The sequence below is a fragment of the Elaeis guineensis genome, chromosome 1 (assembly GCF_000442705.2).
Source record: "Elaeis guineensis isolate ETL-2024a chromosome 1, EG11, whole genome shotgun sequence".
Lineage (NCBI taxonomy): Eukaryota > Viridiplantae > Streptophyta > Magnoliopsida > Arecales > Arecaceae > Elaeis > Elaeis guineensis.
The window spans coordinates 121,044,724-121,116,812 of record NC_025993.2 but is presented as its reverse complement, the minus strand read 5'-3'; the positions used below and the strand labels follow the sequence as shown (position 1 = coordinate 121,116,812).

General features: G+C 39.0%; 2 protein-coding genes across 3 annotated transcripts; one reads left to right on the top strand and one right to left on the bottom strand.

Annotated features, from left to right (window-relative positions):
• Positions 1-20,670: 20,670 nt before the first annotated feature.
• On the bottom strand, positions 20,671-24,485 carry LOC105038841 (small ubiquitin-related modifier 2). The gene is made up of 3 exons (XM_010914753.4): positions 24,254-24,485; positions 21,033-21,182; positions 20,671-20,934 (listed from the first exon to the last, which is right to left on the bottom strand). The coding sequence occupies exons 1-3, from the start codon at positions 24,329-24,331 to the stop codon at positions 20,854-20,856; spliced, it is 309 nt and encodes a 102-aa protein (XP_010913055.1). The 5' UTR covers positions 24,332-24,485; the 3' UTR covers positions 20,671-20,853.
• A 38,764-nt stretch (positions 24,486-63,249) lies between these two features.
• LOC105038839 (cysteine-rich receptor-like protein kinase 6) lies at positions 63,250-69,188 on the top strand. Of its 2 annotated transcripts, XM_010914750.4 has the most exons (7): positions 63,250-64,169; positions 66,933-67,058; positions 67,432-67,565; positions 67,731-67,941; positions 68,176-68,413; positions 68,495-68,645; positions 68,725-69,188. In XM_010914750.4, the coding sequence occupies exons 1-7, from the start codon at positions 63,272-63,274 to the stop codon at positions 69,034-69,036; spliced, it is 2,070 nt and encodes a 689-aa protein (XP_010913052.1). In that variant the 5' UTR covers positions 63,250-63,271; the 3' UTR covers positions 69,037-69,188. The 2 variants fall into 2 exon arrangements, with proteins under 2 accessions (XP_010913052.1, XP_010913053.1); XM_010914751.4 differs by lacking the exon at positions 66,933-67,058.
• The last annotated feature ends 2,901 nt before the right edge of the window (positions 69,189-72,089 follow it).

The window sequence follows — 72,089 nt, the reverse complement described above, 5'->3', positions numbered from 1 at the left end:
TGATGTCCATTGACTTCCATCCACACGAACATCAGTTTGGGGCATTTCTTGGCTTTCTCCGTCTGAATTGCACCAAGTAATTGCAATGGTGCAACTTGGTGTGTAGCCTCTGAATCAGACTCATCACAGGCATCTTTGGTAATAATGGCACTTATCTTGCTCTTGTTGGGACAATTGCGAGCAAGATGAGGACCAGTGCAGATGAAGCAACCAGGATGAGGATTGGCATGATCCCTCCTTTGGTGGGAACCCTCCACCTTAGCCTTCCCTTTATCAATCCCTCAGAATCCCGTCCAACTGTATGCCAAGGCCTAGGCTGCAAGCGCCCAAGGCCAGGCTCGGGTGCCACCCTGCGCACCCTTGCGAACTCATGCGCGCACGTATCCGGCTGTGCGCGCCCATGCGCAGGCTGATGCCACATGCTCTGCTGTGCCGTTGCCTTGCGCGTCCTGTTGCCGCGCGTGTCCTGTGCCATACACCTCCGGCACTGTGCGCATCCCTCTGCATATCCTCCTACCGCATGCGCCCAGTACTTACCGCGCACACTCTGCTGCGCGACGCACTCTAACATGGCGCCAGTGCGCTGCCCATGCGCACCCCCGCACGCGTTCGTCCATGGTGCCACGCGCTGCTACATCTTGGCACCCGTTTGCTGGTGCCAATGCTTGGCCTGGCCATACGGGCACCAGATCATACCTTTTCCTTGCAGAGCTCTGCCAAGCCTCTAACCACTTGGGATTGGCACGGTAAAGGCATCAACCCATGCCATCCTAGAAAGCCAGCTAATGGGACCGTGACAGTAGTCCTATCCATACCAAACCCTAACCCTGCAACCTCACTTTCTCCGACTAAAATCCTAATCCTTCACTTTGATATATCCTTATAAAGATCATTATGCAGTCCCATTTTTCTATGTTATAGTCTCCACACAGAGCATTATGCATTTTTTTTCTTTTACACCACATGTCCCAATATAGAGCACTATATGGTATTTTTTTATTTATTTATCTAATATCCAATTAACCCCATCCTTACACAGATCATTATGCAGTACTAGTGATTCCTACTCAGAGCACTATACTTTTTTCTTAATGCCACATGCCCCCACGTAGAGTACCATGTGATTATTTATTTTTTTAATATAAGTCAACTAGACCAACAATAGGCCAACTCATTTTGAAAATCTTTTTTCTTAATTAAAATATATATAATATATAATTTTGTTTTGGAAACTTATGCAGATGTTAGGTTTTTTTTTTTCAAGGATTGTCTATTCCCTTGTGCTGAAATTTGAAAAGAAATATTACATGAGCATGTCATAAAATTATTAGAGCATTATAACAAAGCAAGATTAAATATTTATTTAAAGAATCAAAGATGATCATGTGTTTGAGAAAACTAGAGTGCAAATAAAATTACATGCTGATATTTTTTTTAAAAAAAGAGGGACAACAAATTTGTAGTGCTACTAGAGAAAAAACATAAGAACCAATTTATTAAAATATTATTCAAATTTTATTCTTGAAAAAAGGCAAAAAAGAAAGAGCAAATTTAACAAAATAAAGTAATTATCCATAAAAATATTTATGGGGATTTAAAAAAACTAAAATCCACCCATTTTATACAACTAGATATGGGCAATGGGTCATGCCTAGTATGGTACGGTCTAGGCCCATTGGACCGAAGGTTTAACGAGCTGTGCCTAGCATGGTCCATACAGTGAATGGGCCGTACCTGGCACAGTCTATTTAAACAAAACCCCTAGCGTAGCGCAGCCTTAGGCCCAAGGGTGGCGGGCCGTGCTATGCACAGCCCATTGACCTGTTAGGCATGCCTGATGGGCTTAACGGGCCTATTTTTTTAAATTTTTAAAATATAAAAATAAAAAATATTAAGTAATAAAAGTATATGAGAGATATGAGATATAAAATAAGAAAATTGCATCTTCAATTCATTAATATTCATAATATTAATGCATGTTAGAATTAAAAAAATTAAAAAAATTAAAAAAATTGAAAACAAATCAATAAATAATAAATTTCTTCAAAATTAAAAGTATAAGAAGAACTTTATTTCTTAGAATTATTAAAAAGATCAAATAATTTAAAAACATAATGAGAATCTTGTTTCGCATGAGGACCACAACCAAGAGGCCAGTTTTGTTTGACTAAAATTTCTCTTCTTCTAGTAGGAGTACACTTTTTTGGGGTAGAATTTTCTAAAATCTCATCTTGAAAAAAATCTTCTTTGTAATTGCATGTCCTTACTCACTTAAAATTTTACATTGATGCATCCTCTCATCGAATTTTAATTTCATTAGAATTGACTTCATCTTCTGAATATGACATGAATTTAGAAGTATTACCATCATTAAAAGATGTCATATCTAATATAAAAAATATAACTAAAAATAAAAAAGAAAAGTAGCTGATTGTTGGAAATTTTAGCAATTGAATAGAAGAAATAATAGTAGAGAAAATTGGAGTGGGTATGGTAGAAGATGATGAATTGATGTGGTGAGAATGAAAGAGGAGTGGACTATTTATTGAAGACTACTTAACGGGCCACGCTGGCACATGGGTCGGGCCATATCTGGCCCATGGATCGTGTCAGCCCAGATCCTTATTGGCCATGCTGGGCCTGAGCCATGGGCCGCAAAACCCTCAGCCCAACCTAGCCTCCTTACATACGCCGTGCCTGGCACGGCCCAAATCGTGTTGGGCCAGGCCGTGTAACGGGTGGCCCTGTCCTATGTCCATATCTATATGTAACATGTCGCATAATCTTATTTGTCCAATTTAGGGATTTAAAACTAATCCCTGCAAATTTATGCAACCTAATCCTTTTTAAATCCTAAAACTCTCTTTTCTCCCATTTTACCCCACCATCTTCGCTTCCCCACTCCATCACCCCTCCCCTTCGGCCACCACCATCAAAACTCTTTTTGATTCCCTCCTCTTCTCCTTTTTTTGATCGATTTCATTGTCGAATTCTGACCTCCCTCCCTTGCACGGTGGATCCCTTCTCCATTCCATTTCACTTGTCCTTTTCCTCGTTGATTTCATCCTTCGATATTCCATACCGAAGATGGTGATGTTTGAGCCCCTCATCCTCTCTTTTATCGATCCCTCCCTTAAAGCCGCACTCCTCACCTTACAACCAACGGCTTTACATTGGAGCCAGACATGGTAATGGTCCTTCTCCACTTTCTTCTCTCTGTTCTTGCCCCCAACCAATGACATCTCCCTCCACCATGCTTCCACAACCTGCTCAAGACCAATGCTGTCGCACAAAAGGATCATTCAAAGTATCTTTTATCTTTTTAATTAAATTTTCTCCCTTCCTTCATAGTCTGTTGCTCATTATATTTTCATTTTTTATCTTCTCCATTACAACCTCCACTACAATCCTAAATCTGGCCTTTTTACATCTCCTCTAAACTCAATGATCCAACTTTATAAACCTGCTCATCTGAATTCATCAATTTAAACCTCTTAACCTCATTTAATATATGCAAACCCACTGCCCTAATCTAATAACCTTAATTTCTTTTTTCCCCCTATCAACCCGATCCATCCACCCTACTCATTTGCTCTCTTTTATCCATGGGTTTCTAGATACTTTGGGACTGCAAGGCTAAGGCACTATAGTAGCAAATGTCCCACATTTTTTTCTACCCTTGTAGAAGGCTGCCAAATCATAGCACAACCCTTTGTCCACTCTCGATCGGGAATGGAAGGCTGCTGCATCCATAGCAGCAATCGTCCCAAGTTTTCCTCTCAAATGATGTTTACACAATAATAATGCTCTCCCATCAACCATCTCAAATTGCTCACTTTTATCTATTATTTTTTCTAAATAGAGAACAATGCATTAACAGTGGCTGACAACCCCACGGTTAGACAAATCTGTTTTGTTTTTAAACTGGATCTGCTCCATGATGGCCCAATAGCCACATTAATCCCAATAACAGTGACAATCTCACTTCACTGTTAGAGTACCAACCCTTCCCCACTTGTTCTCAAACCATCTTGCGATCCGACTCACAATAGCTTGAACATTCTAACTCTACCCTTCTCTCAATTCTCAACAGCAGCCCTCTCTCTTCCACATGATGCAGCACGGGAAGAGGAAGGCTACTGTTTTTCCAGCAGCTGCCCTTCGTTACTCTGATAGAAATAAAAATACAAAGATGACATCAAAACAAACTTGACAACAGTGGGATCCTCTCTCACTCAAATGATGCACACCAAGGGAAGCAGATGGCTCCAGCACACCTACAGCAATCCCCCACCAAGAATATGATGAGTTCAAACAAGGGAGGATCAAACACACGCAGCCAAAAAAAAAAAAGACAAAAAAAAAACACTCATCAAAGGCTTGAGCAAATTCTTTCAGAAACTAAAATGGAATTCTTTCGCACTCCACATCCTATGGAAAGCAAAATATGTAAGTCACTCTAATTGATTAGCTCCATGCCTTTAGATCCTCACATGACCGATCCTTTCCATCATTGGATACCCCTGTTGTAGCCAATCTTCGATGAGGTGGTCAGCAGGGAGCTGAGTTGTGTGCCTTAGTGACGAATGGTAGGGAACCTGCAAAAGGAAGTCCACATGCTGGAAGTTATCCGACGGGGGGTCCTCCGATGCCTAAATCAGTTGAAAAAAAGAAACAACCAAAGAGCCAAAATGAGAGCTCAAAATAGCAGAGTGTAGTTTAGCTTGATTTCATTCATATCTGGTCCTCCATTATTTATCATTATTTATAAGGCCAGGAAAGCTATTACCATGCAACCCCGATCCCTGAATATTCAGAACGTGGGAGTTATGGTATTTAGTGGGCAGTTACTTCATTAACTGATATTAAGACCGAGTAATAGACCATTCGTGGGTGACTATTGCACTACACATTTGCATGTAGTTAATGCTTATGTTGAATAACCATCGTCGATTCAGATCGGCTGCAAATCGAGGTAAGATGAAGGAGATCAAGGTGAGCATTTCGTTTACTAGCAGTTCTGAACAGTCGATTAGTAGATAACACTGGAGAGGCAGGTCAGTCATGGGTCGATGTAACTGGAGAGGCAGGTCGGTTATCTAGTGATCTCAGCTATCAGTCTTCTGATGAGGTACCAATCTCCCAATAAGTCGGCTTCCTGATGACCTCGGCCTTCTCTTGAGGTCGATCTCTTAGTGAGGTCGGCTTTCTGATGAGATTGGCCTTCTGGTGAGATTGACTTTCTGATGACCTCATCCTTTTGATGAGATCAGCATTCTGATGACCTCAGCCTTCTGATGAGATCGTCTTCCGATGAGATCGACTTTTTGATGACCTCAGCATTCTGATGAGGTCGGCCTCCTGATGACCTCGGCTTTCTGATGAGGTCGACCTCTTGGTGAGGTCGGCTTAGCGATGAGAATCTACCCCAACACTTACCCCCAACTCTCGAGTTCGATTCTGCAATTTTGATCGGGTGAAGGGAGTTAGTCGCCGTGTGGATCTGAGTTGCTTCTTCAACAATTAGCTACTTTGTCGTTTCGTAGAACAAGTAGTCATTTTGTAGAACATCACGTCGAATTTGAAGCATAGTCGTAGATCATTCCATCAAGCTAGGACATAGTTGATCTTAGAATTTTTTTTTTTGATTTATTTCGGATCGATTGATCCTTGGTCAGTCGGTAGCAAGCCGACTAACCACATCTTTGTTCGCCTGGGCCTATGTGCAAACCATAGTTTATATGCTTGCAATCCTTGGGCCATAGCTAGTATGTTTGCGGTTATCGAACCTTTCGACTCCATTAAATGGATGTCAACTGAATAACATTTCGTCGGATACTAGCCGATGATGCAATTGTTTGGCCATATGTCATGCGATCAAGTTGCTCGATTTTTTAAGTATTTGAACTATTCGGCACAGAGTTGTAGAATATAAGAAGTTTGGACTCATAGATTTTTCTCGAAAAAAATAATATCATCATTTGGAGGAGCTTTTCTAGTCATCTGCCCCCCCAAAGTCTCGATCATGCCGAGATCATGGTCGATTCATTGTTTGGAGGAGCTTTTTGAATTGTAGATCATAATCGATTCGTCATTTTTGGAGGAGCTTTCTGAATCGTAGATCATGATCAATTCATCATTTGGAGGAGCTTTCCGAATTGTTTGTCTCCCATAGTCTCATTGCTTAGTCATTTTGTAGGGCCCTTCTGATGAAGAGGTTGACTCGTTAGATCTTCTGATCAAGTCAGACTTTCTTGGCCTTCTGATGAGGTAGACTTCTTGGATTTCCTCCTCCGTCTTGTCAGCTTTCTTGGATTTTCTCCTTGGATTTTCTTCTCGTAGTCATTGAAGGTAGCTCTCTCCCTCTATCTCCACGAGAATCTATGTACGAGCAGCAGTTAAAGGGGTGTAAGAGTCACACATGGTGTCGAAGTTTTTAGGCTTCAGACTTGGCCGGAAAGGTGGAGCCTCTATTTTAGCACGGGTTTGGCTAGGTCCCGCGAAGGTTCCTTCCCATTTTTATCTTTTTTTCTGACCTTTGCCCTCGAATTGACATCGATTAGTTGCACCTTTTTGACGTGAATATACTTCTGTGCTCTCGAGGAGTTCGACATAGGACTGGGTTGTTTTAGAAATTGGCAAAGTTTTCACTAGCAGATTCTCACTTTAGTTTTGGGTTACATCGATTATGGACCGATATCCTATACAGCAGATTGATAGATAGCTGAACTGATCATAATGCTTCATCAGGAGTCACTTCAGGTTAGATCAGGTCGGTGTTTAGTTGAGCTGAGTTAAACCAGGTCGGCGTTCAACCAATCTAACCCAAAAGTAGACTTTGGTTCTCAGATGATTCTCTCTGATATTGCCATGTGCCAGAGATGGCTTTCTAGGAGATCAACCTTCTGCCTTCTAGTGAGGTCTGTTGAAGGGAAGGAGACTGTCGATTTTCAGAAGTGGCATGTGGAGCTTGCCAAGAGTCAGGATGTGGTGATTGTTAGATGGGTCGATGACTCATCCAACAAAAATGTTGAGCCGAATGGTAGGACAGAGAATGGGGCGACGACTATGCCGGGAGGGCACATTCTGCGACGTTATTTCTTTCGATCGCTATTGCTGCTATTGCTGCTGCTGGTCTATAGTCTGTTGGAGGCTATGGATAATTTCTGTTATTATTTTAACTTGCTGCACCAAGGTAGCAAATTATTGCCCATCCTCGGTAAGCACCGGTTGTGAAGCACTGGGCTCCCTATAGGTCATCGAAGGTGCATCACGTCGTAATAAGCATCGAGTAGAGCTTGTAAAAATATTCTGGGTTCTCATCTTGACCATAGTAGTTCTTGAAAGAATATTCTTTTCTTTCCCTATCTTACACACCAAACTGTTGCAGCCAATCTGTGTGTGCCCTAGAAGCTAATTATTGACTGACACATGATAATTCTAAGATCTATTTTTATACTTATAAATTTTTTTAATAAAGAATATTTTTATTTTCAATTATGTTTATGTGTCCATATTTATCCTAAAAATTAACAAAGATGATTTTATATATTCTTAAGATATTGAGAATTTGAGACATACATTATTAATGATTAGTTTCTAAATGCTCCTGGTCGTAGGATCATCATGGAGGATAGTGATCAATCTATTTAAGATCGATGCATAGATCACCTCTCTTATAAACAGATGAGTCTCAAGTTTGCGGTGTAGGGATACTAGGATGAAAGTGTAGGTGGTTGTTAGAGAATAATTTACACTAAACGTGACTAACACAAAAAACCACTTAGATGTTACCCACTCATTAGTGGTCTTTTCGATGCTGTAGTGGTGTGAGTGGTTCTTTAACCTACAATATATTAGCTATTCGCAGTGAGGCTATTGAGTTTGACTGCACATTCTCTTGATTCTTAATTATTTGAATTCTTACTGTGTATGTTGGCTATAGTAAGTTTAGATTCACTGTTAGACTAAGATGCACCTAGATAGAATCTATCGATCTTGGTAGAAAAAATTATCCTATGAGATTAGCAAGATTGAGTTCAGAAAGTCTTTGATCAAAGTAAGTTTGAATACTGAAAAATTTTTTTTACGAGATTCACAGATGAACTCGAGTTGAGCCAATCAGGTATATGACTGATGATAAAATTTGATGAGTTCTCTATGATCTCCATGAAGTTAGAACTCACGATAGAGAGACTGAATTACATAGTAACTGCACCTAAGGATTAAAATTTTTTTATTATGCTGGATTGCCACTACTTGCTGCTAGGTGTCACTAGTAGATTGTGAGAACTCACTAGAATTATTTTTAGATCAACGATCTTTATTGGGTTGAGTTAGAATTATTCTGATCTATCGAAAGAAATTTTGATGATATTATGATAGAGATCATGATATATCTCACTATCGAAAAAAATAAAACTTGAGGAGTTACATATAAAAGGAGTTTGACTTGATCAACAATTTGGATCAAAATTAAATTATCAATTGGATTGATGATTTGAATAAATTTGTAAGTATTACAGATTTAGTAATTACTAATTGTTAGCATAAAGACTTAATTATAAATATTATAATTTAATTGAGACTGATTAAATTATAGATTAAGTTTTAATTAATTTAAATCAGATTTAATTTAATTAGATTTGATTTATTTTAATATTAATTGGGTTCAATTATCTAAATCAGATTTAGATTTCAATCCTATGGTTGATTAAGATTGAGAATTTGTATGTTTAGATCAGATAAAAAATTTTAAAATCTGCTTTTACTGTGGTTTAGTGTAACCATATCAATCTCTGCATGCGAACCAACCTGCTTTCTAACAATGGTATTAGAGCCACGTCATTCTAACATATTTTAAATAAATTTTAGATCTAAAATTATATTCATATGATCTAATTTGTAGTTCATATATCTGATATATGAAAGAAATTTTGATCTGAATTTAATAGATTACGTATTAGATATGTTAGATTAAATTCCTATTAGCCTAGTACTTGGATTGGGTGCATCACCATGGCCGTTCAAGCATAAAAGGAAGCAGGGGTTAAAGCCCCTCACTTAACCAATCGATGGATTCTCTTATGACGTGTAAGGGTGTCGCTTGTGATGATCTCTCATGAAGAAAAACTATGAATGGAAGATCCTAAATGTATGTGATATAAGTTTTAGATTTAGTTTTTATTTACATGCATATTAGATATGTATTTTTAATTAATTTTAGATCATAAAATTATATATGTGATATGTTGTTTTATACATGATTTGAAATTTAATTTATACAAAACCCTAAATCTGAAATCCTAGGATCTTATTGGCATGAAATTCTGAAACTGTGGCTAGCACGCCTGCCAAGCTGACTCAATTTTTGTTCGAGTCAACTCAAGTTCCTGGTGAGTTGACTCATATTTGTTGGAGTCGACTTGAATCTGTAGGTCGAGGCTTACAGTTTCTGTTCGTCACAAACGAGTTGACGTGAATTTCAGGATGAGTCGAATTGAGTTTGTTGACAGTAAAATTTCATCTGATGCAATCCAAATTAGTTTAGATTAGAAATTGATTTGACATCTAAACTAAATCTATGTTCATAATGCACTAAATTAAGAATTAAGATTTGAAATTGAAAGATCTAAAATTATAAATTTAAGATCCAAATTTTAATTGCATAAAATATGGGGTTAAGGATATCCATGGCTCAATTAGGTATAGCTTGAGCGGTTGATCAAATCAAATCAAATTTGATTAGGATTAGGTCAAATATGCTCATGACCAATCTAATTAATTATAATTTGGTCAGATCGATCAATAGTCACATGTTATCGATCAACTTAAGACCTAATTTAGCTCAGTGGTTCGAGTCCTGATCAATAGGCTAATCAAATCAATTCTAATCAACCAATTTGGTGTCTAAGGTAAGTACATAGATGGTGGTTATTTAATTAATTTTATTATCTGACCTAGCCAATTCTTTGGTGTCTAAGAAAAGCAATGGGAGGACCCCCACACATCTTAACTTATCTGACCATTTTGGAAGATTATATTTTATATTAGGTTACTTGTTGACTTGAGCTAGTCCGTGCCACTAAATTAGTCATAACCATTATGACTAATTAAGGAAGAGACCTAAACCTAAATCTTCTCAATCAAATATTAAGTCTAGTGGTCTTCCATCATTGTAGAGATGTGGGTGCCTTCTTGGCATTGATCATTCTTGACTGATCACAGTGGTTCAGTTGCATCAGAGAGGCATAACCACTCTATGGCATTAGATGCCCCAAGATAGAGATAAGGTTGGGCCTAATAACTATTAGACGAGGGATCCAATGATGGCTTTGCATCTGCTGGTGTACGGCGGGTCTGACTTAAATAAGAAATGTACTAATAACTATTAGGTGAGCCTATGGGACTTAGAGACCGAACCTGCTGCATCTTATTTAGTGAAGCAATAGATAAGGTGTTATCTACTCATTAGTCTGCACGTTATTAATAACTATTAGGTGAGGTGTGTGTGGATCAGTGGGAGCGCAATGCTTACTAGAAATTGATCGCGTATAGGTTTTAGTTCTCCACCCGAAGAGTGTGAGAGACTCGTAGAAATAGTGAGAGCCTTGTTTGTTGTTAAAATCTCTATAATAAATATTTATAAGTAAAAATATCTAATTAAAAATTATTTTTCTCTACAATAAATTAACCATGTCAAGTTCAAACCCTCTAGTCCGAATTTTTGACACTAATAGGTTGATCGAATTAAACTACAAAGACTGACTCTGAAACTTGAGAATTATTCTCAGCTTTGAGAAATTGATCCATATCTTAGACTAGGAGATGCTTGTGTTACCAACTCGCCCATCCTCTGATCAATGAGCTGTACTTGATAAGTGGATGGACAAAGATAATAGGGCTAGATGCTATATTCTTGCATCTATGTTCAATGATCTTCAGCATCAGTATAAAGATATAAGGACTATCTGATAGATTCTGACTCACCTGCAAGAATTGTATGGTGAGTAGAGTTGCATGGCTCATTTTGAGGTCTCCTGGAGACTTTTCAAAGTGAAGATGCATGATGAGCAATCCGTACATGATCATTGTCTGATAATGATCAAGGACATTAAAGGGCTTCAAAAGCTTGGAATGAATATGGACAAGAAACTGCAGGTGGATCTGATCATGCAGTCCCTTCATGATTCGTATGGACAGTTCATTATGAACCACCATATGAATAAGATTGATAGTACCTTATCCAAATTATTGAATATGCTGATAATAGCTGAGGATACCTTAAAAAGTTCAAAAAAAATAGTTTTTACTATAGAGTAGGCTTCTTCCAAGAGAAAGTCTATTGGAAAGAAGAAGAACAAAAAACTTACAAAAAAGCAAAAGATAGAGAGCGAGAAGAAGAAGAAAGCTCCAAAGAAAACCAGCGACAAAGAAAAATATTTTCACTAAAATGTCGAAGGCCACTGGAGAAGAAATTATCCTGCATACCTGGCGACAGTGAAGAATAAGAAGAAGGAAGCACCTTCTGAAGGTACATCTAAATTATTCATAATTGAAACTAATCTAACGATTTCTTCTTCTTCTAGTTGGATTTTAGATTTTGGTTCAAGTGCTCACTTGTGCACTTCTATGCAGGATTTAGAGAAAGTTAGAAGACTGAGAGAAGATGAGATCATTCTCAGGATTGGTAATGAGGCAAGAGTTGCTGCTATGGCCGTCGGGACTTACTCTTTGAAGCTATCATTAGAATTTAGTTTATTTTTGAAAAATTATCATTTTATACCTGTAGCTAGTAGAAATTTGATTTTTATTTATATGCTGGCATAAGATAATTATAATTTTTATTTTAATAAAGATCTGTGTTCAATTTATTTTAGAAATAAAATTATTGCACGTGCCTATTTAATAGACGGTCTTTATCATTTGTATGTAGATGCGAGTGTTAATGTTAACGAGCAAATTGTGAGTACCGTAAGGTCTAAGAGACTTAGAGATAGGTTAGCCAAAAGTATTTATGGCACCTTAGGCTAGGTCATATTGGAGAGGACAGACTTAATAAATTAGAGAAAGATGATCTTATCAAACCATTGACTTTCAAGTCTTATCTAGTTTATGAGTCCTGTCTTCAAGAAAAGATGGCTAAACTTTCTTTGTAGGACAAGAAGAAAAGGCCACTGATATATTAGTCCTGGTGTACACAGACATATGTGGTTCATTCGATGTATAGGTTAGGGATGGCTATATCTACTTCATAACCTTTACTGATGATTCCTCACGGTATTGATTTGTATATTTGATGCACCATAAGTCTGAAACTTTTGAAAAGTTCAAAGAGTTCAAATACGAAGTGAAGAAATAAATCCAAAAACTCATAAAAGTTCTTCGATCTGATCGAGGAGAAAAATATCTTAATAAAAAATTTTGGACGTATCTTAAGGACAATGGCATAACCTCATAGTGGACACCTCTAGGGACACCTTAGCTCAATGGGATATCCAAAAGAAGAAATCAGACCCTATTGGATATGATCCGATCCATGATGAGCTTCACAGATCTTTCAATTTTTCTCTGGAGACATACATTACTTTCTACTATTCATCTTTTTAATCGGGTTCCCTCTAAATCCATTCCTACCACACCATATGAGCTATGGAATGGTAAGAAACATTATCTGGATTACCTCAAGATTTGGGGATGTCCAGACCATGTCAAGCGATAGCAGGTGGATAAATTATAGGCTAGGTCACTTAGGACTCATTTTATAGGATATCCTAAGGAATTCATGGGATACTATTTTTATCTTCTAGAGGATCACAATGTGATTGTGAGCCATCATGCCATCTTCTTGAAAAAAGAGTTTATCCAAGATGGAGGCAGTGGGAGAAAGATTGAGCTCGAAGAAAAGATTTTCGAAGAGCATCGAGTCCAAGAACCTGAACCCATTAGTGAGCCAATTGATGTGGTATCTCTTCTACCTCATAGATCAAGTAAGATATTCCATCCTCTTGAAAGGTACTTAGGTATCCTTATAGAGGATCTTGAGAAAGCATTTCTTATGAGAGATAGGGATATTAGGAATGATCTCAAAACCTATGATGAAGTAATGTTAGATGTAGACTTCAAAAAATGAAAAAAAGCGATGAAGTCAGAAATTAATTCCATACATTCCAACCAAGTTTAGACCTTAGTAGATCCACCTAAAGGTATTGTACCTATTGGATGTAAATAGATCTATAACAAGAAAATAAGGTCGGATGATAAGGTGGAGATCTATAAGACAAGGCTAGTAACGAAAGATTATAGTCAACGCAAAAGTATTTACTATTAGAAAACCTTTTAGTCAGTAGCCATTCTAAAATTCATCCAGACTCTGCTTGCTGTTGCAACTTACTATGATTATAAAATTTAACAGATGAATGTGAAAACTGTCTTTCTAAATGGATATCTTGAGGAAGATATCTATATGGAGCAGTCTATGGATTTCACATCCAGTGATAGTGATTACAAAGTCTGCAAGTTGTAAAGATCCATTTATGGACTCAAGCAAGTATCTTGGAGTTGGAACACCTACTTTAATGATGTGATTAAATTATCTGATTTTTTTAGAAACGAGGAGCCCTGTGTGTACAAAAAAGTCAATGGGAGTACTGTCACGTTTCTCGTATTGTACGTGAATGACATTCTTCTGATTGAGAATGATATTCCTATACTGACTTCGATCAAAGTGTGGTTGTCAAAAAAATTCTCTATAAAAGATCTAGGAGAAGCTTCCTACATCCTTAGTATAAAGATCTATAGGGATAGATCTAAAAGAATGATAGAAATTTTTCAGAAAATATACATAGAAAAAATGCTGAAGAGGTTCAGCATGGAAAACTCTAAGAGGGATCTTCTACCCCTTAGGCATGATGTTTATCTCTCCAAGAAGATGTGTCTAGATACACTTGAGGAGATTTAATGCATGAGCAAGATCCCTTATGCTTCGACTATAGAGAACCTCATATATATCATGCTGTATATTCGACCTGATATAGCACTTGCCGTAAGTATCACGAGCAGATATCAGTCAAATTCAGGTAAGGAGCACTAGATTGCAGTTAAAAATATTTTTAAGTATTTAAAAAGGACTAAAAATTTATTCTTGATCTTTGATGGAGGATCAAAGTTGAAAGTGGAAGGATACACTAATTCAAACTTTATGTCTAATATCGATGATAGAAAGTCTACATCGGAGTATATTTTTTTATGTAATGGTGGATCGGTTAGTTAAAAGAGTTTCAAACAATCGATTATTGTAGATTCGACCATGGAAGTCGAATACATCGCTACCTCTGAAGCTACTAAGGAAGCATACTGGTTCAAGAATATTTTTTTCGGAGCTGGGTGTGATGCCATCGGATGCCATTATACTGTATTGCGACAATAATAATGCCATAGTACTCGTTAAGAAGTTCAGGTCTTACTAGAAGTCTAAGCATATAGAGCGACGGCTCCACATCATATGCGGCTATCTCGAGAAGAAGTTCGTTGAGATGCAGAAAGTCGACTCCATGTAGAACACGACGGACCCGTCGATGAAGTCTCTTAGCCAGCAGAAGACTGAAGCTCACCTTGAGAATATGGATCTTAGGTATATGGCCAATTGACTTTAGGTCAAGTGGGAGTTTGTTAGATGTGTGTCCTAGAAGTCAATTGTTGACTGACACATTTGTAATTCTAAGATCTATTTTTGTACTTGTAAAATTTTTTCATAAAAAATATTTTTATTTTCAATTATATTTATGTATCCATGATTTATCCTAGAAATTAATAAAGATGATTTTGTATATTCTCATAGTATGAGAATTTGAGACATACATTACTAGTTATTAATTTTTAAATACTCTCAATTGGAAGATCATCACAGAAGATAGTGATCAATCCATTTAAGATCGGTGCATGGATCACCTCTTTTATTGGCAGATGAGTCTCGAGTCTGCGGTGTAGGGACACTGGGATGAGAGTGCAGGTGGTTGTTAGAGAATAACTTACATTGAGCGTGGCCAATATGAGAAACTATTTAGATGTCTATTTACTTATCAGTGGTCTTCTCGATGCTGCAGTGGTGTGAGTGGTTCTTTGACATACGGTGTGTTGGCTATTCGTAACGAGGCTACTGAGTTTGACTGCATGTTTTCTTGATCCCTAGTCATTCAGATCCTTGCTATGTATATTGGCTACATTAGGTTCTGGTTCGCTGTTAGAGTAAGATACACCTAAATAAAATTTATCGATCTTGATGGAAAAGAAGTAGTCCTATGTGATTAGCAAGATTCAGTTCAAAAAATCTTAGGCTGAAGCAAGTGTGAATACTGAAAAAAAATTTTCACGAGATTCACAGATGAACTCGAGTTGAGTCAATCAGGCATATGACTGACGATGGGATTTGACAAGTTCTCCATAACCTCCATCAAATTGAAACTCATAATAGAAGGACTGAATCATACGGTAACTATACTTAGGAGTTCAGATTTTTTTGTTCTGCTGGATTGCCACTACATACTGCTAGGCATCACAAGTGGATTGTGAAAACTCACTAGGATTATTTTCGGATCAACGATCCTTGTTGGATTAAGCTGGAATTGTTCTAATCCATCGAAAGAAGTTTCGATGATATTGTGATGGAGATCATGGTATGTCTCACTATCAGACAGAATAGAACCTGAGGGGCCACAAACAAAAGGAGTTTGATCCAATCAACATTTTGGATCAAAGTCAAATTATCAATTGGATTGATGATTTAAATAAATTTGTAAGTGTTACAGATTTAGTAACTGCTAATTGTTAGCACAGGGACTTAATTGTAAATATTGTAATTTAATTGGAGCTGATTAAATTATGGATCAAGTTCTAATTAATTTAAATTAAATTTAATTTAACTAGATTTGATTTATTTTAATGCTAATTAGGTTCAATTATCCAAATCAGATTAGGATTTCAATCCTGATTGGATCAAGTTTGACAGTCTTTCAAATTCGATTCGATTTAGACTCAATTTGAAGTCAATTTGGATCCAATTTAAACCAAATTGAACCTATCCTCTTAAGCCCAGGTTCCCTGGACTTCTCTCTCCACTTGGCCCATCAGAAGTGGGATGGGGTGATGAGAAATCTTGCACAATTCCTTTGGCACGTGTGAAGGGGTATGGATGGGTTGTTAATTGGTTTCTTGATTAGCTAGGACTCCTATCTAGATAAGAGATAGAGTCTAACTAATTCAACTGGATCCCTATCTAGTTTTGGCATAGAAGAGTGCATCTTTTGTGTGATAAAAATTATAAAAAGAGGGTGTGATGCGTGAGGGTTTTTAATCCCTTGTTTTGTGCACTACTTTCCAATCGCCCCTTCCTCATCCTCGCCAACCAACTCCTCCTTGTCCCCTCCCTTCCATGCCCCAGTACTTCCTCTTTTAGATCTGATATGAGAGATTAGGGAGGCCTTAGAGAGAGAGAAAGAAAATCAAGAAGGGTTTTTGATTTTTTTTTGGTGGTTAGGATTAATCTCCAGAATCCTATACAGGACTGCTTCAAATGATATAAAGTAAAGGGCCCTGATCCAAGCCGAAGAACAAAGCCTGCAAAGAAGCTAGCACCCCGAGGGTTTTAGAGTTCTGATTGAAACATCTCTATGTAGATATCAGTAGAGGTCAGGCGCTTGCGCGGTTCTGACAGTAATCTCAGACATCTATAGGATCCATCTGAAGAAGAAGGAGAGAAAAGCATTAGGTATAACTTCTTCCTTTGTCGTTTATGATTTCAGTTTTATACAATTAATTTATTTGTGTATGTTAGACGATCCTAGGTTTACTAAGATTGAAAATCTGCATGTTTAGATCAGATCAAAAATTTTAAAATCTACTTCCACTGTGGTTTGTGTAACCGTATCGATCTATGCATGCAAATCAACTTGCTTTCTAACAGAATATCCGGTTAGGTGGTCAGCCCGGAGCTGAGTTGTGCACCTGAGCGACAAACGGCAGGGAACCTGCAAAAGAAAATCTACTTGCCAAAAATTATCTGGCGGGAGACCCTCCGATGCCTAAGTCAGTCGGAGAAAGGAAATAGTCAAAAAGCCAAAATGAGAGCTCAAAATAGTAGAGTGTAGTCTAGCTTAATTTCGTTCGTACCTGGTCTCTCATTGTTTATCGATATTTATAAGGCTACGAAAGCCATTACCATACAACCCCTGTCCCTGAATACTTAGAACGTGGGAGTTATGGCATTTGATGGGCGGTTACCTCATTAACTAGCGTTAAGATCGAGTAATGGGCCATTTGTGGATGACTATTGCACTCTATGTTCGTATGTAGTTAATGCTCATATCGAATAATCATCATCGATTTAGATCGGCTACAAATCGAGGTGAGATGAAGGAGATCGAGGTGAGCATTCCGCTTACTAGCAGTTCTAGATAGTGATTAGCAGATAATGCTGGAGAGGCAGGTCAGTCATAAACCGATGTAACTGGAGAGACAAGTCGGTCATCTAATAATCTCAGCTGCCAGCCTTCTGATGAGGTGTTGGCTTTCTGATGAGGTCGGCTTCCTGATAATCTTAATCTTTTGTTGAGGTTGGCCTCCCGATGAAGTCGGCTTTTTGATGACCTCGACCTTCTGATGAGGTCGGCCTCCTGGTGAGGTCGGCTTTTTGATGACCTCAGCCTTCAGGAGGCCGACTTTCTGATGACCTCAGTCTTCCGATGAGGTTGGCCTCCTGGCGAGGTCGACTTTCTGATGTGGTCGGCTTCCTGATGAGATCGATTTTTTGATGATCTCAGTCTTCTGATGAAGTCGACCTTCTGGTGAGGTCGGCTTAGCGATGAGGATCTACCCCAACACACCTTACTGTCGGTATATTGGCAAAGTGTGCGGGGCATCCCAATTATGATCTATGCTCCATTTTTTTTTTGTTTTTTCCACTTTTCAGGCCACCAAAGCCCGACACGGAGGTCAACTATTTTCGTATCATCTTAGAATAGCAACCATAGCACATTTAAAAGGTAATCCTTCCATTGCTACTCCATATTATCCAGCAGTCTAAAGTAGGACTAAGCACGGGTTGGGTTTGATTGGATTGAGAGAATAATTTCATCTAACCAAACCTAGTCAGGTTGAAAAAAATTCAACCTACTGCCGACCGTTTATCATGTATAAACCATTTGAAATCGAAGTAAATGATTTGTAACGGGTTTGGATGGATTGTATCGGTTTGGACTTCAATATCGATCCAATATTGATTTTAAGTCTAATATTGGCCCACTTAACTTTATTTACTTTTTTTATTAATTTAATATAAAAAAAAATCTAAATCTGATAAGTTATAAATTTTAGACTTATTTTTGAACCTATACAAAATAAAATAGAATAAAAAAAAATTATTCATATAAAAACAACTACATCCGAAAGATTTTACTTTTGAATTGTCTCAAATTAATGTAGTTCCATCAACAATTCAACATTAATATTCTTATAAATCCAAATAGATGACGGATTATTTTTTTAGAATAAAGTATTAAAGTCTAAACGATGCTGTCCCAAAATGAAAATGAATTTGTAAAATAGTACATCGATTGGATTTGTTTCATATGAGTTAAAAGTGTAGAAATCAAATCTAATTGTAAATAATCTATTTTCTACAAATCCCAATCCGATTCCATCCGATTTATGTCTTTCAACCAATCAAAACTGATGTTTATTAGGTCGGATTGGGTAGATCTCTTCGGATTATGATTATTTGTTCATCCGTAGTCTAAAGACTTTTCCTAATAATAGATGAATCTTATTTTTAGGAAAAATAAAGTTCGACCCAGTTCAACAGAATATGGATGCTATTTTTTTTTTTTGGGAGAAATTATTGCATGCACCAGGTGCAAATGTTATGCGGCAGATATACGGATTTTATGTCAGAACAGGATATGAAGATTTTTCATAGAGTTAATGTACGCTTGGTGAAGTTTGGAGATGCTTCTTATGTGTCATGCGACAGATATACCGAGAAAGTAGTACATAGTTAGGCCAGAAATGTTGTACAATTCAATATGTTGTGAACATTAAAAGATGATAATAACATCCATTATTACTTGTGGTTCAAATTTGTGAATCACGATTCACCTCTTATTTTTATAAAAAAAATGATATTACAATACTCCCAACTCTTTTTTCGGCAGAAGAAATACTTCAATTATTCAGTATATTTTGCTGTTACAAAGATCTTGATAATGGTTGGCCAAAATACAGCAATTTCTTCAAATTTAGGTAATGGTACGCCAATTCGTTCTAGCATCTCTTTTAGCTCTTCCATGACAGCACTTATTCTATGCTTGTTGCAAAGATTGCTTATGGAAATAGATCTTAGTCGCATTTACTTAGTTCAGGCCTTTTTGAAAATTTTTTGTGGATGATCATCCTTTTGGCAACCAAAGACATAAATATACCGGTATAACAAATTTGGAAAACCATTTTATAGTTATTTCAATGTAATAATCCTGCTTTATAGTTGGGTAATTGAAGTTAGATTAACATACATTTCATCAAAAGCCTGTGTGGAAGAAATTCAAATGGCAGTAGGAATATTTTATTCGCCAAAGGAATACTTTGGTAACTAGATGTGAGAGTGGAAATGTTTCAGTTGAAAAATCATGTAGTGTAGTTAACCAGAATCAGCTAACAATCTAGTTCTATGTTCTTCTAAGATTGGTTTATATGATTCGATCATTTCCCCTAACCATTAGTCTAGCAAATTATGAACCAAATAATACTTCCTCTCTCTGTGTTAAACTATCTTATTAACCTCAGAATGCCTTGCAAGGTAGTTAACAAGAATCAGCTAACCATGTTCTATAAGCTTCTAACAAGTTGGTTTATATGATTCAATCATTTTTCCCTTGCAATCAGTTGCAGCAAATTATCAACCAAATCATACTTACCTCTGCATTAAACTATCTCATTTACTTCAGCCCGCATTGCAACCGACGCTATACATCATAAAAAAGAATTGCCATGAGATTCCGAGTTGCTCAGGTGTAAGTCCACTTTTTTGCACTCAAACACTATTTTGTACCCCTCATTTTGGATGGCAATGCTTCGTGATTTTAAATCCCATGAAAAGCGACTATTCCAATTTTTTCATAAAAAAAAAGTATGCTGCTGTCTTGTTCTAAATATTTAAGACAAAAAGATGTTTCAAAACATCCCAATCGAAATGTCAAGACACTAACCGAATAGCCGCCTCAATATCCCATGGGATGTTCCACTGAGATCTGAACCCTTACATGAGAGTTTATTATTCATCATGTTTGATAGGAGTTCTGCATTTGAAAACCACCCCTTATATGAGTGCTATCTACATGCTTGTTATTCCCTAAATCAGCATGGCGATAAAGAGTCCAAAGCAATCAAACCTTAAAAGTCCGACAAATGGCAGAGGTGGCAGTCACCTTAACCAAGGATGCACAGTTTATAACCATTGATAGCACAATCGGTGATACCATGCGGCCATGGCAGAACAAATAACTTTCTAAAGAAGGATTCTGCTGCAATTTCCATGTATGCTATAAGCAATTAAAAATCAGGAACTCATATCTATATTTGGTATCATCACGAGTCCAACAGCAACAAGAAAAGCATCCAATCTTCCAACAGCAAGGGTAAAGCCTATGAATTCCAGCATATTAACTTGTAAAGGATTCAACATCAAAAACACAAGATTATTCATAAGAGTTCATAATCAGATGACTCCATTGCCTTAAACAATAAAGCAAACCCAACTCCATGTCCACTAGTTGCTTTACAAGGTTCACAAATCTCCTTCAAGAACTAGAAGCCATAAACATTTACCAGACCACCACCTGTTTGGTGCAGCATAGCATCAATTTCATCCCCCTCCTCCATTTCAAGCTGAAAGAGATCAGAGGAAATATCAATACTGATGGAAAATCTAAAAGGAAATTTGATTATACTTTCTCATTTGCAGTGCAAGAAATTTGAAGATTTACTTCATCTGGGGTCTGCTCGCCACGTAGCCTACGGCCATCAAACAGGAAAGCAATGGAATTGAAATCCACAGATTGTCGGTCACAGTATGCATTCATGAGCTTCCGTAGCTGAGTACTGCGCTTAATCCTAAAAAACACCTCATTCCCATCCTGCATAACATAACAAAGACAACGTCATGGTTAAACAGTGAAAAGATATAAAATATCTGAAGGTCACAAAAAAAACCCTTAAACAAACTTGCCAACAGTTGTCTAGAGACAAAGTCACAAAAATAGTACAGCCTTTTTTCTGGCTAACAAACAAATAATAGCCTTTTTTCTGCCATTTTTCATCATTTAGCAACAACACCGGAAAGAACATTTGGACTACAAAATGGCACTCAGTAAACAAAAGAAAAGCACAGAATGATCACTTACGTATGTTAATAAACCATAAAGAAAAGCACTTAAACTGAGAAGCACTGGAAAGGGTTAAGGACATATGCGACACGAGTTGGAGCTGAACACCCTACTAAAAAGTGAGATCCACAAGTATGCTACTGTTCAAGTTGATCTTGCTTGGAGCTGGTTATTCATCCTTGTCATTAAGATACTGAATTCATGCACAAGGCATTCCACATACTTGTTGACAAGGTTCTATATTTTTATCATCAGTCAAAAGGGCAAATGACCTAGAAATGCTAGCAAATCATGCTCCAGCTTCCTATACCAACTGATGCACCTTTTAATTGGTTGATGTTCAACAGAATATCTCAGCTTCTTAACATATCTGACTGATTCAATACCTACTTCCTAGAGCACATATCCACCCAGAAGACTCTTTAAACCACGTGAAATGAACACATTCTTCTATCAATTCATGCTGTAAGCCTGTAACCCTTGATCAACCACCGCACCTACACCTTAGAAATTAAATAAGAAAAAACTTCTACCCAAGCTGAGGTAGTTATTGAGGTTGAGAAATATGCCCAAGGCATCTGTTGAAATTGAGTAGTTCCCTTGCCAAACTTGTTCTGCATCGTTTCTCCTTTTTTCTTTTTTCTTCCTAATTTGAACAAAAAGGGCCAAGGAGAGCTTGAGGCATGTCCAAGAGACAAGAAAATAGAATTAGAGAAGGGAGTGGGGCACAAGCAGAGAAATCTATTGATCTGTTTTAGTGGGAAGAAACTGCCCACCGTCTATGGAAGGGTTTATTACGAATCCAGTCCCCAAATTACCAAAGATATTACAGATGCCTGTTTTCTTTTCTGTCAAAAAGGATCCAGCTGTCATCAGCATAACCACACTGGAAACTGATCATAGCAAACGAGGGCTCAGTTTCTAGCATTCCTGTGGAAATAATGACAAGAAAGGAAAACTTTCATTTCCTTTTCTCTTCTCCTTTCGTCTTCATTTTCCCACCCACCAACACCTACTTCAATTTTTCGTCTCTGAGAAGCAAAAAAACTCAGACAATCATATTATTTTCAAGTTATTTTAAAAGTAAAATGTCATTATTATGACAACCATGACAACATTTTCATTATCATGACAACCATTTCAAGTTAAAGTGCAAATTTACATAGGTATAATGACTTTTAAAATGATAGAGAAAGATATCTAAAGCAAACAGGCAACTCGTGTCCCACTAAAAGAGAACAGTAGTCAACGAAAAACAATTCTACACAAGAGCAACTCCACTCCAACTCACTTTTGGTGGCAATCCAGAACTTGATAGGACCCAGAAACACTTTTATAGATTCAACAAAACAGAGAGACCACTGCCTCTTGAGCCCATGATGGTTCATCTAGATAGCCATCTCAATTGCTGGAAGTAGCCAAAATAACACTCGAATAGGATAAGATATTGTCTAGTCTCTTCCAAACCCTGAAAAACAAAATGCTGCCCTCTACTGTCAACTTATGTTTGTCCATTGTAATTGCCAACTCAGAACTACATGTTAAACTATAAACCAGCCCATTCTCTTTCTGCAGTTTCAATAAGTCATAAGAGTTAAACTACCTACGAGAATTTAAGGGAATGCAATCATTATGCCCCAATTCATAAATAAAGAGCATTCAACCAAAATAAAAGGTGTATTCTATTTTCAGTAAAGGAAGGAAGCATACTCAACATGACCAAATCCAACAGCAAAGACTAAACAAGATCATCAATCACAGATTCTCACTTCTATGAGGGAAGGTGGGGAGGAAAGGTAAATACTTCATTTCAATTTCATCACAAAACTCCACCAAGGCCTCATAGGTTGTGGCCTCATCTTTTCTTACCCTCCAGCCAACTTCTCAACCGACAAGACATCCTGCTTGAGTCTCAAACAATTTAAAATTGGTTCTCCAGTAAACTCCTTATTAGATATATTTTTAAAAAAGTCACACTCCAAATTTCTTGTATTGTGGCTATTAGTCACTAGTCACACTGATCCTTGCACTTAGTACAACTAGGGTTTGGGTTAATATTTCGCTTGAAAGAATGATCGATCTTCTTTGGCAGCACCGCCCATCGGATCGTGCTCTCATTCATCCATCTGTGCAACTCTTGAAGCAACCATTGCACAATCAAATGGTGGATTCGTGCGAAGAAAGGTGAATCCTTCTTTTATGCAAAAGATACAACCCTGTCCCACAAAACTAACCCATTACTGCAGTTTGCGCCCCTATAAATAACTCAGTTCCAACAATACAAAAGGGACTTAGTGGTGTGACAGTAATCATTTTTAAAAAAATAAATCCTAGTTGTAAAAGCAAGCAACTCCACAACTAATTACCCACTGGAAATTTCTCGCGCCCACAAGTAATTAGATTTTTGGCAAGACCCGGTTAAGTGGTTCCAAACACGAACAAAACCCCACAAGTTAAGATTAAAAGCACCAAAACTAATACTTGTACTATAATTATCCAGCAAGCACAAACTTTTAAGCTTTAATTTTAAAAAATAAAAAACTTCTTCCAAGTACTTAAAAAAAAAAAATTCCAGATTCCATGAAGTAATAGTTGATAATATCAAAAATACTATCCAGTACAGACCAGCAAAAAAGTCTATCATAATCCTATGATCCAACTAGAAATAAGCCAAAAAAATAGAACAAAATCTGACAATCTAGCATTAAAATAAATAAAAAAAAAATCTAACCGAACAAATAAAGAAGAATTCAAAGGAATTGATACACAAAAAAGAAAAAAAAAAAAAAAACACCACAGCGACGGATAGAGAAACATTATACCTGGCCCTTAACCTTGAGATTGATGTGCGCCGACTGATCGGCGGGCTTCTTGTCCTCCTCCTGCGCCGCCCCAGACATTTCTCTCCTCTTACCCTCGACCTCTCGATTAAAAATCCCTCCTTTCGATCGGAAAACTGCTGCTTGGTCTCCTCGGTTTTCTAGGGTTCTACTCCAACTCGGGAACAAGGGTGAAAAAGACAGAGAGAAGCGGAGTGCACACGAAGTCCGTCTCCGTCTAATTGCAAAGAAAATAATTTCAAAATTAAAATCAATAGTTTTGTCGAGTCCGCCAGTGAAGCGCGGACGGAGCGGGATGGATTGGTTTGGGCTACAGGTGGTAGAATAAAATATTCTATACAATTGGCATATCATCTGTTGGATTTTCCTTGGGAGTAATATCTCAGCTACCACCACCCTATTATTTTCTCCGACTTTTGATTTCATTGTTCCGAATTGTAATATGGTATCTATTGCTGCGAGATTTAAAATTTTAGATAAAAAAATTAGATAAAGCTGTGCTGGAGTAGCTATAGCGATCCGATCCAGATTTTCAAAAAAATCTATAAAATAAGTCAAAATTGATAGGAATCCTTCGATCTTTGATCCTCCGATGCTTAAGTCAGTTTGAACTTCGAAAACAGGAGATGAAAAAAGTAGAATAAAGAGTAAGAGGATTTGATGTGGAACTAGAGGATTTGTGACTTTGTGGGAGTTAGAGTCCCAGCGACAGAGTGTCTCTCTAGTTTGAGCTTTAATTTGAGCTTGGGACTTGAGAGTCAAAACTTACTTGGAGAATCGCCTAGCCTTCTATTTATAAAAGAGCTGATGAAGCCGTTGGAAGAATTTGTTAGGCTATTAGAGGAGTTTGTTAAGCCATTCGAGGTCAGCTGTAAGTGAGCTAAAGCATAGCTGCATGTATTAGTTGGAAATGAGGTCATACTTAGTTGTATGTGCCAGTTGGGGATGAGTTGTAGCACATATGTATATAAGAGATTGTGGCCAGTTGTGGCTTAGTTATAGAGATCACGATGGACTTTAATAGGATGATTGTGGCCAACAATGTAATGGTTCACCTCGGTAAAAGACCAAGGTGAGATCAAGTATCATATGAGATTTCGGACGACTCGAATATATGAAATACTTTGCTTTAGGCCGGTATTTATATGAATTGAAATAAGTCAGATTGATATTTATATGAGCTGATCATAATACTTCAGATAGTTCAGGTCGATTTTTAGATGAGCTAGGTTGAGTCAGGTCGATATTCAGCCTTCAATTCAGATTAGCTTTATATAAACTCAGCCTCCAATTCAAGTCGGCTTTCTTATGAGCTCAGCCTCTGGTTCAGGTTAGCTTTATATGAACTCAACCTCCAATTTAGATTGGCTTTACGATAAATAGCCTCTAATTCAGATTGGCTTTGTGATGAGCTCAGCCTGTTGAGGTCGGCTTTAGGTTGAGCTCAACTTCTTGATGTTCTCAATTCTTTTGAGATCAGCTCCCATTGAGGTTGGTTTTATGGTGACCTCGATCTCAAGTTGAGGTCAGTTTTGTGGTGACCATTGGTTTTAAGTTGAAGTCGGCTCTATGATAAGGTGAGATGGGATAACCCCCACAACACTTGCCCCCTACTTCTAAGTTCGAAGTTGCTTTGGACGAAAGAAGTAGTCTAAGAAATAAGTTCTCAGCTTGTTCGAGGTAGCGAATTTGTACCATTTGATTTTTTAAGTGAACTGCTTGTAATCTTGAGTAGATTGAAAGATATCTTCGATCTGGAGATCAGTATTTAATAGAACTTTAAAATAATCTCGATCCAGAGATCGATAATAGAATTTCAAGATAACTTTGATTCAAAGATCAATAATACAATTATAAAATAACTTAGATCCAGAGATCTGTATTTGATAGAATATCAAAATAATTTTGATTCTGAAGTCGGTATCTATATGAGTTGAAAGATAATATCGATTCGTAAATCAATATTTGGGAGATCTTATCTTCGTTTATACCTCTTGGGGCTCTATCAATCTGGAGATTGAATTTGGAGAGATCTTATTTTTATTTGTGCCCTTCGGGGCTCTACCAATCTGAAGATTAGATTTTCATAGATTGAAAGATAATGCACAAGAATAAGCTCATCAGAGCATTTTTTATTGATAATACTTTCGAAGATTTTCAGAATTTCAAGTATGGAGAGATCGATATTTTGCAGGATAACCTCAATCCAAAGGTCGGTATAACCTCGACCTAGATGTCGGTATTTTGTAAAGTTGAAAAGATAACCTCAATTGTGAGGTCGGTATTTATGTGAACTGAAATATAACCTTGACTTTGAGGTTGGTATCTGGTAAAAATTCAAGATAACCTTGACCTTCAGATCAATATTTTATAAAACTGTAAGATAACCTCGATCCTCAGATCGATATTTTATAGAACTGAAAGATAATCTCGACCTTTAGGTTAGTATTTTACAGACTGAAAGATAACCTCAATCTTTAGATTGATATTTTATAGAATTGAAAGATCACTTCGACTCTCAGATCAGTATTTTATAGAACTGAAAGATAATCTTGATCTTCAGATCGATATTTGATAGAATTGAATGATAACATCGACCTTCAGATCGGTATTTTATAGAACTAAAAGATAACCTCGATCTTCAGATCGATATTTTATAGAACAGAAAGATAACCTCGACTTTTAGATCGGTATTTGATAAAACTAAATGATAACATCGATCTTTAGATCGATATTTTATAGAATTGAAAGATAATCTCGATCTATAGGTCGGTACTTTATAGAACTGAAAGATAACCTCAACCTTCAGATCGGTATTTAATAGAATATCAAGATAATTTTGACCCTAAAATTGATATTTGGGAGATCTTATCTCCATTTGTGCCTCTCGAAGCTCTTCCAATCCAAAAATTGAATTTTGAGGAGATCTTATTTTCATGCCTTCTGGACCATACCAATTCAGAGATTAAATTTGAAGAGATCTTATCTCCATGCCTTTCGAGGCTCTACCAATCCAAAGTTTAGATTTTAAGGAGATCTTATCTTCATTTGTGCCTTTTAGTGCTCTACCAATTCATAGATTAAATTTGGAGAAACCTATAATAGAATTCCAAGATAACTTCGATTCGAAGATCAATATTTCATAGAGATGAAGATAACCTCGATCCTAAGGTTGGTATTTCGTAGAGCTGAAAAGATAATCTCGATCTTGAGATTGATATTTAGTAAAAATCTAAAATAACTTCGACTCTGAGGTCGATATTTAATAAAAATCCAAGATAACCTCGATCCTGAGGTTAGTATTTGATAGAGCTGAAAATAACCTCGACTTTCAGATCGGTATTTAGTAGAAACTCAAGATAACTTTAACCTTGAGATTGGTATTTAATGAGAATCCAAGATAACCTCGACCTTGAGGTTGGTATTTAGTAGAAATCCAAGATAACTTCGATTCGGAGGTCGGTGTTTAATAGAATTCTAAGATAACCTCAACTATGAGGTCGGTATCTAATAGAGCTGAAGATAACCTCGACCCTGAGGTCAGTATTTTCAAGATATCCTTGACTTCAAATCGATATTTTATAGAGCTAAAGATAACTTCAATCTTGAGATCAGTATTTTCAAGATATCCTCGACTTCATGTCAGTATTTTATAGAGCTGAAGACAACTTCGATCCTGAGGTCAATCTTTTCAAGATAACCTCGATCTTTAGATTGGTATTTTAATGAGCTGAGAGATAATCTTGATCCATAGATCGATATTTGGGAGATCTTATCTCCATTTATGCCTCTTGAGGCTCTACCAATCCAGAGAATTAGATTTTAAGAAGATTTTATCTCTATGCCTCTCGAAGCTCTACCAATTCTAAGGATTGAATTTTGAGAAGATCTTATCTCTATAACTCTCGGGGCTCTACCAATCCTGAGGATTGGATTTTTGAGGAGATCTTATCTCCATGCCTTTTCTCTATCTGTTAGTTATATGTCCTAGAAACCAATATGGCTGACATATTGTAATAAATCTAGGATACAATTTTATACTTAATATATTGATATGATCAATAAAAAGATAATTTTTTTTCATTCAAGTGTGATGTATCCTTCAATTGTCTATAGAATTAGTTTCGATACATATTCTCAAAATATTGAGAATTAGAGACATGTATTTAATTCTTAAATACTCTCGATCATAGGATCATCATAAGGATGGTAATTGATCCGAACAGACTAGCGCACAAATTGCTTCCTTCGGGATAGATGAGTCTCTGATCTACTGTGTAGAGACACAGGATGATGGGTGTGGATGATTATTAGAGAATAATTAGTACTAAGCATGACCATACGAGAGATCACTTGGATTTCTATTCAATCGTCAGTGATTATCTCGATGCTGTAGTTGTGTGACTGATTCTTTGACTTAAGATGGCACTGCTGCTCGTAGTGAGGCTGCTGAAGTTTGACTGACACATAAATATGGATCTCAATGAGTCCTTGTAGTGGATGTTGATGATAGTTGATCCACTGTAGGAGTGGAGTGCGCATCAAGATAGGATCTATCGATCTTGATAGAGAGGAGTAATCCTATGAAATTTGAAAGGCTAAGTCCAAGAATCTATGGTATAGTAGTATGATTGATGGAAAAGAGTGTTCATAGAAGTCACAACTGAATTTGAGCTAATCGAATCTATCATATGACTGATATTGAGGTTTGACGATGTATCTATGATCTCCCATCTAGTTGGAACTCATGATAGAGGGACTGAATCACACGTTAACTACATCTAGAGGTTTATTTCAGTTCTACTGAGTTGTCACTACATACTGCTAGATGTTACTGATGGATTGTAAGAGCTCACTAGGATCATTCTGGATCGACAATTCTTGCTAAGTTAGAGTGAAATTATTCTGATCCGTTGAAAAGAGTTTCAATGATACAATGATAGAGATCATTCTATATCTCACTACCAGATAGAATTAAATCTATGAGATCACATAACAAAGAGATTAGGCCTAGAATAAGTAATTGAGCTTATGAAGTATCAATTAGATTTAGAAAAATCCATTGGGTTCATGATAACCTTGCTCGCACATGGTTGGACCCAATTTCTCTTTCTGTTGAGATTACTTATTTGATAAGATAATTCTAACTTAATTATCTACCAATAATATACATGAATTAGATTTATGAGACTCTAATTATTGGGTGTCTAAGGTTATGGATCATATTAATTAAGGATGCAATTCTTAATTAATTTTTTTGATAGTTATTTTTGGATGCCACCTTGATTTGATCAAGTTGGGCATGTCCATTGATTAGAAGACTTTTAGTTCTCTAATGGGGTATCTCTTGGGTGTGTTTTGGGGTGTTTAATTATGGGTGTAAGGGCCCCAATTGTTGGTGCCTAAAGGGATTCCTAAAGTAAGTTGGATAACTTAAGTTAATAGGAAACTCAATGCAAGTAAGACTTGTATTATGTGATTGAATATGATTCAATCCTTATGCCTATTTAAAGGGACCTCCCCTAAGATCCCTAGAGCATTAAAACCAGCAGCTCCTCACATCCAAAAGCTGTCTCCATGCTCTCTCTTCCTCTCCCTTTTTCTTTTCTTGGGCGTTCTACATGCCCATCCCTTGGGATGCGAGTCCCAAGGAGTTTCACGTCCAAGGTATTAGGCGTCCCATAATTTACTGGTTGCTGGTGTTTTGTAGCAGTACAAAGTAAGAAAAAATTTTAGAGAAGAGGAGAAGAAAAAAATCAAGGAGAAAGATCAAGTTTTGATCGTGATCCAGGCTTCGTTCAGATTCAATAGGTAGAATTTTGAAAGAACCAAAATTTAGATTAAAGAGGACTGTTCCAGACTGATCCCAAATGGATATTCATAGAGGCTGGATACTTATGCAGCTAAGAAAAAACTTCTTCTCTTTCAGATCCAGATTCGAAGAAAAAGATTATAAAATAGGTATGTGATTAGATCACAATCTGAATTTTAGCATATATTAATTTCGACATATGAGATAGATCCATGTGGTTTTATATTTTCATGTATGCATAATTTAGATTAAAAATATTTTAATCTTATTCTTCACTGTGGTGTTTAGAAAATAAATTTCTTTAAAACACATATGCATGTACCAAACTTCAAATTTTAATAGTGGTATCAGAGCCATGGGTTTTCATATGCTGAATTTTGATATATATATTTTTAAAAAAAATTTAAAATTAAATTTTTTCTTGATATATGAGATGTATAGATAAATTTTTTAATCTAAAATTTAATTTTATATTTAATTTTAGAACGTATAGTTGATATGTAATTGCATGCGTAGATCTGAATTTTGATCTAGAAAGAGTTCTAGTTCATGTTCATATGATACAACGATGCATGCATAAAATCTAAAATTTTTATATGATCTAAATTTTAATTCATATATATGATATATAATTATATATTTAGATCATAAATTTATTTTTAATCTGATCCATGATCAGTATATGAGATATATGATATCTTGTTAAGATCTGAAATTTTGTTTAGATCTGATTTTACATGCATATATATAATATATATTTATATACTAAAATCTAAAAATTATTTTTATATTTTAAAACTTATTTTTATGCAATAAATTTAGATCTAAAATATGATTTTAGAATCTAAAATTTGTGTTTGTGCATGAGAATTTTGATCATGAAAAAATCATAAATTAGATCATGTGATAAGATTGCATTTAAGATTTTTGATTTAAGTCATATGGATCTAACTTGATTAAGTAATTGATCAAATCAAGTCAAGTATTAATGAGGGTTAGATCAATTAAGTTAATGATCATACAATTATTGTTGATTTAATCGATTGAATCCCATATGTAGAATCAATTAACCTAAGGATCTAATTTGGTTCATTGGTTTGAGCCTGATTCGCTAGAGCAAACTAATTTTGATCAATCGACCTATTGGTGTCTAAGGTAAGTTAATGAGATCTGATTATTTAATTAATTTTATTAGCCGATCTGGTCAATTTATTGATGTCTTAGGAAGGCAATAGGGGGATCTCCACTGATCTCTACTTATCTGACTAATTTAGAAGATTGAGTTTTAAATTAGGTTGCTTAGCAATCTGGTTTAGCCCATGCCAGTTAGATCGATCATATGATGACTGATTAGATGAGATCTAAACTTAAATCTTTTCATAAATATTAAGTCCATACATCTTCCACCATTGTAGATGTGCAGGCATGCTACCGATGTTGATGGTTCTCGACTGATTATAGTGGTTTAGTTGCATCAAGAATACGCAACTACTCTATTAGCAAAGAGTTACTCTTGGATAAGGATGGGGTTGGGCCCAATAACTATTAGGTGAGGGATCCAATGATGGTCTTGCACCTAATTGTGAATGGTGGATCGGGCTTAACTAAAAAGTATGGGCAATAACTGTTAGGTGAGCCCATATGACTTAGAGACTAAGTTGCTGCAACATGTTTAGTGAAGCATCTGGACAAAGAGTTACCTATGCATCGGTGTGCATGTTATCAAAAACTGTTAGGTGAGGTGCATGTCATCGGTGGGACCGCAGCACCCACTAGGAATCTTTAGTCGCATTAGGGTTTTCGTTTTCTTTTCGAAGAGTGGAGGGATCCGATAAATTAGTGAGAGTTATTGTTTGCATCTTAAAATCTTTAGAAGCAAATACAAATATTAAGTACAAAAATCTAACTTGAATCTCTACTCTCGCAGTTAAATCACAATGTCAGCCTCAAACCCTCTAGCCCGTATTCTTGAAACCAATCATTTGACCAGTATCAATTACAAAGACTGGCTCAGAAACCTCAAGATTATCTTGACTTCAGAAAAATTAAGCCATATTCTCGATCAGGATCCCGTAGTGCTACCAAACCATCTTACTACTGAGTAAAGAATTGCTTTTGAGAAGTGAACGAATGAAGACAGTCAGGTCAAGTGCTATATGCTGGCATCCATGTCAAATGAGTTGCAAAACCAACACAAGTATATACCCACTGTCTGAGCCATGATCACTCACCTACAAGAGTTGTATGATAAGCAGAGCCATACTGCATACTTTGAAGTATCCAAGAGACTCTTTAATCTGAAGATGTGTGAAGACCAGTCTGTCTATGAGCACTGTATGACAGTGATCAAGGACATTGAGGAGCTTGAGAAGCTCGGGCTAGAAATGTAAAAAGAATTATAGATGGATCTGATCCTTCAATCTCTTACCAGTTCATATAGTCAATTTATTATGAATTTTCATATGAACAAAATTGACTGCATTATTTTCGAACTCATCAACATGTGGATCACTACGGAGGGTACCTTGAAGAGTTCAAGGGGCACTGCTCATGCTGTAGAGCAGACTTCTTCTTCCAAGAGAAAGTCTACTGAAAGGAAGAAGGTTAAATCCATGAAGAAGTAGAAGAAAGAGAGTAAGCCGAAGAAGGATGGTCCAAAGATGACTGAGGTAAGGAGAAAGTGTTTCCACTGTCATGCTGAAGGCCACTAGAGGAGGAACCGTCCAAAATACCTGGAGAGCCTAAAGATCAAAAAGGGTGATAAACCTTTCGAAGGTATGCTCGTAATAGAATCTAACCTTACGATTTTTTCTACTTCTAGTTGGATATTAGACTCTAGCTCGAGTCCTTATATATGTACCTCAATGTAGGATCTGATAGAAAGTAGGAGGTTAAGGGAAGGCGACATGATCCTTCGGATCGGTAATAGAGCAAAGGTTGCTGTAAAGGTTGTTGGTACTTGTCCTCTTCAATTACTGTCTGATGTTAGATTAGATTTGAAAAACTGTTATTATGTTCCTATAACTAGTCAGAATTTAATTTCCATATCTGTGCTAGCATAGGAATGTTTTGAAATTTATTTCAATAAAAATTTTTATTCTATTTATTTATGAAATAAATTGATTGCATGAGGTCTTTTAATTGACAGTCTTTATCACTGCATGTTGATGCAAATGTGAACCTAAACGAATAAATAATGAGTGCCGTAGGTCAAAAGAGATCCAGATATGAAATTAACCAGAAGTACTTGTGGCATCATAGACTAGGCCATATTGGAGAGGACAGGATAAACAGACTGAAAAAGAATGAGATCTTTGGCTCTCTTAATCCAGAGTCGTATCCAACTTGTGAATCCTGCCTTCAAAAAAAGATGGTCAAGTTATCCTTTGTAGGATATGGGGAGAGGGTTACTGAGTTACTTGCTCTGGTACACACTGATATATATGGGCCATTTGATGTGTAGACTAGGGATGGTTATACCTACTTTATTACTTTTATCGATGATCTATCTAGGTACGAGTATGTGTATCTGATGAAACATAAATCTGAGGCCTTTGAAAAGTTCAGAAATTCAGGCATGAAGTAAAAAAGCAGATAGACAAATTCGTTAAGGTTCTTCGATCTGATCGAGGAGGTGAATATCTTAGTCAGAAATTTTTGAGATATCTTAAGGACAACAGTATAGTCTCTCAGTGGATCCCTCCTAGAATGCCTCAGCTCAAAGGGGTATCCGAAATGAGGAATAAGATTCTATTGGATATGGTCTGGTCCATAATGAGCTTCACTGACCTATCTTTATTTCTTTGGGGACATGCCTTATTAACTGTCATTCACTTGTTGAATAGGATTCCATCAAAGTCTGTTCCTATCACACCGTATGAGATATGGTTCGGTAAGAAGTCGAGTCTGGATTATCTCAAGACTTGAAGATGTCCAATTTATGTCAAAAGACAGATGGCGAATAAGTTAGAGGATAGATCAATTATAGCTCGCTTTATAGGGTATTCAAAAAAATCCATGGGATGCTATTTCTACTTTTCACAAGACCACAATGTGATTATAAGTTGAAACGCCGTATTCCTAGAAAAATAGTTTATCTAGGATGGCGATAGTGGGAGGTTAGTGGAGCTCGAAGAGAAAGTCTTTGAAGAGCCTAGAGCTATAGATCCTTAGAAACTCATAGTCCATGAGCTAGTAGTTGATGTTCCTCTACCACCTCGTAGATTTAGTAGGATCTCCCGACCTCCTGAAAGGTATATGGGTATGCTTACGGAAGAAGTTAAGAAAATATTTTTTATGGAAGATAGGAGTCATACTGATGATCCTAATACCATTGAAGAGGTGATGTCTGACATTGATTTTGAGAAATGATTAGATCTATGAAGTCAGAAATTGACTCGATGCATTCGAACCAAGTTTGGACTTTAGTGGATCCACCTGAGGATATTATACCCATTGGGTATAAATGGATCTATAAAAAGAAGATAGGTACCGATGGTAAGGTAGAGATCTATAAAGCTAGGCTTGTGGCTAAAGATTATAGTCAGTGCAAGGATATTGATTATCAAGAAATTTTCTTGCCCGTAGCCATACTGAAATCCATCTACACTTTACTTGCTGTTACGGCTTACTATGATTATGAAATCTGACAGATGGATGTGAATACTACTTTTCTGAATGAATATCTTGAGGAAGATATCTATATGGAGTAGCCTATAGGTTTCACATCCGGTGATGATGATCATAGAGTCTGCAAGCTGTAAAGGTCCATATATGGATTAAAGCAAGCTTCTCGGAGTGGGAACCATCATTTTAATGAGGCAATCAAATCATTTGATTTCATCAAAAATGAAGAAAAACCTTGTGTGTACAAGAGGGTCAGTGAGAGTGCGATCACCTTTCTCGTATTGTATGTGGATGATATTCTCCTTATTGAGAATGACATTTCCATGCTGACCATAGTCAAAAGATGGTTATCCAAAGAATTCTCTATGAAAGACCTAGGAGAAGCATCCTATATTCTCGAAATAAAAGTCTATAGGGATAGATCTAAATGGATGCTTGGTTTGTCACAAAAGCTGTACGTAGAGAAGGTGCTAAAGAGATTCAGCATGAAAAACTTCAAGAGAGATCTCTTACTTCTTAGGTATGGTATTAATCTCTCCTAGACAATGTGTCCGACCACATCTGAGGAGGTGTAGCACATGAGTAGGATTCCTTATGCTTTGACGATAGGGAGCCTCATGTACACCATACTATGTATTCGATCTGATATTGCTCTTGTCATGAGTGTCACGAGCAGGTATCAGTCGAATCTAGATGAGGAGCACTGGATAGCTATGAAGAATATTTTTAAGTACTTAAGAAGGACTAAGGATCTATTCTTGATCTTTGGAAAAGATTCTGAGTTGCGATTCGAGGGTGTATTCTTGTTCGATTTACTAGAAGGATTATGAGTAATTAACCAATGGAGGCTGAGTGTGCTATAGATGTGTAGAATAAATTCTGATTTTAATGTTAGTTGTAGAACTTGATATCATACCATAATATAGTACTGCAAAGACAATGGCACCATAGCCCTTGCTAAGGAGCCCAATGTCTCACCAGAAGTCAAAACACATAGAGCAGCTGTGTACGCAACTACCTCATGTCGAGGTGCGAAGAGTAAACTCTGCAAACAATGTGGCAGACCCATTGACTATGCAGTTGAGCCAACTGAAAATGAAAGTCCACCTTGAGAAGATGGGACTTAGATTTATGGCCAATTGACTTTAGTCCAAGTGAGAGATTGTTAGTTGTATGTTCTAGAAGTCAATATGGCTGACACATTATAATAAATCTAGGACACAATTTTGTACTTAATATATTGATATGATCAATAAAAAGATAATTTTTTTTTCATTCAAATGTGATGTGTCTTTGAATCGTCCATGAAATTAGTTTCGATACATATTCTCAAAGTATTGAGAATTAGAGACATGTATTTAATTCCTAAATACTCCTGATCATAGGATCATCATGAGGATGATGATTGATCCGGATAGACTGACGTACAAATCGTTTTCTTCAAGATAGATGAGTCTCTGGTCTACTGTGTAAAGACACAAGGTGATGAGTGCGAGTGGTTGTTAGAGAACAACTAGTACTGAGTATGACCATACGAGAGATCATTTGGATTTCTATTCGATTGCAGTAATTATCTCGATGCTATAGTTGTGTGACTGGTCCTTTGACTTGAGAAGGTACTGCTGCTCGCAGTGAGACTGCTGAAGTTTGATTAACACATAAACATGGATCTTAATGAGCCCTTGTAGTGGATGTTGGCGATAGTTGGTCCACTGTAGGAGTGGAGTGTGCATCAAGATAGAATCTATCGACCTTGATAGAGAAGAGTAGTTCTATGAGATTTAAAAAGCTAAGTTCAAGAATCTATGGCCATAGTAGTGTGATTGATAGAAAAGAATTTTCATAGAAGTCACAACTGGACTTGAGCTAATTGAATCTATCATATGACTGATGTTGAGGTTTGACGATTTATCCATGACCTATCATCTAGTCGGGACTCACGATAGAGGGACTGAATCATACGTTAACTACATCTAGAGGTTCATTTTAGTTCTACTGGGTTGCCACTATATATTACTAGATGTCATTGGTGGATTGTGAGAGCTCACTAAGATCGTTCTAGATCGATAATCCTTACTGAGTTAGAGTAAAATTATTTCGATCCATTGAAAAGAGTTTCAATGATATAATGATAGAGATCATTGTATATCTCACTACCAGATAGAATTGAACCTATGGGGTCACATAACAAAGGGATTAAGTCTGGAATAAATAATTGAGCTTATGAAGTGTCAATTGGGTTTAGAAAAATTTATTGGGTTCATGATAACCTTGCTAGCACATAGTTGGACCCAATTCTTCTTTCTGTTGGGATTACTTATTTGATAAGATAATTCTAACTTAATTACCTACTAATAACATACATGAATTAGATTCATGAAACTCTAATTGTTGGGTGTCTAAGGTTATGGATCATATTAATTATGGGTGCAAGTTCCTAATTAATTTTTTTGATAGTTAATTTTGGACGCCATCTTGATTTAATCAAGTTGGGCATGTCCATTGATTATAGAACTTTTAGTTCTCTTATGAGGCATCTCTTAGGTGTATTTTAGGATGTCTAGTTATGGATGCAAGGGTCTCAATTATTGATGCCTAAAGGATCTCCTAAAGTAAGTTGGATAACTTAAGTTAATAGGAAACCCAATACAAGTAGGACTTGTATTATGTGATTGAATAGAATTCAATCCTTGTGCCTATTTAAAGAGATATCCTCTAAGATCCCTAGAGTATCAAAACCAGCAGTCCTTCACGTCCAAAGGCTCTCCCCATGCCCTCTTTTCCTCTCCCTTTCTCTTCTCTTGGGTGTTCTACATGCCCATCCCTTGGGATGCAAGTCCCAAGGAGTTCCACATCCAAGGTGTTGGGCATCCTATAATTTGATGGTTGCTGGTATTTTGTAGTAGCACAAAGCAAGGAGAAACTCTAAAGAAGAGGAGAAAAAGAAGATCAAAGAGAAAGATCAAGCATTGATCGCGATTCAGGCTTCGTTCAGATTCAGCAGGCTGAATTTTGGGAGAATCAAAATTTAGATTAAAGAGGATTGTTCTAGACTGATCTCAAGTGGATATTTATAGAGACCGGATACTTGTGTGGCTAAGAGAGAATATCTTCTCTTTCAGATCCAGATTCGAAGAAAAGGATTGCGAAATAGGTATGTGATTTGATCATAATCTGAATTTCAGCATATACCAATTTCAGTATATGAGATAGATTCATATGGTTCTATATTTTCATGCATGCATAATTTAGATTAAAAGTATTTTAATTTTATTCTCCACTGTGGTGTTTAAAAAATAATTTTTTTTGAAACACATATGCATGCACCAAACTCCGAATTCCAACACTATCAATCTTGAGGATTAGATTTTTGAGGAGATCTTATCTCCATGCCTTTTGGGGCTCTGTGAATTCTGAGAATTAAATTTTTAAGGAGATCTTATCTCCATGCCTTTCAAATTCTACCAATCTGAAGATTGGATTTTTATTGAGGTCTAATCTGGAGTTGGATGTCTCACCTTTTAAGGAGCCTCTATTGAGCCTTTCTATTGAGGTCAGCTTTTTTATAAGCTAGGCCTTTTGATGAGCCACTGTTGATCTTTCTGTTGAGATCGGTATTTTTATAAGCTTGGCCTTCTGATGAGCTACTGTTGACCTTTCTATTGAGGTTGATATTTTCATGGGCTCAACCTTTACCCTTCTAATGAGGTTGGCTTTGTGATTAGCTAGGGTTCCTAATGAGCCTCTATTTAATATTCTCCTTATCTTTGAGCTTGATACTCTTTTGTTTTGGCCGATATGTTCAAGAACCTGTTGTCCTATAAGAAAGGAGTAAAATAATAGATAGAACTTGAGAGTCTATTACCATGGAGGTTATGCATTCTGTTTCAGAGCCTTTGAATTTGGTTGACTCCTTATTCTTTACCTCAGCTAGGGCTTAAGCTTTGTCTTAATTTGGACTTGTTTTTGTTTTTTATTAGCCTAATTTTGACATTGGTTCGATCATAATTTTGACTTCGGCTTGATCCTATTTTTATCCTTTGATCATGTAAGAAGAAAAGGAGACAGAATAGTAGATGGAGGCTTAAGAGCTTTTTACCATAAGTTTTTGTTTAAAAACTCGCGAGCTCTGCTTGACTCCTTGTTGTTTAGCTCAAGCTTGATCTGTGCTTTGAATCATTTTAATTTTAAGTGGAGATCAGACTTTTTCCACTCTTTTCTCTCTCTTTCTCTTTTTTATCAATCTTGATCTGATCTGAACTTTGAGAGACATCAATAAGCCTCCTCGGCATTATCCAAGGTCGAACGCATAGGAAAACCTCGAGTGTAGGGGGGATCATGCACAGTCAGTCTCCCGACTTTTGTGCCAGGTCGGTGGACTACCATCCAGGATTTTCTTCCTATTTTTCTAGGGTCCTTCCTTTTGTGTCAGGTTGGTGGAATACCGATTAGGACTCCCCCTTGTTCTTCAATCTAGAGTCCTTTCTATGATGGTTAGCGATATGATGACTCCTCATGTGGTCGATAAGCCACCACCATTCTAGCAATGTTTTCATGTCGGGAAGCTCATGGAGGTCACACGGCAGTGCAGGCGATAGCTGTTCTATCATAGCTTGACCATTGGATGCACACAGGAGCGCAGTAATTTTTACATAGGTAAAAAATAGACCTGAAATTTTGAGGTCTAAAGAGTTTTGAGAATGGTTAAACACCGACCTGGGTGGTTTGGAGCCGGGCATGCATGCGGGCGTGCGACAGACTCGGATGACTGCCTATCCATCAGTCAACTTTGGGAGGCACATGAAAACATCGAAGAACTTGGTGAGGACTAGGCTGACAGTGCTTGATGCTAGGTGGAGGCGAGGTGCACGGTAGTCCAGATATTATCGGCCTGACGTGTTTGACGTCGGAAGGTGGCAAGGTGCATGGGAGCCTGGATGCTGTCGATTTTGCATGTAACAGACAGAAGCTCGAGAAACTTACCGATCTGAAAGGTTTTGATGCCACAAGGCCATCAGTGTGGAGGTTTTGACGTCGAGAAACTACCAATCTGATGGAATTTTTGATGCCGAGAAATCACCATCCTACGGTATTTGGCACCGAGAGGCATACAGGAGTGCAGCAATTTTTGATTCGATAGAATATGGACTTGGGTAATTAGGTGTCGGAAATCATGCAGGCACAGGGGCTATCGACTAAACCAGCGATCCAGTGGGACTTGGCTCCGAGAATGAGTGCGGATGCAGGGAAGAGAACCAGAAATTCTTGAGGCCACCGATCTGGAGGAGTCAACAGTCGAGAACGCGCGCAGTGTGGAGAGGGGAGCTAGAGATCATTGGGATGCCATCGATCGGTAGTGCTTTGGCATCGGGAAGCTCATCCGTTGTCAGGCAGTCATCGATCGGGAGCTCACGGGTGTCGAGTGGTCTCAAGCAGAGGGAACCAACTCTTTTTTGTCCTCCTCCATCTCTCCCTTCCATCTTTTTTTTTAGGATATCACCTGTAAGGCGATGTGACGGGCATCATTGCACCCATTGGATGCGGGAGAGGCAAGCCATGGAAGGCTGCTCACAGGTCTTCGAAACTTGAATTTTCTCAAACAGATATCTCATTTTGACTGACTTTCTTGTCTTTGTTTGATTTTTACTTTGGCTCATGGGATCAAGAACCTGTTGACATGTAAGAAAAGAATAGAATAATAGATGAAATTTGAGAGTTTATTACCATATAGGTCATGAGTTCTATTTGAGGGTCTTGAAAAAAGAGGAGGCTGGAAAGGATATTTTTGTCCCTTATCATGTTCTCAAGCACCGTACCTAGTCCTTTGATTTTTTGAATTGGTGAGTATTGTCACATCACAATATGTGGGGGCCATCTCCATTAATGCCATGAGTTGACAACTTCAGTTTTTAAGGGTGATATAGTAAAGTGATGTGATCTAATAAGGCTAGACAAAGGGATATGAGCTCCTGTTGGTAAGAATTAAGAGATTAAAGAAAACTTTACTGAAGGTTTATCATTAGTGCACTACCCTTTTGAAAAAAAAATTTCATTTGCTCTCCAATCTCCATTCAAATAGAGGTAAGACAGCTTCCAGCACATCTTCAGAGAGAGACGGTCAAGGTATGGAGTTGCTTTGTACTCTCTGATTCACCATTTTTCTACAAAATTTTTAGGTCAAGGCCCTCATTCTAGCGTCAATCTGTTGCTGCGAGGCTCAAAATCTCAAGCGGAGAGATTGGATGAAGCCGTGTTGGAGTGGCTGTAGAGATCTGATCCAAATCTTGTTCGAAGAAATCTACAAAATAAGTCATAATCAGTAGGGATCCTCTGGTCTTTGATCCTCCAATGCTTAAATCAGTTTGAGCCTCGAAAATAGGAGGTGAAAAAAGTAGAATAGAGAACAGGAGGATTTGGTGTGGAACTACTAGAGAGTTTGTGACTTTGTGAGAGCCAGAGTTTCAGTGGCAGAGTCTTCCTCTAGTTTGAGCTTGGGACTTGAGAGTCAGAACTTACCTAGAGGATCTTTTGTCCCTCTATTTATAAAGGACTGATGAGGCCGTTAGAAGAGTTTGTTAGGCCGTTAGAGGAGTTTGTTAGACCGTTCGAGTTTTGCTGTAAGTGAGCTAGAGCATAGCGTATGTATTAGCTGGAAATGAGGTCATACTTAGCTGTATATGTCAATTAGGGATGAGTGTAGCACAGCTGTATGTAAGATCGTTGCCAGTTGTGGCTTAGTTGTAGAAATCACGATGGGCTTTAATAGGATGATTGTGGCCATCAATGTAATAGTTCACCTCGGTAAAAGATCGAGGTGAGATCAAGTATCATATAATACTTCAGACGTCTCGGATATATGAAACACTTTGCTTTAGGTCGGTATTTATATGAGCTAAAATGAGTCAAATTGGTATTTATATGAGTTGATCATAATAGTTCAGATAGTTCAGATCGATTTTTAGATGAGCTAGATTGAGTCAGATCGACATCCAATTTTTAATTCAGATCGACTTTATATGAACTTAGCCTCCAATTCAAGTCGATTTTCTTACGAGCTCAGCCTCTAGTTCAGATTGACTTTATATGAACTCAATCTTCAATTCAGATCAGCTTTATGATAGATAGCCTCTAATTTAGGTTAGCTTTGTGATAGGCTCAGTCTGTTGAGGTCAGCTTTAGATTGAGCTCAGTTCCTGATGTTCTTAGCTCTATTGAGGTCAGCTCCCATTGAGGTCGGTTTTATGGTGACCTTGGCCTCAAGTTGAGGTTAGTTTTATGGTGACCACCAGTCTTAAGTTGAGGTCGGCTTTATGATGAGGTGAGGTAGGATAACCCCCACAACACTTGCTCCCCACTTCTAAGTCCAAAAAAATTGCTTTGGATGAAAGAAGTAGTCTAAAAAATAAGTTCTCAACTTGTTCGAGGTAGCATATTTGTACCATTTGATTTTTCAAGTGAACTGCTCGTAACCTTGAGTAGATCGAAAGATATCCTTGATCTGGAGATCAATATTTAATAAAACTTCAAAATAATCTCGATCCAAAGATCAATAATAGAATTTCAAGATAACTTCGATCCGAAGATCAACAAGAGAATTTCAATATAACTTTGATATGGAGATCTGTATTTGATAGAATATCAAAATAACTTTGATCCTGAGATCGGTATCTATATGAGCTGAAAGATAATATCGATTCATAGATCGATATTTGAGAGATCTTATCTTCGTTTGTACCTCTTGGGGCTCTACCAATCTAGAGATTAAATTTGAGGAGATCATATCTCCATTTGTGCCCTTCAGGGCTCTACCAATCCAAAGATTAGATTTTCATAAATTAAAAAATAATATGCAAGAATAAGCTCATCGAAGTATTTTTTAATTGATAATACTTTTGAAGATTTTTAAAATTTTAAGTACGGAGAGATCGATATTTTGCAAGATAACCTCAATCTTGAGGTCAATACAACCTCGATCCAGAGGTCAGTATTTTGTAGAGCCGAAAAGATAATCTCGATCGTGAGGTCAATATTTATGTTAGTTGAAATATAATCTTGATCTTGAGGTCAGTATCTAGTAAGAATTCAAGATAACCTTGACCTTCAGATCGGTATTTGATAGAACTGTAAGATAACCTCGATCTTCAGATCGATGTTTTGTAGAACTGAAAGATAACCTCAACCTTCAAGTTAGTATTTTATAGAACTGAAAGATAATCTCGATCTGTAGGTCTATATTTTATAGAACTAAAAGATAATCTCGACTCTCAGATCGGTATTTTATAGAACTGAAAGATAATCTCGACTTTCTGATCGGTATTTAATAGAACTGAATGATAACATCGACCTTTAGGTCGGTATTTTATAGAACTGAAAGATAACCTCAACCTTCAAATTAGTATTTTATAGAACTGAAAGATAACCTCGACCTTCAGATCGGTGTTTGATAGAACTGAATGATAACATCAACCTTCAGATCGGTATTTTATAGAACTGAAAGATAATCTTGACCTTCAAATTGGTATTTTATAGAACTAAAAGATCACCTAAACTTATAGGTCGGTATTTTCTAGAACTGAAAGATAAGCTCGACCTACAGATTGATATTTTATAGAACTGAAAGATAACCTCGACTTTTAGATCGGTATTTGATAGAATATCAAGATAACTTCGATCCTGAAGTCGGTATTTGGAAGATCTTATCTCCATTTATGCCTCTTGGAGCTCTGCCAATTCAGAGAGACTGATGAGGTCATTGAAAGAGTTTATTAGGCCGTTGGTGGCTAACTATAAGTGAGTTAGAATATAGCTGTATGTATTAGCTGAAAATGAGGCCATACTTAGCTGTATGTGCCAGTTGGAGATGAGTTGTAGCACAGCTGTATGTAAGATCGTGGTCAGTTGTGGCTTAGCTATAGAGATCACAACAAACTTTAATAGGATGACTGTGGCCGTCAATGTAATGGTTCATCTCGATAAAAGATCGAAGTGAGATCAAGTTTCATATGTGACTCCGGACATCTCAGATATATGGAACACATTGCTTTAGGTTGGTATTTATATAAGCTAAAATGAGTCAGATCAATATTTGTATGAGCTGATTATAATACTTCATCAGAAGTCAATTCAGATAGCTCAGATCGGTTTTTAGATGAGCTGGGTTGAGTCAAATCGGCATTCAGTCTCCAATTCAGATCGGCTTTATATGAACTCAGCCTCTAATTCAGATCGACCTTCTTATGAGTTCAGTCTCTGATTCAGATCAGCTTTATATGAACTCAGCCTCCGATTCAGGTCGGTTTTATGATACACAATCTCTAATTCAGGTCGGCTTTGTGATGGGCTCAACCTGTTGAGGTCGGCTTTAGGTTGAGCTCAGCTTCTTAATGTTCTCAGTTCTATTGAGGTTGGCTCCTGTTGAGGTCAGTTTTATGGTGATCTCGGCCTCAAGTTGAGGTCGATTTTATGGTGACCACCGGTTACATCATGCCTAGATGCTTCATGTGATAGACCGCTACATCATGCCTCTCCATAGCTGCTCTGCTCTGTCCTCGACTCTTTGTTGGTGCTCTGCCTGCATCTAGTCTGCCTGCTGCTCACGCTCGGTGCTCGTCGGACTCTCTCCTGATGGCTATCTGAGCCACCCTTGGCTTCTGTTGCTGCTCACGGTTCTGTTGTCCACAGGACTACTTATAGCCCCAAAATCCTCATTGTATCGGAGTTGTAGCTCGATCAGGACTCCAACAGCTTTTGGATCATCCGATCGCACCTCAGATCGAAAATTGACTATTGGATCATGCCCCATCATGCCTTTGCACATCCCTTAATCTGCTAAGATAGCTCACAGCCGTTGGATCATGACTGGCATCTCTCTCGACTATCCGATCGTGCATCAATGCCCAAAAAATGCTTGGAAACGAGCTACGGTCCATAGTGGACCACAAGAAACCCCATTGAAACGGCCTAGCGGTCCATGCCTCCTATCATGGACTGACGATCTACAATGGATCATGTGAAAACATGGGCCACGCCCCATGCACACCCACTAGGCCTCACCCACAACCAGCCCACGTGCACCCGCGCATGCCTGGGCTTGCCTATGCACTGGTCTAGACAGGACCTGGCTGCTAGGCCGCCTTTCCTTCCTTTTGGCCTACACACTGGGGGCCCTGCTAGTCCGCATGCTGTAGGTCTCATCGCTCCACATTTCTGGGCTCCTTACGATGACCTCTTCGATCTGGAGTTCTTCGCATCTAGGTTTTCACTCCTGTGGATCAAATTCGAGGTATTTTTTCTAACAATCTCCATCTCAACTCAATATTTGGTCTTCACCTGACTACGAGAGCTTTTGGATCTTCTCATCCCCACATCCTGAGGCAATTGCCTACTACTTATGGATAGATAAATATGAGAGTCGAGCCAAGCCACTCAATCCCATCTCCATCATATGCTGTGCACCTCCTGACCTGAGATCTGCTCGGAGTAGCCACCTGGTGACATTGCTCATCATTCTCCTGAATCTCTGGTCTCATGCCCAATCCATCTCCACCTGAAGCTCCACCTCGCACTGAACTCCCACTGGCATCCTCTATGTAGACAACTCCTCCTTACATAAGAGAGCATCGATCAACCCTTCATGGTAGATCTCCACTTTGATTGCGTCTGTCTTTTTCATCTTCAATCTTGATCACCACTGCTGCAACATGCGCTCTGGTACCTCCCGGCTCTGATACCAATTGTGTGACGGCATCGATGCAGGGTGTGTGATGGCACCGGTGCCCGGCACTGAAGGATCGGGGGTCGCAGGGGCTGAGTCCAGGTGGCACGGAGTGTGTGACAGCACCGACATTGTGGGAGTAGGGTCCATGGGAGGTCAAGTCCGAAGCTCGTTTAGGAAAAAAATTATTTAAGAAAAAAAATATTTTTAGGTAAAAAATATTTTTTAAAAAATAAAAAATTATAAAATAAAATTTAGGTAAAAATATTTTAGAAAAAAATAAAAAATCATCGAGTCCTCGAGATTAGATTTTGTGTTATTATTTTGCGTTAATATTATTTTGCATGCTCAACTGCTTATATTTTATTTTATATTTGTCGCATAAATTTATTTTATATTTATTACATGCTCAACTACTTATAATTTTTGTTATTATTATTTAATATTATATTCATTTATATGTCAAGAATTGTAGGTATGCCATTAGGAGACAGACGATGATGTCGCGTTCGCTGTCTATCTCAAAGGTTGAGGCACCTTCGCTGATTTCTACTGCCACACCAATTCCGTCATTAGAGGATCCTGCACTGACAGGTTTCAGTGAGACAGGTTCGAGTGAGGTGGGTCCGAGTGGTATTATTATTATTTTTATATAATAAAATTTATTTTTTTTATTTGGATAGCTATCATATTAATGATTTATTTATTATTATTTCAGGTCAGTCTCCACCAGTAGTGAGGCGAGGGCGAGGTCCATCGAAGAATCTCATTCTAGAGTGTTGGAGACCCGAGTATTCGGGATAGCATCTCCGTATCGAGATACCATCTGACTACACCAGTCCATTAGGGGATGGTGCGAGCCATGGCAGATCGAGCTGGGCATCATATGCTGCAGCTATGCCTCCGTGATGCTTTTCGATTGACGTCATGTTGTACCGGCTTAGAGAGAGATTTTCTATACCTACTTATAAATAAAATTAATTATACTGTGAATATTTAATTAGTATGATATTCTTTTAATATTTATTATTGGCAGGATATTTTTGATATTATTGATTTTGAGGAGGATCGTGTGCGGTGAGCCATGGACGCTCATTTATCTTTGCGTTTCAAAAATTATCGCCATCGCATCCATAAGCATTAGTACCATATGATGCAGGATTATGGAGAGAAGGCAGTGCGGCAGCGGCCCTATGACAGCATCACTATGGATAATTGGACTGTCATATGCTGGCATTAGGAGGATCCGATATTTCAGGTTATACATCCAAACTTTATTTTTTTTTAGAGTTTAATGATTGAATCATTTATTCTTAAATTAAATTTATTATCTACTAATTTGATTGATAACTGTACAGAGAAGATGTGTCCAGAACATCACGAATCGGACGAGACAGACTGTACCGCATTATGGAGGTTCGAGGTCGTTCGCTCGTCACATGGAGTAGATGGTAAGTAATTTTTAATTAATATATAATTTTTTAACTATTTAAAATTTTTTTAATTAATTATTCTCAAATTGCAGAGAGATGCTGAGAGTAACAAGCTTTCTGATAGGATCGATATCTACCAGCGGACCCACCAGCGACGGTTAGGGGAGTAGACGATGGGGAGTCCAGAGCTCTTTGTAAGTTTTTTCAATTATTTTTTTCATTCGTAGTCTGATTTTTATTATAAAATTAAAATAGATATAACTTTAATTTTTAAGACCGTATGATAGACATCAGATCTCAATCTACCCCTGAGGACTCGACCGCACCCACAGATGATGAGATTTGTGATCAGATGCTTGGTACGAGACCCTGTTATGTTAGAGGTCTAGGATATGGGATCATTACTCCCTCATCCTCACGCTCATCTAGGGTTGACATCCATGCTCGACTGATGGAGGTGCATAGGTAGGCTATTGAGGATCGACAGCGGGCTGGGCATTGAGCTGCTAAGTTGGCTGCACGCGTCGACGAGTATTAGCTACTCCAAATCTAGATGATGGAGCAGATGGTGTAGATGGAGCGGACGATACAGCTGATAACGCAGCAGCAGGTCGGTCCGAGCTCTTTCGAGCACTCTCCTTCCCCAGCTCATTCTCCTTCTGTAGATGCCGACACTTGACAGCCTCTTTATATAGTTTTTTACTTTTATTTCAAATCTCTTAAAATTTTAATTTTAAATAATAATATAATAAAATTTATTTATAGATTTGCTATATAAATTTTATTTTTATTTTTTATTTTTAATTTAAAAAATATTATAAATATAAATTAAAAATATTTAATTTTATAAATTATTTTTTTAAAAAAATATGTGTCAATTATTAGCGACGGAATTATTCCTGACGAAATATTAATTGTTAAAAAATATATTAGCGACAAAAAATTGATCGTAAATAAAATTTTTAATAAATTTAAAAATATTAAAATTTTATATTAAATTAATAGCGATGAAAATATTTTTATTGTAAATAATTCATATTTTATTAGTGACAAAAATTTACATCGAAAATTACTATATTTACGACGTAAGCTTTATGTCGCTAATATTATTTAAATTTAATTTTTAAAAAAATTATAATTAAATTAATAGCGATAAAAATATTTTCATCGTTAATAATTATATTTGCGACGAAAAATTTATGTTGCTAATATTTTTATAAATTTAATTTTTATAAAAATTTTTAATTAAATTAATAGCGACAAAAATTTTTCATCGACGAAAATTTTTTGTTGTTAAAAGTTTTTAAAAATTTAATTTTTATAAAAAATTTTAATTAAAATAATAGCAACAAAAATATTTTTTTAACGATCAAAATTTTTCATCGGTAATATTAATTATTTACGATGAAAATTTTTTTCTGTCATAAAATATTATTAATGATGTGATTATTTGTGATTAAATATTAGCGACGAAAATAGTTTATTTGTGATGAATTTTTTTCATCGCTAATAACTTGTTTTATTGTAGTGATCAATATCTTTAAACCTTCTCTTTAATATAAAGTTGGCCATAGCTGAACATTAACTTTGGTAAATTGATCCAAACTTTGTTCATTATTTGCCCCTAACTCTCATCAAAAGTAATATAGAAAGCTAGTTGCATAGGAAATTGCCATATCTTGAGCTTAAAATATCACACATCTGTTGTCGGTAATATTACAATTTTTGGAGTCATAACAATGTCCCTAATGTTACTGCTAGTGATAATTTCTGCTTGCATCACCTTATTTTCAAAAACTTTCATACAATAATAATAAAACTTCATTAGTTAATGGACAATCAATAAAACAATAGTTAATATGTACCTATAATAATAGTGCAATATAGTGTCTCCATGTGTAGATATACTTCACCACATATTTAATTTTAGATTTAGATATTCTGAATCATTATTAATTTAATTAATAATCTGAATTGAGCCCCTTTATTACATTTTGTTCGTGATGGATCTTTTGTTCTATTTAAGTTTATTAATATTGACATCATGTTATTGAAGGTGGTATTCTTCGATAGAATGGTCATGTTGTATCCTGGATTAGGCGTGTGACAATAACTCTACATATAAAATAAATTCTAAAATCCAATGCCCAAGAAAAATCCATTCACCAAAATCTGTTGATTGAATAGCATTATAATTATGGTTAACCAAGCTTGGAAATCAATCACTCTATCATCAAATAAATCAACAAAATATTGCTGGTATGTCACACCCACTTATGTTACAACTTTTTTTTTTTTCGATAAAAATATCACACATTTTCACAACAGCATCCGCTCAGGGAAGAATTGGTACGTAGTTCACTGTTGTTGAGATTGCTTCTAGCTTTCTTTCCAACGCGTTAACTTCTTCCACGGTTCGCTCCATAAACTGCCATCATCCAGGTCTCAAGTCTTCCACCCAGTATCATATCCCTAAAATGGGAAAGAAAAAAAATAAATCAGTGTGCAGCAACCTATCACCACCAATGTTCCTCTCGCTCCCCTCCTCATCCTCACTCTTCCTCCCATGCCTTCTCTTCTTCCTCCTCCACTCCCCTCCCGTCGCCGCCAAGCAACTCCACCACCAAATTTGCGGCGACCCCAACTACACAGCCAACAGCACCTACGAGACCAATCTCAACCTCCTCCTCCCCTCTCTCGTCTCCAACGCCTCCCTCTCCGGATGCTTCTCCAGCGCCATGATCGGCCAGTTTCCCAACCAGGCCGACGGTCTCGCCCTCTGCCGTGGCGACTTCAACGCCTCCGTGTGCTAACAATCTTTTCAATTGAATGGCTACTAACAATCTGCGTGGGAGGATCTCCAGAGCGGTAGGGCCTTTCCATGTGCACTTTTGCCCTTGGACCTTGAACCACATCAAAAGTCTAGAGAAATCCCATAAAATAGGGTCTAGGGTGCGAAGACAATATGCCCCTCACATCATTTGCTACATAGGGGATGCATATAGAATCGGATGTAATATTAAATCCTTGCATAGATATAGGAAGACTATCACATAAACCTTGTTTACATATGTGCTCCCTGATTGCTGCGATGACCTTGAGAGCTTTATTGTCAGACTACTAGAAGTTGAGGCACTTGACCAGATTAAGATGAATGAAAATTGTGTTCCTTTCAAGGCCTATTTTTTTAAGGACAAAAAATTTATCTAAAAATTTATATTAATCTATCTGGATAAATATTTTTCAGACAATATTTAGATAAAAAAATAATTTATCTATATTTTTTATGCACCGAAAAAAAAAAGCTCGGGAATTAGTTACCCATATTCTTTTGCATTATTAGTTTTCCAAATAAATTGCTAAGATCCATCCATAATATCTTTTATTATATAAATATTATTATATATTATAGTATAATATGATATGTTGGTGCAGAATTCCGTCGAAGCCAGAGAAGCTGGAGCTGGGATGACTGCGGCCGCCGCTGGGACCTACAAGGGAAGTCTAAACCGGAGTTGGGGGTGCTCCGGCAAGACCCTCCGATGCTCAAGTCAGTACTCTGCTTCAACATAAATGGAGTGCTCGAATGAGAATTTTAGCAGAGTTTCGAGATAGAGTTTAGAGCTTAGAGAAGAACGTATCTGAGGGTCCTTATTTATAGACGGAGAGTGTAACTGAATGACAGCGACGTCTGTAACTGTCTGGTAGTGGGCCGTTCAGAGCCGCGTGGAGTTTATTACGGAGAGTAGTGGCGTAAGAGGCCGTTAGGGCCACGTAGAGTTTGTTATGGAGAGTGGAGTGGTGTCCGTTGTCGCGACTTGCCAGGGAGTGGAGCAAGGTAGTGGCCCTTGTCGTGGCTTGCCAGAGAGTCCAGATCTGTCAGCTGATGCTCGGCTGGGATGTCAGATGAAGCAAAACGGCTCTCTATCTCACTGATCTAGGAGAAGCTCGGATGTTTCGAGGTTGCTGACGAGTCTATGATTGTTGGACGCCTTGGGCGCTGACGCTACAGACGGGAGTCATTTGCTGCAGAAGCTCGGATGTTCCGAGGTTGCTGACGAGTCTACGGTTGTCGGACGCCTCGGGCACTGACGCTACAGGCGGGAGTCATCTGCTGCAGAAGCTCGGATGGAGATTTTCTGTTGACGAAGCCCGGTAGAAGTCTGATTGCTGGAGAAGTCTGTCTAGGATTCGCCTGATGTGGAGGCTCGTCCGAAGATTACCCATCGGGAAAGTCCGATTTTATGAAGAATCTGACGAAGGATCGGCCGGCGATGGACTTCGGATAGCGCTGGGGAGGTTCGGCAGACACCGGAGGCGATCGACCATCGTAGAGACCCAACTGCTGGAGCCCGTCCGTTGCAGAAGCTCGTTCGAAATCCATCCGCTATGAAAGTTCGGACGGAGTCTGGTTCTTGCAGAAGCTCCTCCGGAATCCATCCACTGTGGAAGTTCGGATGGAGTCCAGTTCTTGCAGAAGGCCAAAAGGAGGTCGCATATTGTAGGAGCTCGGATGAGGATCAGTTATCATGGAAGCTCGGAGTAGTGTCCCAGCTGGTGGAGCCAGCACCGTTGTAGAAGTTCATCCGGAATCCACCCGCTATGGAGAAGCTCGGCCGAAGTCTACTTGTTATAGAAGTTTGGAAGAAATTCATTTATAATAGAGGCTCGAATGAAGTTCGCTTACAGTAGATATCCAGAGTAGACCGCCTGCAGTGGGAGTTCGGCTCTCGCAGGAGCTCGATTGGAATCCGGAAGGTGGTCGACCGTCGTAGAAACTTGGATGGAGTCTGGTTACCGTAGAAATCTCATTGTCGGAGGAGCTCAGATATTGACGAAGTCTGGAAGAAGTTAAGAGTAGGGTCGTTCGTGGTTGGAAGAAGTCCAGAAGGGATTCGGAGGATAGTTGATTACTATAGAAGGTCGGCTGATAGTGAGGCCCAGAGAGCCTTTGGGGCGACCCGATAGATGAATGCTGAAGCTCATTATCTGAGAAGTCCAGATGGTTGAGGGGATTCAGAGGGACGCCACACAAGGTCGGAAGCCGAAAAAGTCCTGAAAGGATCGGCCGCTTACAAACTTCGGCTAGGGGTATTTTATACCCAACACCAGTCCCCCTACTTTCGAGTTCGGATTTTGAATGAAGTACAGAGAAATTCTCACAGCCGAAGTTACCTCTCCTCGATTTTTGCACTCGATGGTTGTCAGATATTTTGGCGTTCGACACGTCGGTACTGGAGCCTTTTCGGAAAAGATTTTTTCTTTTGGAATTCCCGTCAGAGCGTGGCTCTAGATACGGCATAATAATGACTTTGTCAGCTGCTAGCCATTTTCAACAGCCTGTCATGGTGAGTGGGACACGCGGCGAGTACAGGTCGGCCAGAGGAGATCCGCAATCATTATTGCGCTGGACCCCGGGGTCTATTTAAACACGTCCTCCTCCTTCAGGGATTTTACTTTGCCTGAGAGAATCCCTCGGTTCCTCTCCTCTTTCTCAAGAGCTCCGGCTTCCTCTAGCATCCTTCTCGGCCTTATGCATCCTCCGGATCAACTTCCATCATCCTTGCCGTCTTCCTGCACTCCTGGGGTCAACCTAGGTTAGTTCCAGAACTTCTTGTCGTTTTCCTGTCCTTTCTTCTTCGTATTCTGTTCGTTTAGCTTCCTCGAGGGCTTGTTTGCTATTTTTTCTAATTTTTTTCAGAATATTTGTGGCTTCCATTTGATCCAAAATATCTTCTGATATCTCCTCTTCTAATGGTTCTAGGAGTTCGTCAGTCCCAGTTCTCCAAAGTCCTTATACCGTAGACGAACCCGTAGCTAGGACCGAACCTTGTCTGGCCTTTGCGTCGGACACCATCCCCAGCTCCTTGACTTCGGATGAACTCTCACTGGTAAGGATTCAGTATGGAGTTCCTCCGGAGTACGAGCTGGAGCTTCCCGGGCCAACTAACCGGGCTAGCACCCCTCCTCCCGATCGCTTCTGTCTGTACCAGGAGGCCTGCCGTACCGGACTTCGGCTTCCACTGCCGCCCTTTATCGTCGCTCTCTTTCATTTTCTGAATATTTCTTTAGTTTCTGTCGTGTCGAACTCCTTTAGATTTCTAATAGGATTTCTTTCTCTTTGTAGCTTAGCTGAAGTTTGACCGACCCTTTCCTTGTTTAGGAATTTCTACACCTTTAAATGCCATCCCTCGACAAAAGATTGATGGTACTTCTCCCCCCAGTTTGGTAGAAAGGGGTTGCTGAAAGGCGCCCCCTCTTCTATCCACAACTGAAAAGAGAGGTTCTTCTATGTCCGATGCCCGACCTTGGAGCTAGGATTACCCCCTTGGGGCTCTCTGAGGGATTCTGTCCGTCGGGTTTCTAGCCTGGAAAGGGACGACCTCGAAGCCTGCAAAAAGCTCGAGGCCTATCAAACCCCTCTTCTCTCCAAACTTCTGAAAGAACAACTTTTGTTTAACGTCAGCCTGAGTCCTCTCAACCCTGCCGGTACTATTTTTTTTTTTGGCTGCTTCCCCTTTTCCTTATTCTATCTCTGAGCTGTGCGGGTCTTCTTTTATTGCAGACATGGACGCAGGCATGGCTTGGAGGTTAGCTCAGGGTCTCAAGACCCACAAGAGAAAAGGAGCCTCAACTTTGGGGTCGGCAAAGAGAGCCAGGACGGGAGAGACAAGCTCGGCAGCGCCTGCGCAGGTGGCCATAGCCGTCGACGTCCCTTCCGAAGTCAAATCCGAAGTCCCTCGAGCCCTCTCAAGGAGCCCCCCGGTCGAGGATCCCATTCCAGAGGCTCATCCCGAGGGGGCACCCGGGGCCGAAGGAAGGAGGAGAAAGAAGACCCTGGCTCGCAAGAGCCGTAGCCGCAAGGCGGCCGTCGAGGGGGCGGCTCCGAGGAAGACCTGGAGGAAAATCCCTTCAACAACAGAGATTTAATAAAGAGGCTGGTCGAAGGGTGCATTCTGCCTGAGGTAGTCCAGAAGATCGTCCTTGCGGACCCAAAGCTGCGGGTCTGAGATTCTCTGGGATCTTTTCTCAAGGTAGGTTAATTCACTTTTTTCTCCTTCTTGCTTCTTTACATAATATACTCCTTAGCCTTTATATTGACTCCCCAGCCTCTTTTGCAGATTGGACACCAGCTTGTCGCCAACGTCGAGGCGGTGAAGATCGCCAAGAGGGAGGCAGCTCGGGCGGAGGAAGGTCGTCTGGCTGAGGCCGCCTGCCTCGAGGAGAAGATCGCCGAGGTCCTAAGTCTCCAGGAGGTGCTGGAAAAGGAGGGACAAACCTCGTCCGATCTGAGGACCGCCTTGGAGAAGGAGAGAGAGAAGGCTGAGGTCGAGGTCTCCGAACTGAAGGCGCAGGTTTCTGAGCTGAAGGCGTAGGTTTTTGAGCTGAAAGCACGGATCCCATCCCTGGTCTCGAAGGTAGGGGCCCAAGCAGTGGAGGAGTTCAAAGCCTCCTCCGAGATGGAGGATCTGCAGGTCCAGTTCGGCTAGGACGTCTTCATCAAAGATTTTGAACTCTGCCAAGAGAAGGTGGCTGGAAGGTTCCCCGAACTGGACCTCGGCTTCCTGAACGAGGCATCCGACGATGAAGCCAGACCATCCAAAGCCACTGCTGGTCCTCCTCCAGTCGGGACCTCGTCGACTGCTGCAGCCGCTGCTGCCGATCTTCCGAGGACGCCGAGCCCCTCCACTTCTGCCCCAGAGATCTGAAACCTCTAGCTTTGTATTTTTTTTGTGGTGATTTTTTTTTCATTTTCTTGTACCTAAAAATTATTTAATCAGTGAAATCAGATTCCTTTTTACAGAGGGTCCCCCATTTTTTTTATATATTCTTTTCTTTCTTTTTTATCTTCTTGCATTAATTTGAGTCATGGCGCTCTTGTCTTCCAACGACAGTGCCCTGCCGAAGCTCTGCTCCTGCCGGAGGGGATTCCTCTGAAGTCGATGATTCGAGACCTCCAAAGGAAAGTTCGTCAGTTGACGAGAAAATCTAAGAAATTGGAGGACGAACTTCACCGGCTAAGGGAGAGCCACTCAGAGGCCACTGCGGAGGCTACTCACTTTCGGGACCTCCACAAGAAAAGTTTCATGGAATACACCCAGAGGAAGGCCGACTTCATAACGGAGCTTGAGGAACTCCGAAAACATACCAACGACCAATCTTGGACTCAGGCTTCCAAGATCAGCACCCTTGAAGTCGAGCTGGCAGCCGCATGAGAGAAGATTGGTCAGCTGGAAGGGAGCTCGTCCTGGCTCGCGATCCAGACCGACCGTGACCGAGACTGGTCGAAGAAGTTCTCTGACCTTCAAAAGCAGCTGCAGGACGCCGAGGCGAATTACGACGCCTACCGAGTCGGCTGGAGCGAACAAGTAGAGGACTACCGGAGGAGGCTCCAGACGGCGATCGACGAAGTTGCTCGTCTTCAGAGGCAGCTGTCTGAGAGAGTCCAGCCTGCTCCTGCACAAGGCTCCAACGAGCTTCGCTCCTTGAGGGGGACCATGACAGAACTGTCTGTGGCCCTTGGGCGGGAGGAGGCCAAACTGCAGCGGCTGAAGATTCAACTGGTCCACGAGCAGCAGGCGATCAAAGATGCCGAGACGGAGTCCGAAGTCCTGAGGAGGAGGCTTCGAGAGTCGGAGGGCGAGAGCCGGCGGTTCTACCAGATGTACTGGGATATGCTGCTGAGAAAGATGGAGCTAGATGAAGAAGTTGAAAATTTAAGGCAATCCACAGTAAGGACCGGGACCAAAAGCTCGAAGTCGGAAGAAACTGGGCTTCCTTGGAGCCTCTTTCTTTTTTTTTTTTATCTTTCCATGTATTCTTTTTATTTTCTCATCGTTTCTCTCTTTTTTTTTTTTTGGCCTTCAAGGCTTTGCAATGTATACTTCACCAATGAAATGAAAAAAAAATTTTCTATTACCTTGTCCATTCCGGTATTAAGTGGTTGTTTACCGAACTTCTTTTGTCTTCCGTCTTGTTTGGTGTCGGCGTAGTTTGTAATTCCTCGTCTGCTCTTGCTTTGCATCGTCGTTATGTTGGTTTGCCCTTTTTGTTTATGACCGTAGGTCCTTTCGAGGTCATTTGAGTTTGACGCCTCCTTCCGGTGCTCGAGCTTGGGGGTCTGAACTTCTCGTTTCTTGAGGAAGTCAATTTTTCTTTGGCCTGTGCTAAGTTTCCTCTTAGAGACTGAGGGTTTTTGATAAGAATCTCTTCCCTCGTTGAGATGAGGTCCCTTGTGTCTTCGATGTAGTCTATTTTTTACTTATCACTGGTGTAGTTCGTCATTTTTCTTTTCCTCTTCCTTTTTTTTTGTTCGAATGAGGGTTTTTTCTCTGCTCCTAACGGGGTTGTAGGAGTGTAGGGAAGTTGTTGGGGAGGCTTTCTTCCTTATCCAGTCTTGAACGATTGGATCGTCGTTTATGTCAGGGTGAGGTTCTCCTTCTATTCCCGACGCAGCCGATTTCGGCTCACGTTAGGACGAGGTTCTTCCCCTGCTCCTAACAGGGCTGTGGGGCACGTAAGGGCCGCTGTAAGGGCCTCTCTCTCCATCCGATCTCTAAATAATCGGGCCTTTGATTTTGCTCAAGTTAGGACGAGGTTCTCCTTTTGTTCCTAATAAAGCTGTGGGGGCACATAAGGGCCGCTGTAAGGGCCTCTCTCCCCATCCGGTCTCTAAATAATCGGACCTTCAACTTTGCTCAAGTTAGGACGAGGTTCTCTTCCTGTTCCTAACAAGGCTGTGGGGGCACATAAGGGCCGTTGCAAGGGCCTCCCCCCCATCCGGTCTTTAAGAAACTGGGCCTTCAACTTTGCTCATGTTAGGACGAGGTTCTCTTCCTGTTCCTAACAAGGCTGTGGGGGCACATAAAGGCCGTTGCAAGGGCCTCTCCCCCCATTCGATCTTTAAGAAACCGGACCTTCGACTTTGCTCATGTTAGGACGAAGTTCTCCTCCTATTCCTAACAAGGCTGTGGGGGCACATAAGGGCCGTTGCAAGGGCCTCTCCCCCCATCTGATCTTTAAGAAATCGGGCCTTCGACTTTGCTCATGTTAGGATGAGGTTCTCCTCCTGTTCCTAATAAGGCTGTAGGGGCACATAAGGACCGTTGCAAGGGCCTCTCCCCCCATCCGATCTTTAAGAAATCGAGCCTTCGACTTTGCTCATGTTAGGACAAGGTTCTCCTCCTGTTCCTAACGTGCTTAATTTCATTTGTATGGGGGAGTTACTTCCTGTCGTTATAAGCTCATGCCAAAAGAAAAGATACGCAAATATGAAGGAAATTTTTATTTAGGGCAAAGTTGTTGGTAATACATTCGTCGATTTTTTGAATCCTATAACCGCGGAAGGTCTGCTCTCCATCGGGGTCCTCCTGAGATGGAGTTGATAATCCCAATCGGAGGTCGATTTTCAGGCTGCTCCTCCCTCCTTGGCGGCTCCGGCTGCGGCAGGGCCCTAGGTCGATCTTCCCTACCTTCAGGCCGACGTCGAATAAATTTGTCGAGCCGACCTCATCTGATGAGCTCCTCGATCTCGTCTCGGAGCTGAATACACTCCTCCGTGTCGTGGCTGTGGTCACGATGATAGAGGCAGAATTTGTTTGGGTTGCGCTTCCCGGGGTGCGAGCGCATCCTTTCCGACCTTGGCAGCTGCTCCCTAACCTCCATCAGCACTTGAGTTTTCGATGTGTTGAGAGGAGCGTAGCTGTGGAATCTTCCGGGGGGAGAGCTCCGCCGAACTCTGTGGTCTGGGCTTCTCTGCTTATGAGCTCGGGGAGGAGTCCGGACATGCCTATGTCCGGGGGGAGTCCGAGAATGCGGCCGAGTGGTCCGGACACGCCTATGTCCGGGGGGAGTCCGAGAACGCGATCGAGCTTCACTCGACCCTTTTTCAATTGCGGGCTTGCTGGAGTCTCCCGTCTGTCACTCTTTCGTGGTCTCCTCATCCTTCATCTTGAATGCTTCTTCTGCTCGGGCATATCTTTCAGCCCGAGCTAGCAAATCAGCAAAGTCCCTGGGATACTTCTTTTCCAGAAAAAATAGAAGATCGTTCTTTTGAAGGCCGCCCTTCAGAGCGGCCATCACGATCGATTGGTCCAAGTTTCGGACCTCCAACGTAGCGACGTTGAAACAGTTGATGTAAGCCCGGATGGATTTCCCCTCCTTTTGCGTGATGTTGATGAGGGACTCCGAACCTCTCCGGAGATGCCGGCTGCTAACAAAATGAGCCGCAAACTGGTGGCTCATCTGGTCAAAGGAGAAGATGGTACCCGATTTCAATGCTGAGTACCAGTTCCTTGCTGCTTCCTTAAGAGTGGATGGGAAAGCTAGGCACAGGATGGCGTCTGGCACGCCATGGAGTAGCATCATTATCCGGAAGGCCTCCAAGTGGTCAACCAGATCCGAGATCCCGTCGTAGCTTTCGAATTGGGGGAGCTTGAAGCTTGGCGGGATCGGTTCCTGCATGATCATTTGAGAGAAAAGAGGGTCAGTACAGATGTCCTCATCATAAGCAAGGGGCGCGTGGCGGAGCTCTTCGATCCACCGGTTCATCTCTCAGAGCCTCTGATCCAGGAGGTCCTCTCGGCTGCGAGTCTCGAGGATCTTCTGGCAGAATGGAGGTAGGGATCCTCCGAGAGTAGAATCGTGATCAGACCGAGGGCTCTCCACCCTCAAATTCGTCTGTCCGGAGAAGACAGGGCGACTGGCCCAAGTGGCCCGCCCTACTGTCGGATTTTGGAACTCCGACGATGCTCTTTCCAACCGCACTGACGCCTGCGGCTGTTGCTGCTACTGCTGCATGGCCTACACTGCTTCGGTGAGGCCTCTAACTTGCTGAACCAGCAGGTCAAACTACTCCATGCCGACCGCCGTTGCCGGAGGAGGAAGAGGAGCCTGAAAAACTGGAGGTGAGGCCGGAGCCTGAGATCTGGCCGCGGAGGCCGTGGATCGCCTGGTGGATGCCTTTCGGGGAGGCATCAGGTGGAGATCTAGTAGGAGAAGGAGAAGAGGATGTCGGAGAAGGAGAAGAGGATGTCAGAGAAGATGACCGGAGGCAGTCCCGCTGAGCACTCCTTTAAGAATAAAGGTACTGCGAAGATACAGCTCCTTCCTCTAGCGCCAATTCTGTTGGTGCAGAATTTCACCGAAGCCAGAGAAGCTGGAGCTGGGATGACCGCGGCCGCCGTCGGGACCTGCAAGGGAAGTCTAAACCGGAGTTGGGGGTGCTCCGGCAAGACCCTTCGATGCTCAAGTCAGTACTCTGCTTCAACAGAAATGGAGTGCTCGAGTGAGAATTTTAGCAGAATTTCGAGATAGAGTTTAGAGCTTAGAGAGGAACGTATCTGAGGGTCTTTATTTATAGACGGAGAGCGTAACTGATTGACAGCGATGTCTGTAACCGTCTGGTAGTAGACCGTTCAGAGCCGTGTGGAGTTTGTTACGGAGAGTAGTGGCATCAGGGGCCATTCAGGGCCACGTAGAGTTTGTTATGGAGAGTGGAGTGGTGTCCGTTGTCACGACTTGCCAGGGAGTGGAGCAAGGTAGTAGCCCTTGTTGTGGCTTGCCAGAGAGTCCGAATCTATCAGCTGAAGCTCGGCTGGGATGTCTGATGGAGCAAAACGGCTCTCTATCTCGCTGATCTAGGAGAAGCTTGGATGTTCCGAGGTTGCTGACAAGTCTAGGGTTGTCGGACGCCTCGGACGCTGACGCTACAGGCGGGAGTCATCTGCTGTAGAAATTCGGATGTTCCGAGGTTACTGATGAGTCTACGGTTGTCGGACGCCTCGAGCGCTGACGCTACAGGCGGGAGTCATCTGCTGCAGAAGCTCGGATGGAGATTTTCTTGACGAAGCCTGGTAGGAGTCTGATTGCTGGAGAAGTCTGTCTGGGATTCGCCTGATGTGGAGGCTCGTCCGAAGATTATCCGTCGGAGAAGTCCGATTTTATGAAGAATCTGATGGAGGGTCGGCCGGCGATAGACTTCGGATAGTGCTGGGGAGGTTCGGCAAACACCGGAGGCGATCGACCATCGTAGAGACCCAGCTGTTGGAGCCTGTTCGTTGCAGAAGCTCATCCGAAATCCATCCGCTATGGAAGTTCAGACGGAGTTCGGTTCTTGCAGAAGCTCGTCCGGAATCCATCCGCTGTGAAAGTTCGGACGGAGTCTGATTCTTGCAGAAGGCCGAAAGCAGGTCGCCTATTGTAGGAGCTCGGATGAGGATCAGTTGTCGTGGAAGCTCGGAGTAGTGTCCCGACTGGTGGAGCCAGCATCGTTGTAGAAGTTCGTCCGGAATCCACCCGCTATGGAGAAACTCGGCCGAAGTCTACCTATAATAGAAGTTTGAAAGAAATTCGTTTATAGTAGAGGCTCGAATAGAATTCGCTTACAGTAGATATCCAAAGTAGACCGCCTGCAGTGAGAGTTCGGCTCTCGTAGGAGCTCGATTGGAATCCGAAAGGTGGTCGACCACCGTAGAAACTTGGATGGAGTCTGGTTACCATGAAAATCTCGTTGTCGGAGGAGCTCGGATATTGACGAAGTCCGGAAGAAGTTCGGAGTAGGGTCGTCCGTGGCCGAAAGAAGTCTAGAAGGGATTCGGAGGATAGTTGATTACTGTAAAAGGTCGACTGATAGTGAGGCCCAGAGAGCCTTTGGGGCGACTCGATAGATGAATGCTGAAGCTCATTGTCGGAGAAGTCCGGAAGGTCGAGGGGGTTTAGAGGGACGCCACACAAGGTTGGAAGCCGGAAAAGTCCTGGAAGGGTCGGTCGCTTATAAACTTCGGTTGGGGGTATTTTATACCCAACATGATATATTATATTATAATATATTATATTATTATAATATTATATATAATAATATATTATATTATTGAATTATTATAATATTATAATAATATAGTATATTATTTTATAATATACTATATTATATTATATATTATTATATTATATTATGTTAATATCTTATATTAATATAATATAATATATATTATTATATAGAATAATATATTATATAAATATTATTATATATAATAATATAATACAATAATATTATAATGTATTATATTATAATATTATATTATATTATATTATTGTTAAAAGGTTAAGGGTATAATAGGAATAAATTAAAAAAATTATTTTCTCAGTTGATGAGAATATGATTTAGTCATTCTCTAGATGGATAAGATTTTCTTTCATTTGATAAGTAAATACTATCTATAAAAAATAATTTATTCATTTTAAAAAATATAAAAATATGAATAAATTGGTCAATAAAAAAATTAATTAATTTTTTTATAATATTTAATTATAAAAAAAAGGACCTTTAAAAGCCGGTAATCAATTGATTCTTGAGCTTTGATTTGACTCATTGTTTGTGGAGACAAGTCTCCAGTCATAGTACACAGATTTTTCCAATGGCAAGTTCCTACGTGTTTCCTTTTTTTCTTCAAGCTCCTCTTGCTCATCATCTGACCAAAAACTAAGAAATGATCGCAACAACTTATGGTGGCACCCAAGGGACCATATTGAGGACTTGTAGCACCATTGTTAATTTATTGCATGGTTAAGGGTCTGTTTGGCACGGTTGGTGTTTTGTTACTTTTGTTTCTTTACAAATTAGCTAGATACTGAATGGTGCAGGATGTTGAAGATTGTTTGCTCAGAACTTCTGCTATTCTGTTCTTCTATTTTCACTCTTTTCTGAAATTGAAAGGAATAAGTTTTTTCTTCCGAACACTCCAAAGATTTTACTGACAATTTCAAAAAGCAAAATGTTTTTATCATACATGCTGTTCCATCTAGTTCATTTTCTTCTTTATGATGTATTAGCTGAGAGGCTTCCTTTTTAGATGGTATCCATCTAGAGTGTTAATCTCTATGTAAATATGTCATGAGTAAATCAATTATTCCCTGATTTCGATTTTAGTTATAAATGTATATTGCCTTTATTAAGGGATCCATCCTAATGGAACTTTCTTATTAGATTGAGAAAGGCTTGACATTCATGTGAATTTATAGTTCATTAATCCCTCATTTTGTTATAGAATATCACATCATCTCATCTAGGATTTGATTTGATGAAGGTACTCATGTCATGGTCCTTGCACTTGAGCAAAATTGTCATCTTCACATTATTTGGAGATTTCGTTAATCTTCTTCCACTACCAGAACTTGACGGGGTACCTGATTGGTGAACTACATGTACTTTTTTCTTTTACCTAAAACATTAAGCTCGGTTATACTAGCTTAGTATCTTTTGTTTTCTGCAATTAATTAGATGCCATATTTTTTGCGAGCCACATAGGATGCAAATGATATAGTGTATTCTTATAGTTAATTACTGGGGAAGCCAGTTATGATAGAAGAGCTACAAAGAATGAGACATTGAACGCTAATATGGCTATTCTTCCATCTCAACAAGAATTATCATTTCCACAGTTCATAAATTTACACCACCTCCATATTTTGCGTAATGAGTCTAGGAAACGCAGATACTTCAAGTTGTATGTGTCAGCATCAAATTTATACGAAATACTATACCTGGCAAATACAGCTAGGATATGCTAGAAACTGAGTATCCTTTTCTAAACCAAGAGTCAAGAGAGACTTAAGATATGCTTTCGAGATACTTCCCAAACACCTCTGTGAATGAGGGGGGGAGGACTTTCTTCCTCCTCCTTGATGAATGTTGACCTTGTCATGATGGATAGGATGGATGGTTAATTTTAGAGTTTGTGATGTGGATGTTATTATGTTAACTTGTGGTCTATAAACTCGAATAATGACCCATAGATGGAGTTTGTAGATGTTGTTGTAATTTCTTGAAGCACGAATTATTTTATTGTGATAATCATTAATAAAAAATATTTATTAGGAGGTAAGGATATTTATACCATAATAATACAGCAAAATAAAAAATTAATGATATAAATTAAGAAATGTCACAAGTAATTTTGTATATATAGTAGAATCATCAAGGAGCTTGTTTTGCTCTGTGCTAAATTTTAAATTTGATTGAATGACAATATAATAGTCATGCCCAAAAGGGACTCTCACCCATGTGTTGATTGGCACAAAATTCACTATCGTTGTCATGGCCCCTAGCTTTCTGTTCTCACAAGTAATTTTTTGTCAAAAGTTATTTTTGTTTACATAATAGAATCATCAAGGGCTTCTCCTGTTCTTTGCTAAATTTTAAATTTGATTGGATGACAACATCATAGTCATGCCTAACGTAGATCGACTCTCACCCATGCGTACATAGGCACAAAATTCACCATCGTCGTCATCCCCCCACCTTTCTGTCTAACACGTCGTGCGATTTCTTCTCATTAGCCCGCCATCATCCGGTCCAGTCGTCGGCCCAGTGTCGCATTAAAAAGGGCGGCAAAAAAAATAAATCAGTCTACAGCATCATGTCACCAACAATGTTTCTCTCTCTCCCCTCTTCGTCCTCACTCTTCCTCCTCCTATGCCTTCTCTTCTTCCTCCACTCCCCTCCCGCCGCCACCGACGACCCCCTCTACCAAATTTGCGGCAACGGAGCCTACAAAACAAACAGCACCCATGAGATCAACGGCAACTACACAGCAAACAGCACCTATGAGACCAACCTCAACCTCCTCCTCCCCTCTCTCGTCTCCAACGCCTCCTTCTCCGGTGGCTATTACAGCACCATGATTGGCCAGTTTCCCAACCAGATCTATGGTCTCGCCCTCTGCCGTGGCGACGTCAACGCCTCCCTGTGCCGCTCCTGCCTCGACACAGCCTCCCAGGACATCGTCAGCCGCTGCCCCTATAAAATCGAAGCTATCGTCTGGTACGACGATTGCGTCCTCCACTACTCCAACCTGTGGTCCCTAGCGACAACAGAGGATTTGGGGGAAATCTACATGTGGAATGTCAACAACATAACGACGGACCGTCCCCTGTTCGAGAAGCTAGTGGGCGAGCTTCTGAGTGCTATAACCTATTGGGCCGCATACAACACGACGATGAGGTTCGCCACCGGGGAGGCGAAATTCACCACGGACTTCCCCATGATATACGGCTTGGTGCAGTGCACGCCAGACCTGTGGCCAAGCAAGTGCCAGCAGTGCCTTCAGGATATATTCGACCCACTACAGACCTACTTTCAAGGAAGGCCGGGGGCAAGGGTGTTAGCAGTGCACTGCAATTATAGATACGAGGTCTACAACTTCTACGACGGGGAATCCATGGTAAAGCTTGGTTCGCCGATACCAGCGCCGGCGCCTCTCGTGCCTCCACTTGTAGAACCGCCGGCGCCTCTGGTGCCTCCACCGGTAAACCCAGGTAAGGGAACTAAGATCGCTTCTTACTAGTAGTGATAATACCAGTTTGACGAACAGAAGGGGTTAACAACTACATGATTATGTACTTAGACTGATCAACCAATCCTGTCTAAAGCTCTTTAATGTCCTAATCCTATCAGTTTGTGAAGTCTTGTCAAATTCTTTTTGTAGAGAATTAAAGTTATATTTTTTGTTAAATAAGTTTGTGAGAAGTAGCTATAAAACAGCATAGCCTATCAGAGCACCCTTAATAAGACACCATAACATGTAACAGTTCTTTGTATTTCTAACGAACGGGCTGATACAGGTTCAGAAAAAGAAAGAACATGGCTGCTTAGGCCCAAAGAAAGATAAGTACTTAATCATGTCTTGCTTTTATCCGCAAGGTCTTTAAAACTATTGCTTAGCCCCTGACCCGGCGCTTTCCCCACCACCTCTTCTCTTCCCTTCCCTACTCCGGACGGAAATGGAGATTTTTCTATTCCACCATTGAGAGAGCAGACAATTGTCTCGCCGCACAGGAAAATCTTTTGTACACGGCACTTAGTATAGAAAAAAATACACCATTCCATCTAATTAGGCCATGTAGCCATGATATCAACCATTGGATCATATTCTATACAGATCTCAAAATACTTCGAACCTTTTCATTTATAGCCTGTATGGATTTCGAAGCAACTATTGCATAATCCAATGGTGGATCCATGCAAAGAAAAAGAAATCCTTCTTTCATACGAAAAATAATTAACACCCGTCCTGATCAGTGATAGAAATGGGTGACGTCTAGAATTTTTCCATTGGAAAATTCCGAGAACATAAAGTCTTGACTCAAGACTTTCCTGGGAGGCCCACAAAAGATGAATTGCCCTCGGGTCTGGACAAATGGTCTGCCTTCAATCGATGCTCTGTTGCTGTCCTGCTAAAAAGTTTGGTAGCAGTTTTTCCACGAAGCACACTTGCGAGGTATCCACCCTCAATACGACTTTAAGCCGACCGCGTTCGACCATGTGTTAGAGAGCCACAATTTAAACAACTAGATTAGGCCAATTCTATCAAAAAAAAAAAAAAAAAAACTAGGCCAAGGTGCCGGACTGCAGAAAATATTTGTAGATAATAGATTGCTGAAATTATTTGTCCATCTAGAGATGGTAAAATCGATATGATCCGATGGGTACATATCCTACTTAAATTCAGTCAAATCCGAAAAATAAGATTTGATCGAGTTTGTATTCAGATTTGGATAAAATTCAAAAATGTAGCACGAAAATGGATAGGATATGGGTAATATTATTTTCTGTCCAAATTCGAATCCGAATCCGATCTGAACCTACAGATATGGATAATACTTGAACCCATATTCGAATCCATATCCGAATATATATATTTATAATTTTATTTTGATAATTTTATTTTGATTGATAATATGCATAAAATTATTTTGATTGTTTATATGTTCTATGTTGAATTGTAATTCTATTTTTATGTTTGATTTTTGTAAATCTGGATATATAAATTATGTTGTATGTTGAATTGGTAATTCTGTTTTGATTTATAATATATATAAAATTATTTTGATTATTTATTTTTTTAGATATGAAATGGATATGGGATGGATATGGATTGGATATAGAGAAATAGATTATCCATAGATATCTTCAAATTTATTGAATATAAAGATAAATATCTTTTTTATTATTCAATCAAATATTAGATAAAATTTAAATATAACATATTAAATTTAAAATTAAAAATAAATAATATAATATCCAATCCAAACCTATCCGTTGCCATCTGTGTCTATCTTACAAAGGTACCTGTGGTCCAATATAACTTCAATAATACAAAAGACCACCAAAGGACCATCGACGTTAGAGAAAACAGAATTTTCTCTTACCACAACTTTTTGTCTTTTTGTGTCGTTCTGGCTGCCCATGCCAACAGAAATGAATGTAATAAATATATGTACCGACGAGAGTGGTGGGAAACAAAACGAGAAGGCTATCATCCTTCTAAAAACCATATCAGAAGAGAGAGCAAGAGACATTGCTTTCAAACTGCGGATGGTTGTTGCATTCCTGAAATCTTGCCCTTGTTTGAGAATATCTAGTCAGGACATGATAAGTCTTAGTTTCAATGGATCAGAATCAGATATATTTTTGTTAAAGAAATTCTGATTTGATGCGAATGACTAGTGTGAAATTGTAGACAGTGTTCGGCAACTCCAATCAACAACAAAGAACACCTTAAGGCACCAATTCTAAATATTTAGAAACAAAGATGTACCAAAAACAAACTGTGATATAAAGATACTAGCCTCCACAAGCCAACCGAACTAGCCGTCTGTTTTTTTTTCTTCAGAGAACTGAAGGACAGACCAACTTCCACCAATTTACCAGTGTTCGATTAAAGATGGTTCTCACCAACATCATTATTGCACCAAATTAACTACATCGATCCATAGTGTTCCCATAGTTGGCCAAAGAGGCTCCATAATTGCACTTGTATTCTTCTTAGATAGCAATCTGTTTTGGAATTTCTAGTCCCTTTTTCAGTTAGTAAGTGTTCCCAACTTATGGTTTATGAAGTTAAAATTAATGAAAGTTTTCCATCCAGTCTGAATTTCCATTTGGCGCCACAAGGATTCATGGCACAAAAAATATGCACTGATATGATAGATATCTATTAACCGATGGCTCCATGTTCTGCTATCATATAAATGTCATGTTGAGGAGGAAGAACTAACGAAATATGGTTATTTATGCAGGAAACAAGAAGAATGTCACAGGTATGGTTCTTAAAATTGCCATACCTCTAGTGGCATCATCCTTGCTAATATCCATCACCTTCATTTCCTTCAGGAAAAGGAGGAAGTCGGAAAAAAATTTACTCTGTAAGTGACACGTATGTGCAAAAATTTGTTTCCTTTCCCAGGAATTTTTGTTGGTGAGCTTCACTGAAAGTGTGAGACCAATTGATTAAACAGAGCCATATGATGAAATCTTACGTGAGCTGAAATGTATAAACATAGGTTTACTGTCATCAAGAAATAAGCCATACACTGTTTGATCCTCTTCCTAGGGCAAAAGGACCTGTCAAACTAGGTCCACCAGCCCACAAGTCCACTGCAGGTGCAATAACGTATTTATCATGCCACCATCCAAGCTACTCAATGCGCTTGAGTGAAATTATTTTAGAAACCAGCCTGATTATTTCAATTTGGAAGGAAACATTTAAAATAGTCTTAACATTCTTTAGTTTTTCAGTAGATGAGGCCAACCTGGAGGAGATCACAGATGCTGAATCACTGTTACTTGATCTATCTATGCTAAGAACTGCGACAGCTAACTTCTCTGAAGAAAATAAGCTTGGAGTAGGTGGTTTTGGTGCAGTTTACAAGGTACATTGTAATTGGTTGCGTTAAGATTCTGCCCTTTTCCCAATCTAATCTTAGAAGGACTTCAAACTAAAGACAATATATACCCAGTATTTATCTTTCTTGATCTAAATCAGTTCAATTAATATATTCATTTTCTTCTGGTTCATATGTCCTACTTCATTATAGGGAATACTACCCAATGGGCAAGAATTAGCGGCGAAGAGGTTATCAACAACTTCGAGGCAAGGACTAGCAGAGCTAAAAAATGAACTAGTTTTAGTTGCTAAGCTCCGGCACAAAAATCTCGTAAGGCTTCTGGGTGTTTGCTTGGAAGAACAAGAGAAGTTGCTTGTCTACGAATATGTGCCTAACAGAAGTCTGGATACCGTTCTATTTGGTATTTCTCACCGCATATATTCCACTCCATCTATTTACAACCTGTGTGATGACCATAACACTCTCAGCCTACATTTGTTCATATGCTGGTTCTCCTTGTTTTATGGAATCCAAAACTTGCATTTCCAACTTAACCCTCTCTCTGTTAGTAGATGCAACAAATACCTGGTCGTCAAGCATCTTAAACTTAATGCAAAAGTATTAGCTCAGTGAACTACTAAGTTTTTATGGACAGATCCCATAAAACGTGAACAGCTACACTGGGAAAGAAGGCACAAGATCATCCGTGGAATTGCTAGAGGCCTGCTATACCTACATGAAGATTCTCAGCTAAAAATTATACATCGGGATTTAAAAGCTGGCAACATATTGTTAGATGCAGACATGAACCCTAAGATATCTGATTTTGGTTTAGCTAGGCTTTTTGGGGGAGACCAAAGTCAAAGCATCACAACCCGAGTTGTGGGAACATTGTAAGTAGAAATATAAATAATCAACATATTCCAATGGCAGATCATAGACCATCTTCAATAATTTACTCATTTTCATTGCAGTGGATATATGGCACCAGAGTATGTTATGCATGGGCAGTTGTCAGTCAAGTCAGATGTATACAGCTATGGTGTGCTGGTTTTAGAGATTATAACAGGCAGGAAGAACAGTAGCTTCTCAAACTCAGAAAGTGGCAAATATCTTCTGAGCTATGTGAGTTTTTAAATTATAATACACATAGCACAGTTCTATATATTCCCGATGATTAACATAATAGATTTGTTTCATGCAGATATGGGAGCAGTGGAACAAAGGAACAGTTTTGGAGATACTGGACCCATGTTTGGGCAACCATTGCCCAACTACTGAAGTGTTAAGATGCATTCAGATTGGATTATTGTGTGTACAGGAGAATCCATCTGATAGACCCGACATGTCAACGGTCGTTATGATGCTCAACAGTGATCCTGTTTCTATTTTACGTCCTTCCAGACCAGCATTTTGTATCAGACAGAATGTCATTGGTTCATCTGATCATTCAAATGATAGGTTGATACCAGTGTCACTAAATGAAATGTCAAATACCGAACTTGAACCTAGGTAAACATAAGAAAGTAAAGAGAAGATTGTTGGCCAATATCTTTGAAGTCTTTCTACAGAGCTTAAATACTTTGTGCATTGGTTGTAACACCTGTACTTTGCTCAGACTCTCTGAATAATTGGAAAACCAATATGTATGTCTTATATCTTTCCATATCCTGATAAGCTTCTATTGCCTAAGTTCCTCTGTGTCAATGTTTACTTATCAATGTAGAATTAAAGTATGATAAAAGGAACCGATATAGAAGCTAACTTCAAGCAAAAGTTTTAAAGAATGGGAGTACACAATCATCAATACAATTAGGTAAGACAGAATAAATAACAAGCTAAGAAGTTTTCTGTTCAAATTAGATTTTTCAATTTTAAAATATATTTGAAAACGGCTATTATGACTTGAGACAATACAAAATTAGCCTCTCCACATGACCTATAAGGCTGCATAAGTCTAACCCTAGGCCCTACAGCAGTAGGAGCCTCATGCTGTAGGAAGCCATTTTTTAATTTATAAAGGTATTCACACCAAACCAACTGTCAAAGGAAGGTTGCAGCAAACCATCATGCATTTTGATGAGCAGCTGGTGTTGGACAAATTAGCAGGCATGATAAGAGGATATGGATGAATCTTCCATTCACTCAACGATCGCTTAATATGAATAACAATGATCGGATAATCTTCTAATATTTGTCACTTCATTTGCACCAACAAAAGAGCTACTTGCATGAAGTTGAGCTCCACTCAAAAACTAAGCATCCTAAACATTCTTAAATATTAGAAAAAGACAAATGAATATCATAAGTAATTTAATCACATTGGTCTACCCTACAATCTACCTTTGCAGCCTAATCATTTTTTTTTTTTACCAAGTATAGAAAGCATAAACAATACATTTGTGGTGAGTCATTAAGATTTTACCCTATCATTGGATGATTCTATTGTGTGTAGCTCATCCTCTTGCACCATATTGTTCATATAACAAGCTTTACTTCATGCAACCTCTTTAGACCTGTGCAGGACCCAGTATGCATAATTGTGGGAGACTGAATCTACTAGCTATATGTACAAGTGAATTCACCATTATCTTCCTCATTTCAACGGTCAACCAGCAAAGTTATTCGAGATCCACCAGTACATCAGTAGTTCATGCATCTCAAAATTTGCCAATCCAGCCATATCCAACCTAGAAAATTATTTGCATATGTGATGAGGCACTGAGTTTACCATAAGTCTACTCTGGCGATCAAGCATCTACCTACTCCCTAATTTGTTTCAGCAAACTTCCATATGGACTAGTCTATTAAGTTTATTATTCCAATATTAATGAAGGCTCAGTTTTTCCCTCCACTGAAGAATCTTTCGGTGGACCCACTGCATAGCTAGCAATTACTGCCTTCCCAATCCATCACCATCACTGCACTAAATCAGCGACCTACTCTTAAAATGTTGGTGAAGGCAAGTCTTCTTGTTCTCAATGACTTCTTTTGAACCCACATCTTGTTATTCTCAGTGCATGAATCATACTTACAGCACAACAAGAGCTGGCATTTCTGGGATTCATATGCATGAATAATATTTCATCAGCAGAATATATTAAAAACACAGAAATTAGTTTACTATAAAAAGGAAGTATCTATCACTTTTTTGATCAATTTATTCTCCAGAATTCTCATTTTCATAGTGTGTTATGGTAGATAGAGGAGCAGAGGAGTATTTATAATATTTCTCACACAAGAGATGAAAAGAGTAAACCTATTAGTAGAAGAGAACTTTTAACTTTGTTTGAAATTTCTTCTACCCTCGTGATCCAAAATGGCTTAAGCACATTCCTTTATATAGAGAATTTTATAACTCTTCAACCGCCTTCTACACAAAATACTAAGAGCTATATTTTTTATTTTTATATAAGTGATATTTTGGTTTTATACATGTAGAGAAATTTTAAGTGAATTTCATAGGAAATACTAAAGGTCATTGCTAATAATAAGATAATATTAATTTGATTTATAAATTCCAACACCCCCTCTTAAACCAAATTTTTGGCCATTAACCATTCCAAGCAATGTCTGCATTTTGTGAAATAATTCTGAATTAAAGGGCTTGGTGAAAACGTCAGCAACTTGATCTTCAGACTTGATGTACTCTAATTGAACCTTCTTTTCTTTCATTTAATCTCTAATAAAATGGAAAAAAACATCGATGTGCTTGCTTCATGCATAATGGATAGGGTTCTTTGCAATGCTATTGCAGACTTGTTGTCTACATAGATCTTTGTAGCTTCAATTTAAAAATATCGAATTTCTTTCAACAACTTTTTTAGCCACACCGCATGGCACACGCATAAAGATGCAGCTACATAGTTTGCTTCACATGTAGAAAAAGCAACTATAGGTTGCTTCTCCGAAAGCCAAGTGAAAGGCGTATCTCCCATATAGAACCCAAAGCCTGTTGTGCTCTTTTGGTCATCAAGAACTCCACCCTAATCACTATCTGAATAACCAACAAGTTGAAATTCATTAGGGAAAGAATATAACACGCCATGACTTAGTGTACCTTTGATGCAGCGAAGAATTCTTTTGGTGGCTTTGAAATACATTGACATGGGCTCCTCCATATATCGATTCACTAGCCCAACACTATATAAAATATCTGGCCTTGTATATGTCAAATTTCTTAGCTTCCAACTAAACTTTTGAAGTAAGATCAATTATCCTGCCATCATCTTGCTTCGAGAGCTTATGCCACATCCCACCAGTGTACCAACTGGTGTACAATCTTCCATTTTGAATCTTTTAAGCACTTTTGCATATGCTTTTTGTGAGATGAAGATACTCTCTTCACTTTGCTTCACTTCAATGCCGAGAAAGAATGACATAAGCCTGATATCCATCATCCCAAATTCACGAACCATATTTTTTTTTTCAATTCTTCAAACATGTATGGATTATTTCCTACAAAGATAAAATCATCTACATACAAGCAAGCAAGATATCATGATGCTTATTTAACTTCATGTAGAGAGCACTTTCATATGGATTTTGGATATAACCATTTTGCTTAAA

What these genes read in the sequence shown, in the direction of transcription:
- LOC105038839 (XM_010914750.4), top strand. Translation starts at nt 63,272, where the DNA reads ATGTCACCAACAATGTTTCTCTCTCTCCCCTCTTCGTCCTCACTCTTC. An exon ending in GTCGGAAAAAAATTTACTCT is followed by an intron (nt 67,059 to 67,431) that starts GTAAGTGACACG and finishes TTAGTTTTTCAG; the next exon opens with TAGATGAGGCCAACCTGGAG. An exon ending in GTTTTGGTGCAGTTTACAAG is followed by an intron (nt 67,566 to 67,730) that starts GTACATTGTAAT and finishes ACTTCATTATAG; the next exon opens with GGAATACTACCCAATGGGCA.
- LOC105038841 (XM_010914753.4), bottom strand. Translation starts at nt 24,331, where the DNA reads ATGTCTGGGGCGGCGCAGGAGGAGGACAAGAAGCCCGCCGATCAGTCG. An exon ending in ATCTCAAGGTTAAGGGCCAG is followed by an intron (nt 21,183 to 24,253) that starts GTATAATGTTTC and finishes TATGTTATGCAG; the next exon opens with GATGGGAATGAGGTGTTTTT. An exon ending in GCGAGCAGACCCCAGATGAA is followed by an intron (nt 20,935 to 21,032) that starts GTAAATCTTCAA and finishes GATCTCTTTCAG; the next exon opens with CTTGAAATGGAGGAGGGGGA.